The sequence below is a fragment of the Cupressus sempervirens genome, chromosome 3 (assembly GCF_028749045.1).
Source record: "Cupressus sempervirens isolate cs-2001-9-10 chromosome 3, ASM2874904v1, whole genome shotgun sequence".
NCBI lineage: Eukaryota > Viridiplantae > Streptophyta > Pinopsida > Cupressales > Cupressaceae > Cupressus > Cupressus sempervirens.
This window is the reverse complement of record NC_143120.1, coordinates 27,834,549-27,906,637: the sequence shown is the minus strand read 5'-3', so window position 1 is coordinate 27,906,637 and position 72,089 is coordinate 27,834,549. Positions and strand designations below refer to the sequence as shown.

Here is a 72,089-nt window from a genome sequence, read left to right as displayed (position 1 = left end):
ATGGAAACCCAATTTGGGAAAAACCACCAATTGGAACTAGTTACTAATTTTCACTCTTCTAAAGTGATCCATGTTAGGAGCCAACCCTGTTAAAGGTTACAAAACACACTGTTAGGTGTGACCCTGTTAGAGGATTTAATCACCCTATTAGGAGTGGCCTTGTTCGAGGTCTTTAGACAATTCAATAGAAATCCCACCTTGTTAGAGGATTTACAATTAGTTGTTAAACCAACTCTGTTAAGAGATTTAGATCACTGCTACAATGGTTAGAGAGTAACAATGAGATGGCCTTGCAACTAAATTTTTTATTACAAATCTCAATGCTAGCTTGTATACTTGATCCTTCTTGATAAAATATATCTTTTTAGCTCCACAAGGATATTCTACTTATCGTTCTAATTTGCTTCCTCTTAGCATCATCAAATCTTCAATCATCTTCAATGTATTCACACTTTCTAAGCCTCAACTTGACCTTATATTTATATCTTTCATATTGTCAAGTAGGCTACTATAAAACTTAGAATAATTAATATTCATCTCCTCAATCGGCTAGAGCCAACAAACAAATCAATTGAATTTAAATATGCCAAAACAAGAAAATCCTTTATTAGCCGACCCTGCTCTGTAGACACTAACTTAGAAATGATTTTCCTGTGTTAACCAAATGAATTCAATCAACACTACATATTCACAAAGTTCCTTTGGTAGCCTATTCAATCAACACTACATACACTGACTAGCAATGATATGACATTTTGTGTAACATCCAAGACAATACACAATTAATTAATTATTTCAACAATCTCCCTCTTTGGCATTGATGGCAACACAACATGTCACAATACAATGAATGTTTTTTTAGCAGAAGGATAAAGTAAGGAATTATCCTTAGTTTCATTTTGATTCTCATCCATGAGAACTCCCTCTATTAGTGTGAACTCATTCTGCCTTCAGGTTCTCCCTCTGTCAGGAAAATTATGTTTGCTACAGCTTCTTCTGATAACAAACTCTTCTTTTGATATTAGATCAAGTTTGTTCTCCCTTTTTAACATCTTCTATTCTTTATTTTTATAAAATTTCTATGAGATATGACAGAAAACTTCTCCCTCTTTGACATCTCATGCCAAAGACAATGTTCAGTGAATATCAATGTACCTCAAGTATAGATTCATTTGCAATGTTGCCATGTCAATATTGCACCAACTGAATGGTCTTCAACATGCTCTGGTTGATGCATCACTAAACTTTATTTAGTGACCTTCAGATAGGGGAATGACCCCTATCTTACCTCTTAGATACATGAATGCATCCTTACGTAATGGCTTGGTCAATATGTTTGCTATTGGTTCTTTTGTATTCACATATTCCAATCTTACTTCTTTATCTTGTACCCATTCTCTTGAGAAATGATATTTTATAGCAATGTGTTTTTTTTTAGTATGCATAACTAGATTCTTTGATATATTGATTGAAATAGTGTTATCATAGTATATGACTACTAGATCCTTGATCTCTATCTTCATACTTGCCAATAGTTGTTTGAACCAAACAATATTAGAACAATTGACTGTTGCTACCACATATTTTGCCTCTGTTGTAGACTGAGAGATACAATTATGTTTCTTGCTTGTCCAAAACATGAGTCTTTTACCAAGAAAGAATGCTCCACCACTAGGACTTTTTCTATCATCAATGCTTCCTCCCCAATCAGCATCTATGAATACTTTTAAATCTAGATTATCTCCTATTTTGCACTATAAACCATATTATTTAGTATCTTTTAGATATCTCATATTTTTTGATTTCCATCATGTGATTTTCTTTTGGATTTGCTGAGAATCTTTCCACCATACCGACTACTAATGCAATATCAGCCCTTATATGCACTACATACTATAATTTTTCAATCATTGATTTATATGTGGTCTAATCTACCTCTTTGAAATCATCATTTTTGGAAAGCTTATGTCCAGTAGAAATAGGAGCTCCAACTAGTCCTAAGTCTTCTATTTCAAATTTTTTTAGAATTTCCTTGATATATTTAGATTGAGTAATGTAGATACCATCTTTCTTCTGCTAGATCTGCAATCCAACAAAGAATTTTATCTCTCCAAACATAGACATTTCAAATTCTTTACTCATTTCTTTTGAAAATTATTTGCATAAGTCATCATTTCCTGTGAATAAAGAGTTATCAATGAATATTTCTGCCAACACAATCTTCTTGTCTAGTTCTTCTTTGATATATAGACTACTATTATCATTTTTTCTTTGAAAACCAATCTGTACCAAGTAGTTATGAAATTTTTCATACCAAGCTTTGGGATCTTGCATGAGACCATATAATGCCTTGTGTAATTTGTAGATTGTATCTCTTTTACTAGGATCTATAAAACCTTTAGGTTTTTCAATGTAGTCTTCCTCATTAAGAATTTCATTCAAGAATGCAGATTTTACATCCATTTGATAAATAAATCCTCTGTGAGCTGTATATGTTAGTAAAGTTCTTACACTTTCTAATCTTGCAATAAGAGCAAAAGTTTCACCATAATCAATACCTTCTTCTTGAGAATAGCCTTTACATATCATCCTTGCTCTTGTTTTGGAAACTTTTTCATCTTCATCTAACTTATTTCTAAATACCCACTTTGTGCCAATTACATTTTTATCCTTGGGTCTAGGAATAAGAGTCTGGGTTTTGTTCTTCTTTATCTATTATATTTCCGCATTCATTGCTTACATCCAACTGTCATTATCCAAAGCATATTTGATATTTCTAGGTTCAAGTTTAGCAAGTAAACATGTAGCTTTCAATTTGTTTCTTATCATTGTTCCATCTGATTTGTCTCCAATTATCTGGTCAAGTACATAGTGCCTTTTGACATATCTTGCTAGCACAGGTATTTTAGATTTGGATTTTGTTTCATTGATTTTATCATGAACTTTAGTATCAAGCTTGGGTCACACTGTCTGTGACCCAGGTCCATCAAACTCAGTTTGCTCTAATAATAGCTCGGTAGCCTCTGACTGCGACTCGAGTCCTTTAGACTATGACTCAGGTTATACTTTCTGCAACTCGATAGTTGTTGGAGATTTTGGGGACTCAGGAGGTGAAGCCTCCTATCTACCAAATAGATTTGGTAGGTTATCAGGTTCATACTAAAAAAATCTTTTGTAATCCTCAGGTTCTTTATTGCTTTCTTCTTCAAGTTTTTTTGCAAACTCATTAATTCTCACATGTGTACTTTCTATGATTTTATGAGTAGAAAAATTCAAACATTTGTATGCTTTACTTTTGCAGGAGTATCTTAGAAATATGTCTTCATTACCTTTAACATCAAATTTACCTTTCCTAGATTCTTTCAAGATAAACATTTGCTACCAAATACTATCAAGTAACTTACATTAGGTTTGTAGCCATACCACAATTCATAAGGAGTTTAATTTGAGTCTTTCTTCAGCTGTACTCTGTTCAAAGTATCTACTACAGTGCTAATTGCATCGTTTTAGTATTTGATTGCAACATTCTTTTCTATCATCATTGTTTTTGCACAATCCATGATGGATATGTTTCTCTTTCAACTATACCATTCTGTTGAGGTGTACCAAGGGCTGATACTTGTATTTTAATTCCTTTTTTAATATATAATTAAATGAATTCATTGGAAATGAATTCACCACCTCTATTTGATCTCAAACATTTAAACTTCTTTCAAATTTCTTTTTATACTCTTGCCAGATACCACTTGAATTTTTGAAAAGCTTCTGATTTTTCTTTTAGATACATTACAATCATCATTCTAAAATAATCATTAACAAAAAGAATGAAAAACTTAACTCCACTATAACTCTCTATTCTAATAGGTCAACATAAGTCTATATGCACAAGATCTAAGACTTCTTCAAAATGATATTTCTTACTTTTGAAGCTAGTCTTTACCATCTTACCAATTTGACAGTTTTTACATATACAAATATTAGGTTTCCTCAAGCTAGGAATACCTCTTACTCTTATGTTTTTTCTTATTTTAACCAGATTATCAAAGTTTACATGGCATAATCTTTTGTTCCATAACCAACTTTCTTCTACTTGAGCAATTAAACAAAAACTTTGACTGAGATCTAGATAGAATAGGTTACCTTTTGTTTCTTTTCCAGATTCAACCAGAGTTCCTTTTCCATCCAATAGTTTGGCCTTCCCATTCATAAATTCTACCTTGAATCCAATGTTATTCAACTGTGCCACACTCAGTAGATTATGTTTTATTCCTTCAACCCAATAAGCATTATCACATATAAGTTCATTGGTCAAAGAGATACATCATTTTCCTTTTATGTAACAAGGTTCATTGTTTCCAAATCTCACAGTACCACCATCATAATATTGCATGTGCTCAAACTTTGTTTTGTTTCCAATCATATGATGTGAGTAGCCACTGTCAATAATCCATGTATCATTTTTGCTAACATAAGAGGTAAGTGCCATCTTATCTCCTTCATCATCAGATTCATCTTTTACAACAATATATACCATTTCATCCTCACTATTGTCAGAATCTTTAGCCATAAGACAAGATTTCTTACTTTTGTTGTTGTAGTTTTTGAACTCCTTCTTGCCTTTGTACTTATTTCTTTTCTTTTCATCCATTTTTTCTCTGTTTGGGCATGTTGCAGTAATGTGACCAACTAATTCACAAGAAAAGCAAATCAGAGAAATCTTACCTTTGTACTTTCCTCTACCTTTGGAATATTTCTTTGCAAGTAGGGCTTCAACAACTTGAAGATTAGTGTTAGAACTTTCTTCTTATCTTCACTTCCTGATTGATTGGCCTTTGATTTCTTACTCTTTTTCTTGAGTGAGAGTTTGCCTTCAAATGCAGACTCAATACCTTTGGAACTAACAACATAGTTATCATAGTTATCCAACTCAAATGTTGTCAATCTTGCAACTAGAGCATCCAAAGATATTTTGCTATTTGGATCACATCTCATTTTTTGAATAGCAGACACTCTAATTGCATAGATATGAAGAAGGGTTTTGAGTACCTTGCTCACAATTGCTTTGTCCTCAATGCCTCCTCTAGATGCTTTGATTGCGATCACACTTGTTTTGATCCTTACCACATATTTTGTAATGTTTTCATCTTCTCTCATTTTCATTTGATCAAACTATCCTCTAAGACTTTTTGCTTTAGCTCTTCTCACATTATCATCTCCTCCATTGATGTCTTTCAATTTAATCCACATATCATAAGCTATAGTATAGTCTTTGAATTCATCAAATTTAGCATAATTAAGAGAAGATGCAATGTCAATCATCATGATGTTATGATTTTTCTTTTCAGCAATATCTTCAACTAATAATGTTCCAGTAGGAGTCTCGTATTTAGTATCAAGATACTTACAACTTGAATCACTGATAGTTTCCAGATGTAACCTCATAAGTCCCTGCCATGCTACAAAGTTGTCTCAGTTCAACTTGAGAATCTCTCTTCTCTAAGAGATCCTGATCTTTATCTTAGTTCCTTGAAACCTTCTCTGCAAGCACCAAAACCTCTAATACCAATTGTTGGAAATATAAGAGTAACTGAGAGGGAAGGGGTGAATCAGCTACCACAAAAATAAATCCCATATCCCTTAGATGTCAGTACAAAATAAACTCTAAAAATTGAACTCTGTTGATGCTCGATAAACACACATAAAATGTAACTCTATAAACACTGAAAATGCTTGGCAAATATTTAACATGAAAATCTTAAGATATTTTATGTTATTATTAATACTCTAACTTGGGTACAAAGACATAAGAGAAATAGCATGAACACATTTGACACCAAGATTTAACGTGGAAACCCAATTTAGGAAAAACCATCAATTGCAACTAGTTACTGGTCTTCACTCTTCTGAAGTGAGCCCTGTTAGGAGTCAACCCTGTTAAAGGTTACAAAACACAATGTTAGGTGTGACCTTGTTAGACGATTTAATCACCCTATTAGGAGTGGCCTTGTTAGAGGTCTTTGGATAATTCAATAGAAATGCCACCTTGTTAGAGGATTTACAAATAGTTGTTAAGTCAACTCTGTTAAGAGATTTAGATCACTGCTACGATGGTTAGAGAGTAAAAATGAGATGACCCTGCAATTGAATTGTTGATTACAGATCTCAATTCTAGCTTGTATACTTGATCCTTCTTGATCGAATATATCTTTTCAGTTCCACAAGGATATTCTACTTATCCTTCTGATTTGCTTCCACTTAGCATCATCAAATCTTCAATTATCTTCCATGCATTCACACTTTCTAAGTCTCAATTTGACCTTATATTTATATCTTTCATATTGTCAAGTCGGCTAGTATACAACTTAAAATAATTAATATTCATCTCCTCAGTCAGCTAGAACCAACAAACAAATCAATTGAGCTTAATATGCTAAAACAAGACATTCCTTTGTTAGCCGACCCTACTCAATAGACACCAACTTTTAAATGATTTTTTTGTGTTAACCAAGTGAGCTCGGTCAACACTACATATTCACAAAGCTCCTTTAGTAACTGATTGAGCTCAATTAACACTCAACTTTTGCAAACTTTCCTTTGGTACCCGAGTGAACTCGATAGATACTATCTTTTAAACTAGGCAAACTCTAGGATGCTCGATAGACACAAAAAACTATCTTCAATAACAGAGTGAGTTCAGCATACATTGACTGTCAATGATATGACATTTTGTGTAACATCAAAGGCAATACACAATCACTCAATTGTTTCAACATCCCTATCCCTAGGATTGAAGATCTAATGGATTGTCTTATTGAAGCTAAGTACCATAGCAAGATAGACTTAAAGAGAGGCTATCACCAAATAAGAATACATGAGGGAGATGAGTGGAAAATATCCTTAAAAACCAATGAAGGTTTGTATGAATGGCTTTTCATGACATTTGGATTGTCCAATGCCCACTCCACATTCATGAGGCTTATGAATGAAATCCTCAAAGACTACATTAGAAAATTTGTAGTGGTATATATTGACGATATACTGATTTATAGAAAGACAAAGGTTGAGCATCTCCAACATCTTGAGATTAGTTTCAAGAAGATACATGATGAGAAGTTGATGATCAACTTAGAGAAGTGTGAGTTCATCAAGACAAAGCAAGTGTACCTTAGGTTTGTTCTATCTCATGGAAAACTAAAAATGAACAAGAGTAAAGTGGAATCCATTCTCAATTGACCTACTCCAAGGACAACAATGGAGGTAAGAACTTTTCATGGCCTTGCTCAATACTATAGGAAGTTTATAAGGAAATTCAATACTATTGGTGCCCCTATGCTAGACACCATTAAAGGAGGTATGAAGACTAAGTTTTTATGGAATGATAAAGCTAACAAAGGCTTTGATTTTTTAAAGGAGAAGATTGCTACACAACCTCTTTTAGTTTTGCCAAGCTTTGAGAATCTATTCACCATAGGATGGGATGCAAGCAATGTGGCTATTGGAGATGTTCTAAGCCAAGCAAGTAAACTAGTGGCTTTTCATTCAAAGAAGTTGAGTGAAGCTAAGAAGAAGTAATATTCTTATGATCTTGAGATGTATGCATTAGTTCAGACATTAAGGAAATAGAGGCACTATTTTCTTCTCGAGGAGTTCATAGTCTATTCAGACAATCAAGCTCTAAATTTTTTGAACTCTCAAGAGAAGTTAAGTCATAAGAACATGAAGTGGGTTGAATACCTATAAGCTTACACCTTTAATATCAAGCACAAGAAAGGAGCACTCAACAGGGTCGCATATTCCTTGAGTAGGAGAAATCTTACTATCCAAGAGATCCAACTAAAGAGTATGGGAATAGATCGCTTCAAAGGTCTATATGTTGATGATGAAGGCTTTGCAGACATTTACAAGGTATGTGTTGAATTCAAGAATCATTTCCATGGAAAATATGTTGAATATACTTTACAAAGTGGTCCCTTTTTTAAGAGAAATCAATTATGTGTCCCTAGAGGGTCTATTAGAGAGAATTTGATTCAGGAAAAGCATAATGGTGTATTGAGTCTTCACTTTGGGACCACTAAGACAAAAGAACTTGTTCAAAGGTTCTATTATTGGCCAAGGATGAACTTGATGTTAGGAAGTATGTTGAAAGTTGTATTGTGTGTCAAAAGACCAAAGGTACTTCTTCAAATGCAAGCCTATATCAACCACTACCTATTCCCACTAGGCCATGGGAATGCTTAGGCATGGACTTTGTAGTTGGGTTACCCAAGACAAGACAAGGCATGGCTAGTGTTTATGTGATTGTGGACAGATTCAACAAGATGGTTCACTTTGTGCCATGCAAGACAACTAATGATGCTAGCAAAATATCCTCTCTCTTCTTCAAAGGGATAGTAAGAATCCATGGGTTACCTTTGAGCATTGTATTAGATAGAGACACCAAGTTTATAAGTCACTTTTGGAAAACTCTTTGACAAAGGTTGGACACTAAATTATCATTTGGACTTGCATACCATCCTCAAACTGATGGTCAGACCGAAGTGGTAAATAGAAGTGACACTATAAATGGATCTATAGGTAAAAGCCCCTTTGAAATTGTATATGGCATACATCCTAGAGGATTCTATGAGCTAATATACTTAAAGGATGGAGTTAGAGGGAGAGGCTATGCTAAAGATTTTGCTTATGCAATGTAGGAGATTCATGACACAGTCAAGAAAACATTAACTAAGAACACCATGAAGCATAAGACTAAAGTTGATAGAAGTAGAAGAAAAATCCAATTCAACATGGGAGACTTGGTGATGGTGCACCTAAATAAGTCTAGACTACAAATGGGAGTTCCTCAAAACTTGCAAAGAAGAAGGACAGGTCCTTGTGCTATCTTAGCAAAGTATGGTAATAATGCTTATAAAGTGGAGCTGCTAGAGGATAGTGGAGTGTGCCCTATTTTCAACGGTGCAGACCTGGTTCCTTATAAAGGACCCACACCTAATTTGGACTAAATTTTGATTGAAATTATCCAAGATGTGGATGAACTTCAATTACGTCCTACTACTGTGAAGAGAGTTGACAATATACTGGATACACAAGTCTACAAAAAGACTAGGAAGAAGGACTACAAAGAACATTTGATCAAGTGGCATGGTCAATCTGATGCTGGTGCAATATGGGTCAAAGAATTAGAGTTCAAGAAGTCGGGCATTGACCTCAACTTACTCAACCCAAGGGTGGATTGAAAGTTTTTCTTGGAGAGGATGGTGCAGGAGCACCTAGGCTAACCTACAATTCCTTTGTCATTTTGGCTTGTATCTGACATTAGCCAAGTCAAAGAAGTTGTGTGTTTGATTTGGACCTTAGAAGGTCTTGCAAGATGTAGACTAGGTGAGTTAGTGTTAGAACTAAGGTCACCAATTAGTCATTGTTAGTTGTTTTTGATAACTTAGCCTTAGGAGATTAAAGTTTGGATTTGAGTTGTTAATGTGTCCTAAACACATGAGAGATGTTATAAAGATTCTTTAAGGTCATTTAAGAAGTTATTTCTTCAAACTACATGGTTTAGAGGCCCTAGATTCTAGCTAGGCTAATGAATGTAAAAGATACCAATTGTCATGACAACATTGACAATTTATTGCAAATGTTGAATACAACTTGGCAACATTGGATAAACTAAAAGATAGGAGTGGGATATCAACTAAAAAGGCCTAAAAACATAGATAATGACGTCTAAGACTCTCTCAGGCCTGAATCTCAAGGTAGGGGGTATTGTAATTAAGTTGGTGAACAACACAAGAACTCTGCAATTCCGGTTATGTGAATATACTAAGCTTTTCAGTGTGACAGTACTATCTAATGGATTGAATGCCTTGATTTAGTGGTAGATTTGTGTTCATAGGATAGTTTCAAGACTTTTTCATTTAATGTTTTAGTTTTAGAGGGTTTCTTGATCTTGTCCTGACCAGTTTGTCTTTCTATTGCTCCCCCATGATATTTATAGTTAGGATTCATGAAGATTTGGTTTGTTATTTTTAATATCAAGCACTAGGTGAGCTTAGAGTGCCCGATTAGTGGTTTGACAGTTCATTGGATACTTATCAACAAAATAGCATAACAACTTCATTGGTATCCTTAATTTTCAGATTAAACTAGTCGTTGACTTGTAGCTACGTCTTCCTATTATTCATCAAACCTAGGAAGTAATCTGATTTCTCAAATTTAATATGGATCTTCTTAACCGAGCTCTGATACCATGTTTATGTTTGCAAACTTTGATCAAACTATGAAACTAGTATGAACAAATATGAAGAACAGAATCATGGACTCTTGTTATAATTTGTTCATGCAAATCCTTCTATCAACTATTTAAGGAATTATAATATTTAAGATTCCAATCCAAGTGTCTGAGAGGTTGACTACTCTGTTATTGCCAAGTTGTAGGGAGAGAATTTTTTTTTTGATTTTAATGTCTTTCCTCATTCAATCGGTCAATATAAATACATAACTCAAAGCACTTATGTATGGGCAGACATGATACTTCGATGAAGAGTCTCATTAAAGAGACATAATATCTAAAGTTAACTAATTAAAAGACCCAATTATGATAAGGTGTGACTAACCATCAAGTCTTATGTTTAACAGACATGTTAATGTGCAACAAACATTAAGCCCCTTGATTTGATGAGAAAATAACGTCATTTTCTCAATGCATTCAAGATCAAAATAATCAAGAATTTGCAACCTAATTCTAAGAGAAAGATAATTGAATATTCATTCTTGGTTCAATTAGATTTATTTCAAGGAAAATCACAAAGATTTTTATAATAGAGTGGATCGTATCAATGTGTATGTATGTGAATTCATATCAGTTCACATGGTGAGTTGATATGCATGCACACACATACGCATATGTTTTGTGAATTGATATTTCACTAAATTTTGATCGATGCTATTGTTTCTCAACATGCAAAGTTAGAGATTTTGGATGTTGCCATTCATTTTCCTTATAGTTTGTACTTTAATGAAACTTGTGAAAAGTGGTGAAGGAAAATGTAGTAGCATGAGGAAATTAAAATATTTTCCAGAATCTTTTAAGTGCAGTTGCACTGAAAATCATGGACACAAAATAGAGATAAAATTCCCAATATAGATTTGAAATATATTACCATTATATTACAACGATCTACTTCTCTTCCATACAAATTATATGTCTTACTTTATATTCGTAACAGTCACTCTCATACTTGTAAATTACATTGAAGGAGAATTCAAACATACTTACAAGTTGTTCAAGATATTCATACCAACCTGCAAGGTAACATCATTCAATTTTGTCAACCAAAAGTCTCTACTTTTTCCATACATATTGAAAGGAAAAATAGAAGGGTACAAAATTTGATCCTTCTTTAACATCATATCAAAGAAGGTCATTCTAAGACTTGTGAGACTCCATAAATCTATAATGTGTCAAATCTATCTATTATGGATTCATTGGTAGAACATCACCATCACCATCAAAGTCTAAATAGCATTGCATGGGACTACGAGAAAATTGTTTCAATAGTCTCTTCATGAGAAAATGAGAGACATGGTTGTTGACTCAGAAGTGTGATTAGAAAGTTTAGGGAGGTTCCACTTGAGATAGGTTTTGTAAAATACAGTAGTGGTCAAATGGGTCTATAATTAATTATAAATCTTATTGTGGTTAAGTGAGTGTAGTTTTTCTAAAGATGAAGGTTGTGAATACTTCATTAACCAAGATTAATGCTATTGAGTGGGATGAGAACGTGTTTTTTTGGTGCCTATGAATTATACAAATTAGAGTGTTGATCTATAGCACCTTGAACATATTGATAGGATGACTCAAAGAGATGTCAACTATGCCCATGGTGAAGTTAAAATACTAAAGAATGAGAATGTGGAACTCATACTTGATAAGAAGTTGGGTAATAAATTCATATAAGTGACTTAGTCTCACAATAAGAGGTCTAGATAGTAAAATACAATCTCTATAAAATACATCTTGAGGTATGTGTTAACACAACTAGCATTGTTGTCAAAATAGATTAGAAAATTAGATATAGTGCAAAGAGTTTGCAAAAATCTTAATATGAAAGTGCAAATTGGATTGGCAATAGATAAAGTTTGCATATAAACAATGACAAAAAATCAATTTTGCAAATAAATGCATAGAGCCATTACCTTGAAGTATGTATGAATGTAGTTCTAAAGTGTAGATTGAAACAAACTATGTGAACAGGGCACATTTGTAACAACGATGGTAGGAGTGTGAAGGCAAAGGGGGGTCCACTACAATAACAAGTAAATGGGTTGAATTCAAAAACATTTTTTTATTAATATTACAAGTATTTCATTAATACCTCTGTCACTGTGATGCACATCATGGCCTTCATCATGTACAGGTCTTGTGATAGGATTTGAAGGCTGCAGTGAAATGTCATGTGCATTGTTATACCTGTTGTTCAATCCTTTGGGTTGTTTATATGCAACAAAGGTGAATTGAGTGTTAGCATGAATTTTGATGATACTACTTTGGAGGAATATCCTAAGTATTGGAGAGTATTGATATCTTGCATTCATGACTATGTTTGTCATTGATGTCAACATAGCATGGTTTCTATAAAGACAAGTTGAGTAAAAAATAGAGATCTTAATGGTATGGACAATGGATTGATTATCTGGTGATGGGTGGTCATGGACATGTTCTTCACTATGTCTTGATGACGTGGTCAAGTGCGCAGAGTCTAAGTCAAAGATGTATGGAAGTTGTACCTGCTTTATAGAGAGCAATTCAAAGATAGAGTATTGGGAAAGTAGTTCTTGATGTTTGTTTTCTATCTTTCTTCTAAGATGTAAAGAGAAGATATGTAGTCAAGTAGTGATAGAGGACAGTCTGTTGGTGATTTCAACAAGTGTACAAGCCTTAGTATTGCACGTGTGAAGTTTTGTATAGACTATGAGATGACAGTGCTATTGTAATTGTAATTAATTAATTATCTTATTATAATTAATTGAGAAAGCCTCAAGGCCGACTCAAGGAATTATTTTGAACATATGGTATAAAGGAAAGATGTTTTCATATGTCATGATCATCTATTGAAGTGCAAAGTGTGAAAAGGAGCAAAGTGGTTGAGGAATGCGTGTAAGCGATTTCAAGGGATTATTGGAGATGAGTTTTGTAATCTAGTTACAAGATCAGAAGGGGCAGAGGTCTGGTTGATAGGATAGAAAAAGAGGAAGGAAGTACATTTCATTTCTGTTATTCTACAAGGAATAATACATAGATCATATGGACAATGGGTTCATTAATCTTTCTCTTGAAGTTCTTTGGACAGTGGGTCTAGTTGTCTTCCGCTTGACTCCTAATAGAGTTGGAATCTCCTAATAGGGGCTCTTATGTACTGAATGTATTCATAGACTCCTAACAAGGCCCTTCCTCTAACAAGGAATATTCATATTAGTACATCATCTTGTGGATACCATCCCATTGGGGTTTTCCCTCTGATCAAGGGTTTCCCTAGTTAACATATCTAGTATTTTTGTGTATGAGTATCGTGTTGTGGTTTTTGATTATATTTCTCATATGGTTAAAGTTTAATAAGGTTGATAATTGTGATATTAGTTTGATAATTGATTCACCCCCCACCCCCCTCCCCCCCTCTGAGTTGTATTGGTGGACTATATATTCTAACATTGAGATGCTATGGCATGGGTTGAAGTGGATGCATATGTGGATGGGGCGTGGTTGGATGTGGAGCATCTAGGAATTGAACAAGGAAGTTGATGACCCATTTTGAAAATCAGACAACAAAGTACAATGAGGGTATCACCATAGACCAACTCAGGCTCTGCTCAATGGAAACCCTCAACTCCGACTATGTTGATTTCTTGAAACCGAACCAAGACATTTGTGTTTGACTCGAAGAAATCGGTGTAGTAGGAGTTGAGGGTTTCCCTTGAGCTAGTCTATGGTGATACCCTTGTCGTACTCTATCATCCAATTTTCAAATTGGACCATCTACTCTAGTACATCCCACCATGCCCCATCCATATCCTATAGATGAACACCCTGGACTTGTTGATTGAATGAGTTTGCACACCTTACTATTGAACAAAACAAACCCAATCATTGTTGAAACAACAAGCTTTTCTCTTTTGATTCAGACTGATTCATACCTTTTCTCTTTTGGGGTCTTCAATTTTCCCTTCTTCCTTCTCCAATATTACCACAAAAAAGCATTGAATGAAGTCATCAATTGAAGGGTACAAAACATTTCAAGGAATTCAGCAAATTCAAGGCACGAAATTAACACCAACAGGGTTTTGTGGTTGCTTCTTCACTCCAACTTAATGTTTTTGGTTTATGTTTTTGGATTATATTGTATGTGCATGTGTTGGGATTTTGTGTGGGTTATAAAATTTCTTTTTTTTCTTTTTTTAAATTTCTTTTTTTTGTTTTTGTTTATGTTTTCATAGTGTTGAACTTATCACGCACATTAGGTGCTATCATTGAAATTGTGATGATATCGAGCATATTGACAAAAATAATAATAAATTTCAAATAACAAGTCCCTAATGTTGAAAAGTTTGGTAAAAAAAATCATGCCCTAATGTATTAGTGAATTTTGAGTCGGTTGAGGTGCTTTCACCAATGGCCCAGTTGATCTGTTTTCGAATCCTTTTGTAAAACCTCAAATTACCATCAAAATCTCCCTATAATGGGGAATGAGGAAGTCTAGCCTCATGATTCAAGTAGTGAATATTTCAGGTTGTTTATTTCACATTATTACATTTCTAGAGCATGTGTGTATTTCAGTTTTTAAGTTTGATCTTTCAGTATACTATAGGTCTTAGTATATTGTTTTAGTATGTTGATTCAACTAAAATGAATTGCTAAATCAATATTTATCTTTTGTGTTAGAAAAGATGTTTTATTTGATTTATAGATTTATTTCTTGTGAATGGATTTTGTTATGATGGGGAAGATTATGTGTGCGTGTGTGCGTGTGCGCGTGTGCGTGCATGTGTGTGTGTGTGTGTATTTTAAAAAGAACATTTAGATAAGTTGAAGTTACTTTTTAAAATTCTTTTCCATTAATGAATCTTTGTTGTCCTAAGAAAATTGTTTTACTATAATTTATATTAGAAATGGGAAAGCTTGGGTAAATTTAAGTTTTAAATAGTTAAAGCTCTCTCTTTCTTTATTGCAAACATAACATGAGCTTGTTTGTAATGGAGTTCAATAATCTTCTTGGGGAGAGAGTGGGGATGGAGGTGGGGGACACATCTCTAGATGGGGGAGTGTGTGTGTGTGTGTGTGTCTCTGTGTGTGTGTGTGTGTGTGTGTGTGTGTGTGTGTGTGTGTGTGTGTGTGTGTTTTAAAAAGAACATTTAGATAAGTTGAAGTTACTTTTTAAAATTCTTTTCCATTAATGAATCTTTGTTGTCCTAAGAAAATTGTTTTACTATAATTTATATTAGAAATGGGAAAGCTTGGGTAAATTTAAGTTTTAAATATTTAAAGCTCTCTCTTTCTTTATTGCAAACATAACATGAGCTTGTTTGTAATGGAGTTCAATAGTCTTCTTGGGGAGAGAGTGGGGATGGAGGTGGGGGACACATCTCTAGATGGGGGAATAAATATTAAGATGTAGAGGAGGAAGATAAAGATAAATACTTATATAGAGTGAGAGGATGAGAGTAATATAGAGAGAGGGCAAAACAGATATAGATTGAAAGAAAAGATAGAAAGAGATCTAGGGAGATATATAAAGATATATAAATGGGAAGATATGTTGATAGAGAGATGAGGAGATATAAAGAGGATGAGAGGGAGTGATGAACAAACGGACAGGTGCTTAAATGACCTTCTAAAACTCTATGATATACTTATGGCACACTAAGGCACAATTTCTAGTTATTATTTATTTAAATAATAAAGTATGCTTTAAATAATGCTTGCATTAATTAATAAAGTGGAGGAAAAGATCAAATAAAAGAATATGTTAATCAAAAAGGGCTTTATACTCTTCACTTTCCACCCTTGGAAAATTACGGCCTTTGGTGGAAAGTCAAGTTAGATAATGTATTCTAAGATTTTGGAGGCCTTTGACCAAGATTCAAGTGCCACAAGGAATTATGTGTGATAATCTCCTTGACATCTATATGTGATTGGTAAGATCAATAAAGCAATTGGAGTTGCAAACGAGTTGGAGAGTGGGTTAGATCGAGTACAATGGTGGATTTGATGTATTGGGGTGTATGTAGACATTTCTCAGTGATTGGGTTGTATAGATAAAACCTCTAAAGGGTAGTTGCTTTGTAAAGGGAGACCTAATTAACACATCAGGCCAAGGCAAATAGCCATAAACTAAGTTCTTGTTTGGAGGGGTCAAAACCCCATCTTGGCATATGACTCAAGTGCCCAAAAGGGTATTCAAAATTGTAGTTTGATCATTGAGTTGTTCAGAAGAATCCAAAGTTGTGATGCAGAAACCGAGAAAAGAGACCTAATTGGTACTTATGCCTAATTAGGACAGAAGTACCCTAGACACTGATCAGACCAACTAGGTGGTATAGTTAATTCAAATCTTTGTTCATTTGGCAATATAAGTAGGAGTGATCTAGTCCAATCTCTTGGAGGATAGGAGTCAAATCCCATTATAACTAGAACAAGGCTTAATAAGCATAGTGGGTTGCTTAAGGGAAAACAATGTGACAGTTGTATCAACATGAAATGATTGTTTGTTGATATCGGAGTTGTTCAAGGAGGGCGTAAGGAGGTTGCAAAGGGTTCCTAGATAAACAAGGATGTTGTGCTAGGATTGTGAGGTTGATGTTGTACGGAGGAATTGTTGATGAGAAGGAAAACCATTGTTTTCTCTAGGTAATTTGCACACGAGGAGAACAAAAAGATTTAATTTATTTAAGGAGAGACCTCTAAAACTAGAAACTAGAAGGAAGAAACACCATGAACCAACCCATAATTCCCTTTATTTGAAGTCCTAATCATTCCAGAAAATTACCTAAAAACTATGAGACAAAAGGAAATCATAAAGATCATATCTCATAGATTGCCCAACTATGGAAGCCAAAAATTACAAAGGTTATACTGAGCAAAATAGAAAAACATGGAGGAAATACATTGGAACTGAAGATTATATGAAAATGAAATCAATAGAAAAGAAATTGTGAATATGGACTCCCAACTTCCCAAAATCTCTAAACTTGTTGTCTTTTTTGAACTTATGTTATCAATGGTATACTTGTTGGAAGCATGAATGCTGATGATATTCCTATGGGGGAGTATTGTAGAAACATGATTAGATCATTATCATGATCATATGTTACATTCATGATTGTGTTGTCATTGATGTCAACATTGTAGTTTTCTGTGGTATCTGACAAAAGAATAGCAGTAAAGATCAAGTTGATATGGATAGAGCGTTGAGTACTTTTAGTAGCAAGGTTAAAGGGAGATTATACTATGTCTCTAGCATATGCAGCTAACCTTGGAAGCATAAGATATTAAGTCTAGAAGAAGTTATGCAAGTTTTGGTGAAGATTGTTCTGAGATAGAGTTTACAGAGGCATGTTCAGGTAAACTTGTTATATCTCTTAGTAGAGTTGTTATCCTGAGAATCCGAAGTTAAAAATGTGAAGAAGACATGTTGGTGATGACGTGGCTAAGCTCGCTCATCATAATGTTACGTGTACGAAAAGTTATTTAAGTTACAAGGAAAAAGATTAATGTTATCGCTAAGTGTAACATGTTCTTAATGTGGTCCTATAATAATTAATTGAGAAGGTGTAACAACCGACTTAGGGAATTATTTATGGATTCGGTATAAAGGAAGCACATTTTCCCTTATCATAAAAATGGACGTATGGAGGAATGTGAATGATTGTAAGCAACATAAAGACCGAAATGCGAAGATAAGCAGAGTAGAGCGAAGGTGAAGGAAACTTCGTTGCTGAGGTTTTATTGTGTGATTCGAAGTTGGATACTTGGATCCAAGGTTCTTAACCTGGTCTATAAGGTCTGAGAATGATGGGTCCAATTGACAAGATAGAGGAAAGAAGTTAAAGTAGAATACATACAATAATTCTACAAGGAATAGTTGAGAGATCAATTGGGTAGTGAGTTCAATGGTCTTGCCCGAGAAGTTGTTTGTACAGTGGGTCCTTCTGTTTTCCACAACTCCTAATAGGGTTGGCACAACTCCTAACAGGGTTGGAATCTTCTAACAAGGATTCAAAGTCTCCCAACAGGGACTCATTTGTACTAAATGTTGTAATAGACTCCTAATAGGGTTCATTCTCTAACAGGGAATATTTATATTAGTACATCATCTTGTGGGCATCATTCCCACCAAGGTTTTCCCTCAAATGAAGGGTTTCCCTAGTTAACATATATGGTGTAATTATCTATGTGCATCTTATTATGATTGTTTACTTTGGTTGAATGGATAGGATTGTTTAAGGTTGATAAATATTTTAATTATTGGATAGTTAATCCCTCTTAGATATCTTGGTGGACTATTGTTTCTAACTAATGGTATCAGAGCATCAGGTCCTTGAAGATAAAGTTTAACAACTTTGGGAAATCATGGCAAGAGATGATAGTCCTAAGTTAGATAGAGGAAATTTTCACACAGATGTTATCAAATTTCTGTGGCATTGAGTTTCTGGATAGAAGCACAAGTAAAGATAGATCCAGATTTGAAGAAGACATGAAGATCAATGAAGGAAACAAAACAAGAAGGTACGAAAATTTTTGCTTGTTGGATATGTAATAAGTTTGGTCATTTTTCATCTACATGCCCTAAGAGAGTAAGGAAAACTAGAAAGAGTTCACTTTTTGATGAAGATGAAGAATTTAAAGCAAGTATGGAAAGATTCTCAAATTATTGTGATAATAAGCTTGAATTGGTTAAGGAAAAGGAAGTAGCTGAAGAGATAGCTTTGGTAACTATTGTTGATCCAAAGACTAACCATGAAAATGTGAAAGTTATCATTAACAATGGTTTATAGAATGGGACTCTGATTGAAGAGAAAAGATTCAATCCTAGAGCAGAAGAAAGAATTGAGTTGAAGACTCTTGAATGGAATGGCATTGAAGAAAGAAGAAAAAGGTCAATAACAAAAGCAACAAGAGCTATGTTAGCTGAGAATGATGTATCTAAGATGTTTTGGAGAGAAGTTGTGAATACAATAGTCTACACTATGAACAGAGAGTGCAAGTCAGGAAAGACACAAACAAGACCCCTTATGAACTGTGATTTGGTCACTCACCTATAGTTAAGTATTTCAAAAAATTTAGCAGTAAGTGTTATATCAAAAGATATGATGATAATGGTAAGTTTGATGCTAAAAGTGATGTAAGGTATGTTTCTTGGTTATTCATTGAAAAGCAAGACTTATAGATGTTATAATCTGAGAACTATGAATATTATGGAAAGTGCAAATGTAAGAGTTGATGAGAAATTCAGGATACAAGAAAGAGTAGTTGATCACAATTCAGAGATGATGATGTTGTTACCAAACAAAAGAATGATGAAGTATTCTTTGAGACTAACAATGATTTATAGAATGAAGGAGAGCTAAGACAGGAACAAAGCTCAAAACCTTCAATAGAGCCAAGAGTTGAGATAACAACTCCTACTTCAGGTAAGAACATGACAAAGAATCATCCACCTGAGCAGAACATCGGAAGCAGAGATAAAGGTGTGATGACAAGAACTAGAATCAATGAAGAACTATGTTTGATATCTCAAGTTGAACCTAAGAATGCAAATGAAGCATGTAAAGATGACTATTGGAAACAAGCTATGAAAGAGGAATTGAATCAGATAGTAAAGAATGAGACATAGGAATCGGTTCCTAGACCAGCAGACAAGAATGTGATCAGAACTAAATGGGTATTCAGAAACAAGATGAATGAACAAGGTGAAGTAGTAAGGAACAAGGCAAGATTGATATGTAAAGGTTACTCACAACAAGAAGGAATAGACTATGATGAAACCTATGCTCATGTGGCAAGAATAGAAGTAGTAAGGTTATTCTTAGCATATGCAGCATATAAGAAATTCAAAGTATATCAGATGGATGTCAAGTTAGTATTTTTTAATGGAGAACTTGAAGAAGAGGTATACATAGAACAGCCTAAAGGTTGTCCTTTAACAAATGACAATGAGATAGTATTTAGATTGAAGAAAGCTTTGTATGGCTTGAAGCAAGCACCTAAAACTTGGTATGCAAGGTTGGACAAGCATTTGACAAAGCTTGGATATAGCAAAGGTATGGCAGATAGTAATCTCTATTGGAAAGAAATTGATGATGCATTAAATGATTTTGGTAATATTTGTTGATGATATCATATTTGGAGGAAATGATGATGAAAGTGGCAAGTTTGCAAAAGAAATTTGAAATGAGCGTAATAGGAGAAATGAAATATTTTTTAGGATTACAAATAATACAGGACAAAGAAGGAATTTTTATTTCTCAAACTAAGTATTTGAAAGATTTACTAAAAAGGTTTGGTTTGGAAACATGCAAACCTATTGGAAAACCTATAGTAACTGGACACAAGTTATCTACAAAGGATGAGACACCTACTATTGAGCAGAAGAAGTACAGATCTATGATTAGAGGATTGCAATATCTGACTCACACAAGGTCGGATATAGAAAATGCAATTGGAATTGTTGCAAGATTCCAAGTTGATCCCAGAGAAACACATTATGCAGTAGTCAAAAGGATATTTAGATACTTGAAAGGAACACTAGAGTTTGGATTGTGGTATGATAGATCTAATGATTTGACTCTATATGCTTATATCGATGTTGATTGGACAGGCAATATGGATGACAGAAAGAGCACCTGTGGTGGAGCCTTCTTTCTTGGAGGAAGATTGGTTTCTTAGCTAAGAAAGAAGCAGGATTGTACCTCACAAAGTACAACAAAAGCAGAATATGTTGTAGCAACAAACGATTATAATCAAGTTATTTGGATGAAACAGATGCTGAAGGATATAATGATAGAATTCAGTAAACCTATTGTCATACATTGTGACAACACAAGCACAGTAAATATGTCTGAGAATCCAGTGTTGCATTCTAAGACCAAGCACATTTCTATCAAGTATCACATGTTGAGAGAGAAACAACAAAAGGACTCAAGACATACTTGTGATAGAATATTTACTCCCTTGGAAGATTCCTATGATGATACTTTGCAAACATTTCTTGGCACCAAGCTCATCACATTGCCTAAGTCTAGCTCATATGGAAACCCATTCTTGGATATCTATTTTGCTTAACATCAACATAATGAGCATAGTACTTTAGATTGTATTGAGTTGAAACACAAAATCCAAGATCTTATTGATGATGGTATTGTTAATATGTCTAATGACTCATGTGGTGAGGATACTTCTCTTAAGAAAGATCATATTAATGAACCTATGTCTAGTGGTGGTTTCCTTTATACCTATGCTTCTTCCAACACTCATGCATCTCCCAACACTTCAAAGCTTTCCAACATGCCTCCATCAAACAAAGAACCTAGTGCTTTCCATATGCAATATGTGTACCCTCAAGGGCTGCCTCTAAAAGAAACTCAAGCTAACCTTCACTTGGTCACAAACCTTTTCCATGCTACTAAGCCTAAAGATCCTCAACCTTCATGCACTACTATGCCTACTCCAAACACTACTCCATTCACTCTTCGTTCTCCCTTGTCCTTAGAAGTGGCTCCATGTCAAGAGGACTCTCAAAAAGAAAAAGCTATAAATGTCAAGAAAGATCAAGATCACAAGCACCCTTTCATCTCTTTCAAGATTTTTCCCCTCGATATCCTATATCTTATCCACCTCCTAAATATGATGAAGACACCACTTCCACTATTTCCCTTAAGCTTACTGAAAATTATGAGAAAACTTCTCTTCATATGCTATCCAAAGATACTTGTCAAGATCAAATCGTCCCCTCATGTTCTACTTCTCCATATCCACTTCAAAATAATGCTCAAGCTTCAAATGATCCTATCGAACACATTGCTCCTATCAAAGCTACCCATGAGTCTATTAATGGCTTTGACCATGTTTCTCACTCTAAAGATGTTGATATCTCTTTCCACTATCCATTTGCATCTCCTAAGTCTATCCTTGGTCCTTATCCATCTAAGCTAACGCCTTCAGAACTTCCTTCCATATTAGGACATTAGGTTCGTTCATCTCCATTTTCTACTTCTAGCTCATCACCCATTTCTCCTATCTTACCATTTTCCACATCTCCTCTTACACCTCAAGGTCAATGAAAAGACACATACTTGAACTCTTCACATTCACCTTTCCATCTAAACCAGTCATATTGGCCTTATTCATCCACAAGTCCTGAGTCTTTTGGAAGCAATTTGGATGATCAACTCAAACACAAATGCATGAATCCATCTTCAAAAGTTCACTATGTCTCCTCTAATCAACATGTGAACGCTAAGAAAGAAAATGCACAAAAGAGACCACAAAGGTCCACTATTCAAAGAGCTAAACCAAAGAAAATATGGGTTTCTAAGACCATCATTAAAGAAATGTGCTCTAAAGTATCCAAAGGAAAATCTAAAGCTATCTGGATTCGCAAGTCTCTCTTGAAAGATTTGAATATTGAACATAAATCTACATTGACATTCAAGCTTCCAAAAGCTTCAACTCCATCTTCTTCTAAACAACCTCCTCAAAATCTTCCAAAGCCTTCCACTCCATCTTCTCCCAAAATTTATTTGCTACATCATACATCTAAACCTCATGCTATTTCATCCATGATTCCTCCATCATTCCAACACCCTTCAAGGTGTGTGTCAATGTTGATCTTGCCCAATATTTGAGCTACCCTCATGAAATCCTCTAAAGCTTACACTTGCTATACATGAACTCTTATCATCCATATACTCTTCCTACTATTATCTCCCTTCCATCACCCTATCAACATATTTGAATATACTTATGTATGGCCTTTCCTTATCATGAATTATCTTTCCTATAGGAGCACTATCCAAATTGAAAAAAAGATTTCCCTATTTCTAAAAAACCAAAAGTTTTTTTTTTTTTTAAGGCAAAAATATGCCTTGGTGAAAATCACTTATTGTGGCACCTTGGTAGAAAAGGTAAAGAGAAATAAAATTCATCCTATGATGAAAACTACTTCTTGTGGCACCTTGGATAAGTACCATGATGAAAACCTTGCAAACATGCATCATGCATAATTTTTCCACCATCCATCTATCCCCTTTTTTCCCTCTTTGATCTTGACAATGTTGAGCTATCCTTGCATATTGGCTATCTTGTTCATCGGCTTACCTATTGTGCTTTCTCATTCACTCATAACCTTCATATCCAACTTCATTCTTATTTTTCTATCACATTGCTATCCTATCTAGTTGACCCCTTAGTCTTGATCACAATAAAGAAAAACATGGTTCTTAGGCCTCTTGACATGACTACTCTTTTAGACTACTTGCTTTCATAGTCTTTCTTATTGGCTTCCACTACTTATCCTACATGTTATCTCCTTTCATGGATTTCTTGGCTTATCCAAAACCTGCTTCATATGGCTATCTTTCCCTAGCTTAGGTACTCTTGAGGAGTTAGTCCTTGAGGATCACTTTCACTTGCTTCATACTCCTTTGGTATCCATCTTTGATTATCCACCAACTTGTTGCTCTACCATATTCTACACCTTGCTATATATTGGGACAAATGGATGTGATCTTGCTTGAGAACTAGTGATCTCTAAATCATTCTAAAAAATCCAAAAAATCATATATGATGTTGAAAAAATTCAAAAAATCAGAAAATGTCTTGAAAAAATGATCATCATAGTGAAAACCTAACAATATGCACCTTGATGGATCACAAAAAAAAATCAAAAAATGCAAAAATACAAAAAAGTCCTAAAACCTAGAAACAGGTGCTACTTGAGACCCTTGCACCTATGTCTATCAGTCTCAATCACTTACTCTGCAACACATTTCCTAGCTTGGGATTGTTTCTTGTCCTCGTGTCATGGGCATAGCTGCTTAGCCTATTGAGGTGTCCTTGTGCATTAGGATTTCTTTGGCAACTTACAAAACAATGTTTCTCAACACTACCTACCCCCCAACTTGACATCAAGTGTTTCTCAACACTTTTCAGATAGTTTACCTACAGTCTCTGATGTCGTGATATTTCTCACTATTAGAATCAAGTCTTGAAGAAATGGCCAAGTGACTTACACACGCGCACTTAAACATTTGAATGATTGAGCTATGTTGATCTCTTCTTCTTCTTTTGTGTTATCTATGATGATTTCTTTGCTATATATTCCCTCCCTAATAGTCTTTCGAGGATGTCATTGACTAGAAGATTGGGGGCACGGGGCATATTTTTTTGATTTCCACTTGTGGGTATACTTTGTTTGTCTATGGTGTTTTCGAGCATTATGGTGTTTTCGAGCATTATGGTGTTTTCGAGCATTCATGCTCGTCCTACTTGACACTTTGACTAACAATGTATTATCCTTCACTGTTTTTGCAAGACTGCACTCGAGGGTTATCCTGACACTTATGCCTTGATACAAGTGTAATCTTGCTACACTAAACGTAGGGAATATAATCGCGTAGTTATCTTGACTTGCATGTCTCTGATGCTTAAATTGGATTTCCACATACCTATTTGATTTTGATCATATTCATATCTTCATATTTATACTAGTGATTATTGTATAATCTCATGATGTCCCTAAATGCTCAATGATGAAATTAGAGTCTAAATATTATGCATTTCTTGCTGGTAAACCACTTTGCATATTAGTTTGCATTTTAGGTTCACTTTTTAGGTTAGTCTTGCATTCCTGCATGTGGGGAGAGCTCTCTCTTCATCTTTTATCGAGCATGTTGGTTAACTACTTTCATATCTTCTTCACTTTCTTCTTTATCATGTCTTTCATCTTTATCTTTCGCTTCGTCTCTTTGCTATCCTATCATCACATATATATAACCTTTTGACCTCTTACATAATTTTGACACCCTGGATCCATTTTTAGAATCGAAATCAAAATCCAAGTTCATCTTGATAGTCAAAATCATATTTTAAAATTCTACCTTCTTCCGAGCAGTTAGCTAACCTTTTCAAGTCTAATCTTTGACTCTTTGCCAGGGCATCTTCATTTTTTCATGTCTTCATCATTTCTACGCTTCATATCTTCCTCTATTTACCTTTTTATGTCTAAAACCACTTTTCTACTCGATTTGACCTAATTTTCATGCTTTATCCTTTGTGGTCAACTCTAGTCAAACTAGGGCATTATGTTGTTCCTTAATAGTCACTCTTTGGTTCTAATAATCTATTTGTCATCTTGGACATTGCTATATCTCGATTTTCTCATATCTCGCTCGAATATGCATTTCCCTTACCTTATTTCGATTTCGGGTCCTAAGGGGTTAGAAATACTCTATCATCACTTGCTACAGCTATCTATTTCTCAAGAGCATATGATTGATCTTTTCATTTGCTCTCGATCTATCTACTTTGCTAAGTGTTAGCATTCTTCTTGAATTCTGACATTGTCTTTTTCCTAGTGTTCAATATTATCGCTATTAAGTTGTACATTCAAGATTTACTATTTCTTTCTACATTTCATTTTCAAAATCAGATATCTCTATCTATTGCTGCCTACTTGGCTTTTGTTTTCTTTGACGTAATGTGTTCCTAGATCGATCACGCATTAGTCAAAGAGGGGCAAATGTAATCACTTAATAATGGTCATCTAGACTATTAGTCTCATTCTCAACATTTTGACTAATTTAATTAATTATTTACCTAGACCAAAATGCTAATAATCAATTAATTTGATTATAACCTACAGTTTGACTATGCTATCCTAAGTTCATTATTTGATTAAAAGAACATGCCCCCTTTTAATTAAATAAAAGATCCCATTCTTCTAATCCAATTAAAAATGCACACATAAAGTCTTTTTTCTATTTTTCAAATCAAAAGAAAAGGCTTTGTGAGCTTTGTCTTATATTGGAAGTCAACTTCTATTTTATTGGTTGATTTACTTGTGCACATGAATCACTCCTATTTCCGAACTCCGTCATTGATCTTTCATCATCTTGACCTTGATCTCTACCGTCCATACGACTCTGAGAGAGAGAGAGAGAGAGAGAGAGAGAGAGAGAGAGTTTTCCTCCTCAAAGGATCCATCCACCTTTTGAATACTATTATGCTACAAGTTTTCTAACAGGTTTCTTTGGAGCTTTGTGAAGAACTTCCATTTTCTTGTCTTTATTCTATATTCCATCACATTCTAGCTTAATATCATGTTGCATGTTAGTTTAGTTTCTCTTTTGCAATGATTTATCTCACATAGATTAATTAGGTTGGTGGTAACACTCTCATCCTTGCTTAACATAGCTGCATTTTGCATATTCATACTAGTTTAGTCTACATTTGCATTGCATTATTGAGGCATCCTTTGTAGAACAAGTATAGTATGTTCGAAAAATCAGTTGGAAAGAAGTACAGTAGGAAAAGTAAGCATGGAAAAATAGTTTGATGTAAAGCACATTAAGGTATATCAATGGGGAGAATGATTTGAAAATGATAGATGAAGAGGATTTGAAAAGAATGGTTAACAGTCTTTTGCAACTGGTATTCTTGGAACTATATGTTTTTCATCTATGTTGCCATCAATGCCAAAGGGAAAGATTGTTGGAAGCATGAATGACAATGATATTCCTATGGGGGAGTATTGTAGAAACATGATTAGATCAGTATCATGATGATATGTTACATTCATGATTGTGTTTGTCATTGATGTGAAAATAGCATTTTTTTGTGGTATCTGATAGAAGAACAGTGGTAAAGATCAAGTTGATACAGATAGATCGTTAAGTACTTTCATTAGCGAGGTTAAAGGGAGATTATACTATGTGTCTAGTATACGCAGCTAACCTCAGAAGCATAAGATATTAAGTCTAGAAGAAGTTATGCAAGTTTCGGTGAAGATTGTTATGAGAGAGTTTCCAGAGGAATGTTCTGATAAATTTGTTATATCTCTTAGCAGAGTTGTTATTCTGAGAAGTCGAAGTTAAAGATGTAAAGACATGTTGGTGATGACATGGCTAAGCTTGCTCGTCATAATGTTATGTGTATGGAAAGTTATTTAAGTTGCAAGGCGAAAGATTATGTTATCGCTAAGTGTAACGTGTTTTTATTGTGGTCCTATAATAATTAATTGAGGTGTAACAACCGACTCAGGGAATTGTTTTATGGATTCGGTATAAAGGAAACACATTTTATTTTATCATAACAATGGATGTATGGAGGAATGTGAATGATTGTGAGCAATACAAAGAGCAAGATGCAAAGATAAGCAAAGCGAAGCGAAGGTGAATGAAACTTCATTGCTGAGGTTTTATTGTGTGATCTGAAGTTGGATCCTTGGATGTGAGGTTCGTAACTTGGTCTACAAGGTCTAACAGTGATTGGTTTGGTTGATAGGACAGAGAAAAAAAGTTAAAGTACAGAACATACAATTATTCTGCAAGGAATAGTTGAGAGATCAGTTGGACAATGAGTTCAATGGTCTTGCCCCAGAAGTTGTTTGGACAATGGGTCCTTCTGTCTTCCACAACTCCTAACAGGGTTGGAATCTTCTAACAAGGATTCAAAGTCTCTTAATAGGGACTCATATGTAATAAACGTTGTAATAGACTTCTAATAGGGTCCATCCTCTAACAAGGAATATTTATATTAGTACATCATCTTGTGGGCATCATTCCCATTAGAATTTTCCCTCTGATCAAAGGTTTCCCTAGTTAACATATTTGGTGTAATTGTCTATGTGCATCTTTTTATGGTTGTTTACTTTGGTTGAATGAATAAGATTGTTTAAGGTTAATAGATGTTTTAATTATTAGATAACTGATTCACCCCTCGCCCCCCAATTATCTTGGTGGACTATTGTTTCTAACAATACTGTGGTCATCAATGTCAAAGGAGAATTGAACATGATCACTGCCATCATGTTCTAATATCAAAGAAGAATCAATGCAGACAATATCTTTGACATGATTAATGTGAATTTGGACTAATCTTCATGGTGAATTAATGCTCTATTTTTTTACCCATATTGCTAATCACCTAATGAATTTTCACACCCACATCATATGAAAGTCTTAAATTAATTTTATTTTTGAGGACCCTTTTGGCCAGTCGACCAATCATGGTAGGTCTCCCCTTTTCGGGTGAACAAAAAACTAGCAATCGCACTTGGTGTACAATGGGTACGTTGAATACATATCAAATGGTAATAAAATGAAATCTTAGTCTTTTTTAATTACTTTTATGCACTCCATGAATTTGTAGTTATGGATAAAGAAATGATAATTTCAAATTGCTAGAAATCTAGACATAGTTGAAACAAACGTTTCAATCAAGAAGATTGTTAAGTTGTTATCAATAGGGTTGTGTTATGTTTTGAAAAGCGAGAGAGAAGGAATAGGAGCACAAATGTCGTTGTTTTCTATATATATATAAGAGTTAGAAATTACTCTATAACCAAATGATAATACATAACAATAAAAAAAATACAAATATTAAAAACAAAAAAATTGGACCATCAAGGTACCATTAAATCCCTACTACTTTATATTTCTTCCCCATCTCTTCTTATATTATTATTTTTCAAATTCTAAAATCAATTCCACATATATTAGTCAGACAATTATATATCTTTCATTTATGTAACTATATAACATAAACATATAATTTCATATTTTGTTATAATTTTAAATATTTACATTTTACTTAAATACAAGTCCCTTTAAAGGGACCAAGTCCCTCAGCTACTTGGGTATTAAGAAAGACATAAGACAACACGATGGTGGAACCAAGCAAAACCCCAAAACCCATCTTCCACACCAAGAGCAAAGGCAAACAAGATCCATCATCATCGCTCTTTCCCGCTCGTCATTAATAATTTTACAAATCACAGTTTAAATATTATCAAACAAATTAATTATCAAATTTTCATTATAAATACAGATTAATAACTTATAATGTATTTTTCCTTTAAGTAAAAAATAAAATATAACTTGATGAACTGTAATTTGATATAAATAGAGAAAAATAAAAACTATAAAATATTTTTCTTCTTTGTAAAATGTAATATTTATATAATTGATGTTATTTGCGAGAGAGGAAAATTATACAATCTAAATTTAATGGGATGGCAGCAATCAGAGTGGAAAACGATTTAAGGGCCGGTTATTTCAAAATATGTGACATTCTTCCAGATGAGAAAGATGAGAAAATGATATAACGAGTTTTTTTTTTAACTGGGAAACCTTTGGAAAAAAATATTCAAAATTCAATAGCTTTACTTCTTTTTTTGAAGGTATTCTATCAAATAGGTCACATCCTTGTCTGTGCTTACACATTTTGCGTACATGTCTGCCAAGGAAATTGCAACCACACCATCTGCAAAGTTTCAATCGTTTGTTGTGAGATGGATGTGTGTATCCTGTTCCAAAGCAGTCCTTTCCTGTTAGCTTTGTCTGCAGTGAATGAAAAAGAGTAGAAATGAAGTAGGAGAATGCCGCAAAATGAGCTGTAAGAGAGAAGTACAGAACTACAATATAAAACTAACACTAAAACAGAAGAGAAAAGTTGCTGAAACAATAGCCTACACAAATCATTTCCCTTTTCCATCCCAGCACTAACCTTATATACAAATCAAACACGTCAAGATTTTTAATAGTTCTGTTCAAACCATTACAATTCAATGGATGCCTGAAGCTCCCATTTTTGCCACCAGTTTGGAGTGCAGGTGCAAATACAAGTCATCAACAGAGCATGTCTCAATGTGGGTCCGAAGGTCTGTGTTTATTTTGCAGAGCATATCTGCTGCTTTTGTAAACACAACATCAAGTGAAAAAAAATCAGTTCCTCAGTGCTCTGATAGACTCCATACTATAATTTTGAAGCTCCCAAAGTGATGCAGGAAAAGAGGACTTTTGGCAAGGTTGTGGACTGAGAATTACACAAGCAGACAAATTTGCGTGTGAGCTTCTAAGCCTTTTCAACAATAAAATTTTGTGCTTCTCCTGTGATAATGACATTCAATGAGACATCATTGCTTTGGAATCCTGTTTCAAACAGGTCATGTACATTTTTGCAAAATAGATGAGAACGTTGGTTTTAAAGACTCTCTACATATCCATTTTTCACATATCCTAATCATTTCATTTCATTCTATGATATGACATATGTCTGAGAAATTTTGTCAAACAGCTCACGCGCCTTCTCCATGCTTCCGGATTTTGCCCGCATGCCTATCCATGCAGTTGCAACAAAAACATCCAACAAAACTTACCTATTCTTTATGCTTTCATGGACTTCTATATCCGGTTCAAAAGCTCCCATTTTGGCATGGGCATGCAGGATGCTGGTGAAGGTTTTGGATTCTGGCTCTACACCTGCTAATCGCAATAAGTGCTTCCAGTGTGTGGGTCCACTACACCAGCCCTCTGAGTAGAGAGATAAATTGCAAAATTTAGCTGAAGCATTGGAGTCTCGGGCATAATATATTGCAGACTGTGTTGTAGCTGAAGTGTTGGAGAGAGAAATTGTAGACTGTTGCTGAAGTGTAGGACTTTTCATCTCATAATCCAATAATGTCCCATTGGAAGCATTCTCATTACTGCTTGCTGTGCTAAAATAGAAAAAGTGAATTCTCATTGTATTGGGTTGTATTATCAGATCTGTTTTTTATTAGTAATCTCATTTCACTCTCTTGCGCTTTGAGAGCCTTCATGATTTTTATCTTTCATATGCATAGAAAGTGGAGAGTATGTTTCGGGCATTTTATCAAACAAGTCATGGGCACGGGTGGTTTCAGTGAAGGCTATAAAAGAACCCTAGAAAGGGGCACACCAGTTGTAGTGAAGGCAACCAAATTGGGCAGCAGTAAAAGTGCTGGACAAGTATTGAACAAGGTGAGAATAATGTCACTGGTGATTAATTGAATGATTGTAGGAAACAATGTTATGACTCTACCCCATGTGTTCAAATAGATTTGTTGTATGGCCTTTCATGCAAATGATGGGATATCTCTACCAATACTACAGATTACAGCCCTTACCATCGATCTACTCTATAAATGACTCTGCTTCTCAATGGTAATCTAAGCCCAAACTTGGATTTGCGATTGGAGTACTAATATTGGATTGAAATTTGAACCACATTATGTGGGTTACATCATTCTTGATAGGAAGAAATGAAGTTCTGCAAGTGCTACAGTGGAGGCTCCTGACTCAAGCCCAAATCTATCCGAGGCATATATTTTTAGTAGAAAAGGGGAAGAATCTGGTATACTGGCCAATTGGGTGACTTAAATTTGAACCATGTGAGCAAACCATTTAATCTTCAGGAAGGAGGTGGGATTCGAACCACAGAATATTGGGAAATAATCTTGTACTGTCAGTGATAATGTTTCACTACCATTGCCAAACATGAATCAGATTGTGCCCAAGCTGGTTTGTGAGGCCTCACCCTAGCCCATCATAACATTGCATGGCAGTTTATCTGCATTTCAGATACTTTATTTTTTGAGACCTTGTTATAGGTTGGACTTATTTTGGACTGTTATTCAGACTATTTGATACTATAGGATGCTTTATTTTTATGATAATTATTTATGATGTTAGAACTTATTGATGATGCTCGATGATTATTTATATTCATGTACTTGGTTGGTTATTTTATTGAGTATGGAATTATGTTTGAATGCAAAAAATAGATGGATTATATATTTGAAAATTATGAAAATGTTGTAAATGGACATATCATGTTCAGTTTGATTACGCTAGTATTATATATGCACAATGGTTTAGAAATGGAAAAATATTATTTTAAATTCGATTGAGAAATGGTTTATGTTTTGATTAAGTTATGAATATAGAATTGATTTGGGATGTATATATGCATATAATTTATTTATCTTGGACTACTGATATGCAGTTTGAGCGTGTAGGAAATATTCATGGTAAAACAAAGAACCAAGACTATACCTTTGTATCATCTGAGAATGTCACTGCTAGATCTAATGAAGAGATCTTAGCCTCGTTATTTAGTAATTCACTTTGTGAACGTAATGTGAATGTGTGTTTTAGACTAGATTTATTTTTGTGAAAGTTGACTTGTCACTCTAATGTAAAGTATATTTTATAGTGTCACTTGACACTTGTGATGTTATGTGTATAAGTGGCAAGTCAAATTGAGATATTGGCAAAAGACACCCAATCTTAATTTTAACCAATTAGAAATGTTTAAGTTATATCCTGTTGCATAGTATTGTCATGATAAGACCTCAATTAGGTGAAATTAGAATTTTAAGTTGAAGGTGACTTTAGAAGACCTCATTAGAGTCCTAAGGTGTTCTTTTAGTGAAATTAAGTTACCTATATGTTAGTACTATAAGTTAGGGCTCTTATTTTGACCTTATTAATGTAAAAATCACTTTTGTAACCTTTTTAAAATTCCATTTACCAAGTGTTGCGAAAATTGGAGTTATCTCAACCAACTTCCCACCTCTTTCACACTTGGTTGGAGTCTCATTCAAAGGAGTCACAAGTGGAGTAAATGTAGGAGTTTAGATGCCTATTAGAGTGGAATTTGAAATCAGTGGTTGTTCACCCACTCTCTAGTTTTAGAGATCTTGTGGAATTGGGAGATTGTCAAGGAAAATGGATAGCTCTTCTCAAGTTGTTCATTTGCATAATTTTGGATCGAGGTTAGTGGATTTTTCCATAGAAGGAATCTCATGTGTATGGTTATTTTCATTTTGTGATTGTAGCAAGAAATCTATGTGAATGCATGTGTATTGTAAATCTGATCATGTTCTAGGGTATTGGGTATGCTTGATTTGCTTTGCTTCTTTTCTAATTTGATTTTTGCAAGCATGATGTTTCATGGGTGTGGAGGGACATCACTCACCCTAGGCAGGGAAGAAGTTGCCTTCGGGTGAAGGGGTTAGTTGGGTCTTTCCTTTAGTGCAAAGTCTCTTCCCTGGAAGGAAGAGGGAGAAGCATGAAAGTATGAGCTTTATGTGCCAATACAATATTTTGCAGTTTGGGGGAGATAATGGGGAGAATTTATGCGAGATATGGTATTTGTTTTGTATGCCTTGTAAAGGCAAATTTGATTTTTGTATTTGGCTTCTCCTCATGGTTTCGGCACACCTTCACCCATCTTATTGGTTGCTATGGTAAAAAACGAGAGCTCAATGTTGTATCCTATAATTAGTGTATTGTGTGTTTGTGCTTGATTGTTACCCGGTTGGTCTTGGTTCTCTAAGCTTGGTGGGTGGTCTCATAGAGACCTAGGTTGGGAGGTGAGCTCTCCATGTGTTCTTGTTGTTTGTACATGTTTCAGGATGGATTTGTGCCGAAGAAAAAGCTTGGAAGATTGCATACTGTTGATGCTTTCCAGATGAAATATAATGAGTCCTTGTAAAGCTATTGTATTGTAAAGGATCATGCATTGATCCTCATTGTTGTAGTTGTGATTTAAAGAGATGTTTTCAAAAGAAATTGTAATATTAGAAGTAAAATTCAATCTTGTATATGCATATTCTCTCTGAATGATTTCTTGAAAAATGACTTTAAAAAGTTATTAAAAGTTTATTTCCTTGTATTCAAATGATAATTAAAAATGTTTTAATTATGTACTTGTGATCTAGCAATAATCTAAAAAATAATTTGGTATGAATTCTTTAAATGTTTAAGCAAATTGATAGTATGTATTGTGCGTGTCTTGTTCAAATTCTGGGCATGACATGGTTATTGGTGAAGATCATATGATATTTGAGGTGATGCAGAAATTTGACTTCTCGTTACTGTTATTGGCATTTCTTTGCAGCGTTGGGATTGGAATGGCTATGATTAACTATATGGGGCAGATTGGGATTGCCATTTCCATGTTCATGTCTCTCATCAGCATTGGGTTAACTTAACGGCTCTGGAGCAAAAGCAGTGTGGAGCAATGCTTACATGCCATCTAACGGTGTAAATGACTCTGATGGTCATCCACAGCTATCAAACGATTGGAACTGTTGATTTCAGAAATCAGTTCAGTACATTTCAGATAAGGGAACGCCTTTCGTGTAATAAATGTTCTTGCACTTAAATGGACTGACCTCCTTAGAATAATCATCGCTCGTGGGGAAATGAGACAAATTTATTTATCTTCATATGTGGCCGACCCCTTTTAATGAGTCACCTCTCTTGAGTGAAGAGGTGCATTTGTGTATTACAAAGGAAGATGTGTGGGGGCAGAATAAAGTAACCAATTTAAAGAGACATCTTCCTAATGTAAAGCACATTTGAAACAGAATTATGAGCAAAGTTGATAGAGGTTTACGTGCAGATGAAAGGAGATTCAGAAACAGATATAAAGGAGATCTATACGCAATTTCAATGACTATCATGGTTTAAGAAAGCAATATTCAAGAAGACGAAAGGTTTGCTCATTCGGAAGTTCATGCCTCCTAATATTACAGATTGGCATCTCTTGCTAAGTTGGTGCTTAGTAGTGGGGTTGGTGTCTCCAGTGGGTTAGTGCTAAGTTGGTGCTTATAGTGGGGTTGGTGTCTCCAGCAGGTGAGTGCCTATGAAAATTTGTAAAGAGAAATTTATTGTTGACTGAAATTAGACAGTACATCCAAGCAGTCTTTGTCTGTGGTTTTCTCCTAAAAGGGTTTCCACATTAATCTTACATCTCTTGGTAGATCTTGTGCAATTTCTATTTTCATGTTTGTTGAATTTTTAATAACCATTTTCTGCTTCCTAAGCTCAGCCAAAACTTGCTAATTGTAATCCTGCATTCCACAGTATAGTGAACCTTGCTATTAACTTTTCTAGCATCCTATTTCTCCTGTCCCACTTTGCAAGTAGTCTTAATATATTCCTCAAATCTGAAACTCGTCCCTTTTGATACATTCTTAATTGCTTAGGGTGCCTAGAAGTTTTGTTTGAGCTTGGGGGCTGTCATATTTCCTGCTGTTCACATTTCCACTCTGTGGCAATTTTCTAAGCTCCAGTATGATTGTTACACTTGCTGTCAACGCCTACAAATTACTTGTTTACATTTTCAAATGTATAGAACAGAACTCCAAACATAGGTAAATGTTGAACATAACATAACTCAGATTTTTTTATCTAGAATACATCACACCAGTCATCTGCCATTTTTGTTTAAATTTTGTGAAGTGCCAATGCTTTAGGTGATCATCAAATTTCAAATTGGGAAAAGGAACATAGGTTGTTTATAGAACATTTGGAGCATGCAAGCCAGCATTTAGAAAGAAATTGTTCTTGTAGCACCATTACATCGCTAACATGATAGTAGCAAGGCAAATTTCACTTTTCCTTACAAAGCATTCTTATTGTCTCTTCGCTTGAAAACATGCTTTATTGTCTTACTAAAAGTATGAAAATGGGATAGTTACATGAATGAATAGTCATTTAAGGGACAAACCATATAGGAAGATTTATATCTTAGATTGCATACATCCTGGGACAGTGATCATGCTATTTTCTGAGCAGTCTTCCCACTGTAAATAACTGTGCCAACTAATAACTGATTAACTGAGCTTTACAGGGATTCTCTGCTGATTTATTTGGTAGTCCCTGTGTCAAATACATTCCTGTTACACTGTGTCCCAGAGCAAATAATATTTACAGAAGCTAAAAAACTTTTACTCAGTTTTGAAAGAACACGATCCAGTTTTACAAAAGCTCAAATAATCATGACCCCATTCATGAGCTCCTAGAAACAGAACCCAAAGAGAAGAATGATTACTGAGACTAAGAAAATATAACCTAATTTATACAAGCTCAAAACTAAACATCTAATTTAGTAAAAAGCTCACAAAAAGTATAAACATATTAGCTATATTGCTGAAACATGGAACTTTTCTGGGCAATTCCAGGTACAAAACGTATTGGAATTCAATTGTGATCCAAATCTCCTGTGGGTTTACATCTGGGATTTGTGTTTCCAAATGACGAAATGTTTAGTGATTCTAGTTTGATCTTTTAGATATTTTTAAGAACTAGACTGCAGGTTAGTGAACTCTGAACTTATTTATCATGAGATTCTGACTTGATCTTTCTGATACAGAACCCTGAATTTAAATTAGAATGGTAAGTTTCAAAATTCAAAGTCAAAATTTGTAATGGATTTGTTTAACATATGTACTGGTATGTTGAATTTTCATGGATCTGCTGCAAATGTATTAAGCATTGCCTTATTAGGTATGTGTGTTCCAAATACAACATCTATTACATTCCAATTTTAAATACTCCTTTATAATGTTTGTTTCAATTTTAATTTCATCGAGGATGATGAAACACAAGAGGAATGGTATGTTACATCCCAATTATTGACCTAATTTGAAATATAGCCGTTAAGGTTCACATAAAGTCAGTTCACAATTAAATTGGTTATAATCCTGTGAAATGATAAGATGGTTAGTCGTTATAATTCATGTGAAGATAACATGTCAATTGATTATTTATCACAAATTCATGGAATTGAAAAGGCAGCTAGCCGTTATGATTATTTATAACTTGTTATGATAATATGATTTAATTGCAGAGAATTTCCTTGCAAGAAACACGTCGAAGAAGTGGAAGCATTGTTAAAAAAGAATTAGGCACAGTAGCATCACCATCACTGGGCAAATGGGTTGAGGACCTAGCGACTTGAAAACATGATACATCTATGGGACCTGCATGAGCTATTTAAATAAATAATTTGATAAACATAAAATAATTGAGTTAAAATATAAAATGTACTTCAAAGGATTTAATATGATCTTTCACCTTATTATTATAATAGATATATCTATATACGTACATATAGATATAAAAATGAAATGGCACCATTATAGTATAACAATTTGATAAAATGATGTCACCCCATTAATATATATATATATATATATATATATAAAAGATTATAATAATATTCAAAATATAATAACATTCAAATTATAATAATATTCGAATTATAATCTTCCAACTCTGTTCTTTCCATTTTAATATTCTTTGCTTTTAACTGATTAAACACTTAGCGTTTTTAATTGCCAAGATAATTCTTATGTTACGGTAGCCAAAGAGCCACCTTATTATATTATAAGAAATCAAGAATAGGAGTCGAGAGTATTCATTTTTAAGAACCCGACTTCCTCTTATTAGTCACGGTAATAATCTTTACGGTTGTGGAAGCCCAGAAGTCCTGATCACTCTCCTTATATGAGCCGTGTGTGTAGTAGGCGAATAACACCCGAACTCCTGTATGCAGTGACTTACATCTTACCAGCATCTTCTTCCACCTTTATCATTCCCGATTTCATATTTCTTTTGTGACAGATTCCCTGAAATATCATATTAAAAGCCTTGTTCAAGCAATACGTTTTCTGCACCTTGCCGTACAAGTATTCTGGTTGAGAATTAGAGATCATATGCATTGAAATGACGTTTCAAGCAATTGGAGGAAAGTTGATTCAAATCGATTTACCAACTTCAAAAAAATCCAAGGTTTATATCAGGTCATGTGTAATCATTCTAGATTGTGATATTCCAATGTTTTAAAATCGATTTTCCCTAACAGCCGGCTAGGCTTAGAGACTTCTTTCCTTTCCGAGAATAAGTTATAAGCTTGCTAAATATGCCATGACATTCTTGTTGATTTTTTTCTTCTTACCTATCATAACATCCAAAATCATCATAGAAAAAGTCGAATAGTATCTCTTAAGAGGGAGCTTTCTAAGTGCAATAAAACCTAGGCGAATTATTCTATTCGGAAATCAAAATTCAATAATATTTTCAATTGGTCTCAAGAACATATTTCTTTTTAGTCACAATTCATGATAAGATATACAAATCAATGAATCTTTTTAGAACTTATGCAAAGAGCAGATTGCTCAAAATTTCCAAACACCTGGGATTCACTAGTTGTATAGCCATGTAAGGTGAAAAGGTGGAATGAATCTACAAGAACGCAGAATATAAATTAGATATGATTAAATTAATTAATTAAACAATAACTTCTACAATCTTTAAGAATATCTTTTTCAAATCACAAATTGTGATAAGCTAGAACATATATGTTATTTATGAATTTGTTGGGAATCAACAGACAGAGCCGACTACTCTAAGATCTGAGCACCTAGGATTCATTGGTTGTATAGCCATGGAAAAAGGTGAAGAGGTGAGATGGAGTTTGCAATGACTTAAAAAATAAAAGTCAGATATGATACAGTAAATCTGGAATAATATCATTTAATAGCTCATGCATGGTGTTGTTATTGTAATCTCCTGTTGTCAAGTCAAGTGGTGTGGCTAGATACCAGGATGCTCAGTGGATGTTAAGACGATCCCTATTTATTCCGAGTAGGGAGGGCCTTTCTCATTAGAGATTGTGTAGGGATAAGTTATGGTCCGAAGTTGGGTGGTTAAACCCCTGACAATGTTTCACCTCTTCCCAAGTTGTCGGACGTACAACAAACAAAGATAAGCTATACATTCAATTGGTTATCGGAAACAAGTATTTTTACTTAATATATGCAAGAAAAAAATAAGATTAATTGAGTTTTATCATCATTACAGTTATTTTACATTTAGTTGCAAGAGAAAATTTATCTAATGGATTGTTATATCAATCTTTCATTTATATGAATAATAAATATGAGCATATCTTATAATCTTATATTATTGCCACAGTTAAGCAATTGGAAGGAAATGAATGATACAGTGGTATCTAAAGCCCTAATTGATTCAGTGGTCTCTAAAGCCCTAAATGATACAGTGGTATCTGAAGCCCTAATTGATTTAGTGGTATCTAAAGCCCGAATTGATATAGTGGTATTTGATGCCCTAAATGATCTAGTGGTAACTAAAGCCCTAAATAATACAATGATATGTGATGCCCAAATTTTATATACTGGTATTTAATGGTAATCGTCATTTGATTTCGATATAGCAGTATTGGATGGTAGTTGTTATTTGACATTGTTATAGTGGTATTTGTGGACTAACCTGGGTGGTTGCAGAAGCATCCTTAAAATGATTTCTTGGTTCAAATTCCATGGTATGTTGATTTTAATTTCTACAATAAATTCCTTGGTAATGTTTTAGGTTCTTAATTACAAAATTTTGTTTAACTATTTTTAACCATCAATCTCTTTCACATGAACATGACTGATATAATTGTCTTCCTATGAAAATGAAGTAATAACCGTAATTCTTTAAATATATTAGTTGTTAATTAAGATTCACAAAAAGTGGTTGTTACAACATCCACTTAGATTTGTATAGAGAATAGGCAATGAATAGACATGTCCCTTCATGGGACATGTCTATTCATTAATATAATAACAAATTAAATCTCTCTCTCTCTCTCTCTCTCTCTCTCTCTCTCTCTCTCTCTCTCTCACTCTCTCTCTCTCACACACACACACACACATCTCATATATAATTAATAATTATATATAGGGACTATCAAACATCAACACTCCCTCTTAGCTTAAAAGGATAAACATATAAGAATAAATATTACTTCAATGTAATATTACAAATAACAATTTTAAAGATATCTCATTTGATCTTTCAGAAAATTTCCACCATTTGATATCGCATTCGATATCATGAGTATTGGTCTTCCAGAATATCAACACATTCAATATTCACCAAATACTCAACAGGTTTTGATATCACATCTAATATGAAGAGTATTGATCTCCCAGAATATCAATGATATTCACCAAATACTCAAAAGGTCTCGATATCGCATCTGATATCATAAGTATTAGCCTCCCATAATATCAATGATATTCACCAAATATTTTTGAGTAATGGCCTTCCAAAATGTTAAGATGCAATATACTCACCAAACACTGTAAGAATGGCCGTCCAAAACATCGAGTGATATTCACCAAGTACTCTGTGAGTAATGGCCTTCCAAAACATCAAGACGCGTGATATTTATCAAATACTGTGTAATGGTCTTCTAGAACATCAAGACTCGTGATGTTCACCAAGTAATTTGTGTACTGGCCTTCCAAAATATCAATATGCATAAAATTCATCATGTACTCAAATTATGTTTATAAGGTATGTGCATACGCATTCTCATAATGCTTACCATATAAACATCCACTATGCAAAGTATGATCTATCATGATCTGCATCGACATTGTAAGATATCCATCATAATAGAAAATTAAGTTGTTGTAAGATCATCACCTTTCAATAACTTCTGCAAATACAAGTGATGACCATTTGGAAGTTGTCGTTTCCTCATAATGTACACAGGGGTAGGCCCACTAAAATCACACAGTCACGAGGTATATTCATGAATCACAGTCCTCTTGACTGCTACAATTTGAATTTATTGATCACTAGAGAATCCATCTCAATTTGGTTTACTCCCTTTGAATCAATATGACCAAGATCACTGGAAGTTGACTGAATCAAATCCTCTATTTGTCCCCTCTCTTTCAAGGTTGCCTCAAATGAAATGTTAGGCTCCCTCTAAATCTCAATTTCTCTCTTCTGACAGTGACATTCTCAGAGGAAAAGATTAAGACACATAACTCTTATATTATGTATTGAAAAATACAATCAAATAAGAGAGAGATTACTATAATACTCAAGGATAACAATAATATTAATTTTTCTAATAATGATAATGATATTAACAAATAATAATATCATCTCTATTCTCAAAATAATGTTTTGGCTAGAAAGATCATGATAGATTTTGTGAAAGATAATTTGGTTCCAATCATCTCCAAATTAGATTCAGCTAAGAAGATGTTTGATACCTTTAAGGAGTTATATGAAATCAATAATATGGGCAGGGCTCTTGCCTTGAAATGTTAGCTGCTACATGTGAAGATGTCTAAAAGAGAATCTGTGGTTTCTTACTTCATGAAAATTACCATGGTTACCAGGAGACCCATCTCCTACCCCTGGAGACGCGTCTCGGAGACCCCCAGTACCGAAGACACGTCTCTAGGTACCGGAGACGTCCCCAAAAATGTTTGGATGCATGAGGTTTTGGTTGCCATCTCCAAAGTCCCCCAACCAACAATTGATGTCTCCCACCAAAAATATTGAGCATAAGGCATCATAAAATCTCCTAAATCTTATCCTCTATCATCACCCCTTAAAAATTCGTTATTACTTATATGTTAGTAATTATAATGATAGCCACTATAGTTTTCCAATCAATTTGCTTAATTGCCTCTAGAAAGACTAGTCAATGATGTATAATTATTTCCTTTTCTTGTGGTGTTATGATCTACTAACAACTCTTCATTTAAAGAGATCACATAAATGGTAATAAGAGATATTAACATCAACTCAATTGTTGGAAATAATTGAAGCCACTGGGTATCTCCAACCTTCTCAAGTATCTTACAGGGACAAATCCATACGAACCTTCTCCAATTTCAGAAGAACAATACAAAAAATTTCATAGTCACACATCTCATATCCTTTGGCATCTAATATAAAATATACATTGAGTTTTGAACTCTTTCACCCTTCAACACAATGACTTTTGACTTTTGTGTATCTAAACTTAATGTTATAATATCACTATTCTTGTTTTCAAAGTTCTATGTTATGATATTTTCTAGAAATTATTAAATTATATTAAACAACAATTAACGTCTCCGAGTACCCTCGTCTCCTATTTTTGAAAATTAGCTGTACCAGTACTAGTACCAGTCTCCAAGGTCTCCAAGTACCCCAGTCTCCTAGTAACCTTGAAAATTACAGATCTAAAAGATCAACTTGCTGCCATAGGTGAATCTTTTGGTGACAAAGATCTGGTAATGATTGCTATGAATGGACTTCCTCGCTCAAGGGAATCATTCATTCAAGGCATCAGTGGTAGAGGTGAACTTCCTAAGTTTGATCATTTAAGAGGAGATTGTGTTCAAGAAGAATGCAAGTAGGAAGCAAGAGGTATTAATCAGAAATCCTTCTTTGAAGATGACCCTGTACTTTCTATTCATACATCTAAAGGGAAAAGGAAGGAAATTTTATGAGGTTTAGAGAGAAAGATCTTGATTCCTCTTCCGACATCAAGAAAAAGAAAGAAATCCCTCTCACATTCAATGCTTCATATGTGATAAGTTTGGCCATTATAACAGAGATTGTCATGTGAAACCAGAACCTTCTCTTGGAGCTGTTGTTGCAGATGTGAAGAACTCTTCTCCGAAGAAATATTTTTGCAAAATTCAGAAGGTTTCTTTTTGTTTCTGCTCTTTCCAGCAATATCCCTCTAACAGTAATACTTGGCTGATTGATAGTGGAGCCTCTCGTCACATTACTGGTTTTAAAGAACACTTATCAGACTTGACGGTAGAAGACTTTCCATTAAATGCCATTATTGGTGATGATGCTAGTTATTCTATTAAAGGTGTTGGCTCTGCTTCTTTTCAATTGGATTTTGGTATTCCTCTTCATCTAAGTGATGTTCTTCACATTCCAGATATTAAGAGAGATCTGATTTCCATTTCTGCATTAGAAGATAAGGGATTCAGTATAGCATTTTCTAATGGAAACATTTTGACTTGGAAAAAGAATTCTGATTTTAATTAAGCTTGTGTGATTGGTGTTTGTCATGATAGTCTTTATCATTTCTCATCTCATCCTCTTCAAGCTCTTTCTTTGTATTCATCTGATTCCTGTGAATTATGGCACAAGAGATTTGGTCACTTGAATTTCAGGACTCTATCTTCCATGAAGAATGTTGTTATTGGTCTTCCTCATCTTAATCAGGATATGAAGAAGTTTGCAAAGGTTGTGCCTTAGGTAAGAACATTAAGAGTCCTTTTCATAGTAGTGAGTCTAGATCTAAAGAAATTTTTTAAATCATTCATTCAGATTTATGTGGTCCTATGTTTGTTGCTTCTCTTAGTTGATTCTGGTATTACATTTCTTTTATTGATGATTTTTCTCGTAAGTGCTAGATCTATTTTCTTAAATCTAAAGAATCAGATGAAGTGTTGTCTTGGTTCAAAGATTTTAAGGCTTTTGTTAAAAACCCATCTAACAAAAGTATTAAGACCTTGAGATTAGACAATGGTGGAGAGTATGCCTCGGGAATCTTTTAGAATTTTTTTTTAAAAGCTAGGATTAAGAGGGAGTTTTGTGTTCCCTATAATACTCAATAGAATGGTGTGGATGAAAGAAAGAATAGGACTATTATTGAAGCATCCAAGGCAAAGATTCATGATCAAGGCTTTCCTATTTTCTTATGGGTCGAAGCCTGTAGAACAGAAATTCATATTCAGAATCATTGTTCCCATCAAATTCTTGGCAACCTTACTCTAAAAGAAGCTTTTCTTGGTATCTCTAAATCTTGTTGTCTATTAGTGTCAAACACTTAGTCCTCTACAAGGTAGAGTTAGTAGGTCATCACTGCGATCGAGCTACTTTATATAGGCCGAGTCATGTGAAAGACTTGTAAATAAACATGTATATGCTGAGCTCTATGGGAGCCAAGCAAGTCTTTGGTCACCGAGTATTTTTTCAATATACGCCAAACCTAGTGATTGCCGAGCAGTCAAAGCATATTGATGTCGATTTACACAAAAGGTGCTGAATACAGTTAAGGCTAAGCAACTGTAACAAGAACAAATCAGAGACTATATGTGTCGAGCAACACAAAATTGGCATTAAAGTCAAAAATGATACAAACTTTGAGGTAAACTGTTTTAGGCCGACACAAACACGATATTTAATATTTGTAGGTCGTTACAGAGGTTATTACACATTTATAACGTGGATCACAGATCTCTATGAGCAGTGATCAACCAATCAAATGAAGAGGCGAAAAATGGAAGCGTCTAGAAAACTCTTTAAGAGATCTTTAAATAGAGCAAAACTAAAACCTAATTATGGATGAGAGAAGTGTGTAACTGAGCAAGCTATTCGTGCAATCGCGGAGCAGATCAAGTGTGAAAGTGTGAACATTGCAAAGAAGGCAAAAGAGTGAAGTTTTGTTATTACAGAACAGAGGTAGCAACCTTATCAAGAAGTGAAGAACAAAACAGAGATATATCAGATTGAAGATCATATTAGAATTGAAGAGAGGAGATCTGTAATCAGCAGAAGAGTGCAGATCGAAGGATCAGGTACTGAATCATAACTAAGTCGGGGATAACCTCTTAACAGAGTGGTTTTAATAGACCTTTTGTAAATCTCTTAACCGAGTCCTTACTTCATTTTAAGTGTAAAATCCTCTCACAAGGTAAGTTCTAACAGTCTTAGCAGCCTTTAACAGGGCAAACCCCTCACAAGGTAGATCATCAAAAGTGATCAAAATTGTAACCCTAACAGGTAACTTTATTACTGCAATAGTAAAGATTTGTGAGTGTCACCCCACCTCATTTTTACCTTCACCTTGGAGGGTTTCTAAGTAACCAAGTCTTTGTGTTATGTGTTTACATTTTATGCAAGTAATTGATAGTTAGATCTACATGTTACAGCATTTGATTTTACAAGTTATGTTCTGCATGAATTAGTTATGAGATGGAAAATGTGGTGAATGCACTAAAGTTGTTTGAAGGGATAAAAGTTTTACAGATCCTGATTCAACCACCCCCCCCTCTCTCAGCATCTTGTTTCTCAATTAAGACTTCCAACAGCTTTCTCATGTATTAAATGAGATATAATTTATTTCATAATTTTTGGTCGTCAGATTTTTGTTCATATTCCTAAGGAGAAAAGATCTAAGCTCGAACCTTTAGGTAAGAGAGGCATCTTTGTTGGATATAGTGACTCGTCTAAGGCTTATAGGATCTATGTCCCAAGTCAAAAACAGATTGAGATCAGCAGAGATGTTACCTTGAAGAATTTAAAGCTTGTAAACTTTCAAAAGATTCGAATTTAGAAATTATTGAAGAAGATTTAGATGATCCTCAAGTTCCTTTCATATCTGATCCAGTTCCCCCAGTAGAGATTGAGAGGGAGTCTCCTAATGCAGATTTAAATTATGGTTCTCCTAAACTTGTAGAAAATTCAGCAGGTCCTAGTTCTTCTTCATCTAGCAAGAAACATCCTCTATGGACTAAGAATCTCATAGAAGAAAGTGAGCCTTTTGCTACACCTCGTGGCACATTTAGAGAAAGCAAGAGGCCTCATAAGTTTGTTGGTTATGTTGCTCTTATGAACGACATTATCACTTTAGAACCATCTAGTGTTGAAGAAGTTTCTAAATGGAAAGTTGGAAAGATGCAATGATGGAATAATATCAATCTATTCTTAAAAATGACATTGGGGATATATTGTTCCAACACCCAAAGGTAAGTTTGAAGTTCTTCAAAATGGTTGTTTAAAATTAAGCATTTTGCTCATGGTAGCATAGAGAAGTATAAGGCTACGTTTGTCACTAGGGATTTGTTGTGAGGTTTTCACATTATCGCCCCAAAAAAATTTGAGGACCCCCTTTCTCTCGGTTGCCTTGACAAATTTTTTCGGAGTTGTCCAAAGGGTTCAATTTGAAAATTTTACACCTTGGATGCCTTCGGGCCAGGAGGGATTTGATTTGGTTTATTTTTCACCCCGTGCAAAACTTGATTTTTCAAAGCATGTAATTTTATCCTTAGGCCAAACATAATTCAAAAAGCAACATTTTTTCGATGGTGAAAACGAATACTTGGCAGGATAAAATTGCAAATTTTGGACTTAGATGGATTTTTAAAAATTTGAAATAATTGTATAAACTTGAGCATTTTCAAAAAATGAATTTGTTAGATTTAGTCATTTCGGAAAATCTTGAATTTTTCAGTTAAAACGAAATTTTGATAGTGAAATTGAAATTGGAGTTTGAATTTTGACTGCTAAGGAAATGATTAATTTTGTTAAAAATAAAAAAAAATTGAAATTGCATTGCAAAATTGAAGTTGGATTAAATTGCAAAATCTCATTAAATTGGTTGAAATTTAGCCTAGAGGATTTTAGAAATATTAAAGGAAATTGGTAATTTAGAATTGAAAATTGATTTGAGCTTGCTAAATTCGATTTTAATGATATTTTAATTGCCAAAACATTATTAAATGAAAATTTTGACATCTCTTAGGCTTACCTTGTTTCTATTTTGCAATTTTTGATCAAAACTAGCAATTAAATGGGCCAATTTCACTACAGGCTAAGTAATTTTAATGTTGCATTTAAAATTTGGGTCATTAATTAAGGGGCTAATTTAATTTTGTTCTCCCTCCAGGCAGGTCAGCCCACTTGGAGAGGGAAAAAGTGTGGTATAAGAGGGGCTTCCCCTCCTCTTATTTTCACATTCCTTTTTTCCTCCTCCTTGGGTGTGCGATTTTCTTCTAAGGAAGGCGAATTTTAGCTTGGACAATTTTTAGAGCAGATCTGATTTTTTCCAGCTTGGGCGATTTTTGTTGGACTGATTTCTCCATCTTTGGCTGCAATTTCTCTTTTCAAAATTGGGCGATTTTATTTGAAGAAGAGACTATATGATTCAAGGTCTGATTTTGGCAAACGTGGGCAATTTCAAGGAAGTCGAAATTCTGATTTTCGCTAGGACATCATTATTTGCAAGCGGGATTGAATTTTTTAAAATCTAGTCTAAATTTGAAGAGAATCGGTTATTGGTAAAGACAGATTTAAAGTAAAATTCTATTTATTTTTAGAGGTGAAGATTGATTTAAAGGCGGATTCTATTCCTTGTTCTTGCTTGGTTCATTTCTCTTATATTCTTCTTGCATTCATCATCCACCACTTCATCATTCTATTGATAGATTGAAGTTGGGAGATATAAGTGTAGATTTCATGATAGGACACTTGGAGAGGCAAAAATACGCTAGACCATCCTAGGTTTGAAGTTGGGAGATATAAATGTAGTCCATTCTAAGAGAACGAAGAGGCAGAAATAAGTGGTAGTCCCACCCCTAAGATTGAAGTTTGAAGATTGATAAGTGTAGAGATACGACTTGGAGAGGTAGAAATAAGCTGTATTTCATCGATAGAAAAAAGGTTGGAGATTGAAAAGTGTAGTCCATATCATTTAGAACGAAAGGGCAGAAATAAGTGCTTAGGATGGTAGATGTTAGTGCAAGCAAGAACCTAAAGGGAACGAATACCAAAAAAGACAAGGAAGACATGACGCCTAAGACCACCTTCTCGAAAGTGAGGCGAATAAGTGATACCAATATCGGTACAATAAACATGATACAATTGAAGGACAGATTGAAGGAAGGACAATCCCCCATGGCGAAGAAGATCTACAAGAGCGGAATTGTATACGCGGCGGCCTTCCCTCCTACCTTGCCTTGTCCAGAATTGGTAATGGAGTGTGCATCCCGATTTGATATTGTTACCAAATCCATCCTTTTTTATGAAAGGAAGAGAGTGTTAGCCAACATCGGCAGAGAAGTGGTCAAAGAAGTATTTAATAGTCCCCAGTATAAAGGCATGGCAGTGGTAATGATGGATCAAGCATCCAAATTATTTTAAGATAATCACGAGGCTTATTTCATTCATCTAAAGCAGAATTGGTTGCACGAAGCCAAGAAGCGAGTTACCAAATCATCAAAGCTCACTAAGTCAGATTTCAAATCAAAATATGGCGATCTTATTGTGCTTGTCAGCCGAATCATGGGCGTGGCTCAAGGTATGCAAATTCGAGAACTGGATGTACTACTTTATTGATGAAATTGAAAATGGAAAGAGAAAATTTGATTGGGCTAGAATTATATGTGAAAATCTAGAGTTGCAACTTAGGACAATGCAAAATCAAAAGCAATTTTATATGGGATCCTATCTTTTCTATTTGATTGCGAGACTATGTGAAAATCCTAGACATAAGGCCTTAGGAGTAACTGGAAATGGGCCGGGGCAATGTTTGGTGCATGAGTGCTATCCACAGCTTCATTTGCACAACACCAAAGATTATAAGATGTTTTATGACGCATTTGCCATGAAGACAGTATGGATATTGCAGGGGACACCTGCTAGGAGACTCATCGGAAGCGGAAGCGGAAGCGGAAGCAAAAGTTAGGAAGTATGGGAGTTGGTTCATCCAATTTTCCAATTCACATATATTAGAGTGGCAGGAAGTACAATTTGTCCCATGAGACTTCCAAGGTACCCACCCGACAAGATAGTTTTGATGGAGTTGGCTAGGCAACTTGAGCATTATGACAAAATGGTGAAACTTAAAGGTGAGACAGGGATTACCTTCTATTTGGAATAAGCAATGATACTTGCCCCAATCCCGTCACCTTTGCAGCTGCGGAGAAAGAATTAAAATGGTATCATCTAGGATGGTATAGAGCAAGACAAGGATTCGATCCTAATGGTCTTATCAACGCATCTCATGAAAACACATTCAAACATATTCCTACTATGGAAGATTTTTGGGCCAATGAATGGGATGACTTTCATGTGAGAAAGTTAGCTTTCTCAAGATTGTCAGTGAGCATGATGAGGGAAATCAGATGGAGAGGTCTTGATATTTCCGATCAACTGAAAGATGATAAAAATGTGCTAAGAAGAGATTATGATACAGTGGATGGAACAAAATTGGGTCCAGTGGATTGGAACGATCATCGGGATCCTTCCTTAGAGGCAATTACAAGGACAGTTGATCTACACACCGAGTCGTGGTACAATGAGAAGTTAAGGCAATTACCGAGTTGGAAGGTACGCCTTACTTATGAGAAGATGAAACCGGAGGAAGAAGATCCAGTGGAGTCAATCGGACAGAAAGGTGAGGGTCGTAGCCAGCAAAAAAGAGTAGTTAAGAGCAAGAAAAGAGGTTTGGAGGTTGAGAAAAGTAAAGAACATCAGGAACCTCTAGCAAAGAAACGAAATGTAGCAACATCAAGGGAGAGCATAATTGAGGCTAGAGGCCAAGAGGATAATACAAGTCGACAAGGGGCCGTGGTAGAGGTGAGCTCAAATTCAGAATCAAGTAGTTACAATAACAGTACTGAGTTTTATCCTCTCTCAGAGAACCGACATGGAGATGATATGACAGTCACTAATGAAGAAGAGGATAGGCCAATTGATATTGAAGAAATAAGCCAGGCGCCCGAGGCCGTTGGTGATGCTTTGCTAGTCGAACCGAATCCAAATTTGGGGAGATGTACTGCACCACTGTGGTTAAAGCAAATTCTTATGCCAAGAGGCAAGGAGGTGACTTCCTGAACAGTTGAAGATATCCAAGGTTAGTGTAAAAGGGTGATAGCAAGAAACAGAAACAAATTGCAAAAACAGTGGCAAAGGTAATCAGGAGCGCACCAAATCCAAATTTGGGGAGATGTACTACACCACTGTGGTTAAAGCAAATGCTTATGCCAAGAGGCGAGGTGGTGACTTCCTGAACAATTGAAGATATCCAAGGGTTAGTGGAAAAGGGTCATAGCGAGAAACAGAAACAAATTGCAAGAACGGTGGCAAAAGTAATAAGGAGCAATGACGAGGATCACCAAAAGGTTTAGATTGTTATACCGAAGGTTGGCAAGGCAATGGATGAGATTGTAGCTCAGGAGTATGAGATAGTAGAGCATAACTTGGGAAAAATCACGGATGACATGGAATGTGAGGAGATCTAGGAAGGCATGGTTTCAATTAGAGAAAGGTTGAGGAAGGCAAATGAGAGGATTGCACAGTTGGAGGCCGAAAATAAGTATTGGAGAGATTGCCAGCTTATCCAACAGTTGCACCAGGCAACCCTTCCACAAGACAGTGGGAGCAACATAGAAGATATATCGGCTCAGCTGCACGAAGTCAAGGATTGGATCCATGATATAATTCAAGATGGGCGAAATTTCTTAGCTTCCTTTGTCTTGACATTCAGGTCATTGGTGGCTATTAGAGATAGATTCAGAACATTTGAAGGTGAGTGGAAGGATTTCCTTCCAATCAAGACTTGGCCATTCCCAGGCTACAGGCATTTATTGAGCTACTAGAGAGATATTTGGAGAGAACCAAGTTGGTAGATGGAGGAATGAGTACAGTGGAGTCTTGGTTTGTTGCCCTGACCATCAAATTGAGGATACTTGAAGAGATACGGTGTGAGATTGCACAATACAACCCAAGTGTTGACAATTCCATTTCAACCATGATGAGCGATGTTGGGGTTGCACTTGATTTTGAAGATATCAAAGAGGAGAATATAAATGAGACAAAGTTTGGATTGAGATTGGATGAATTGGGGAAGGTTGCCATCAAGAAGAAGCATTTGGGCACCCTTGCCTCCCCCAATGCCTTTATCGGATATGCGAAAGAGTATGAGAAGGATCATGAGAAGACACTGCAAGCAACAAGCAATATGATGAATTTAGTTGAGCTCAAGATGAAGCACACGCTTTGCCCTCCCATGAAGGAAGTCAACGACAGGCTAGCCAAGTTCGTTGCCTTGGCTAAAGAGATGAAAGAAAAGGGTAGAATTATATTAGAAGATCATTTGATGTAAGCCCACATGGCAATTTCTTCTTCTTCTTGGGTAGAATAGGTGTTTGATTTTGATTGGCTACCATTTTGGTGTCTTCTCATTGGTTGCCACTTTTCCTTTTTTTTCATCGGTCTATTGATGAGGTGGCACCTTCTCATTGGCTGATGGGGTGGCAACCCTAATTAGGGTTTCTAGGATTCGATCTAGATCATTGATTTTGCCTCTTAATCTCTACTGTCGATTGTAATTTTGGCCTCTATATAAGGCCATTTGCTCTCATTTGTAAAGGGTTGAAGAAAATTGCTGCTAAAATAATACCAAAATTGCTTTTCTTTATCATTGTTGTGACTTGCATGGTGATTAAGAACATTTGGTGTTATTGCATGGTTTCTACTTCCAATAGTTAAAGTTAGATCCTTTTGAAGTTGTTAAAGTAGATTTTATTTCAATAAAGTTGTTAAGAGTAAGAGTAATGGATAGTTGCATGGTGATATTAGTGGATGTTTGATAGGGATCTATAAACTAGGCCACTAGCATCCTAGCAGCTTGTTTTGAAGCCTTGCGTGGTAATCTAGTCTTTTTCTCTTGAATCATTGGATCTATGGAGGTAGAGCTGCTGGTAAGCTTTCATCAGATTCGATCCCCATCCATTTGGTAATCTTTCCATTCATAGGAGTAGGAGTAAAGCAGCAAGTAGTTTAGTAATTGGAGTTCATTCTTAGAAAGTTAGAAAAGGAGAAACACCATTGGTAGACAAACCCCCATCATCATCACCATCAACATCATTTGGCACTCATATACTTTACCAAACTCAGACATCATCACCATGACAACGAGAGTCCGACAATCCTTGAATGAACAACATAAGGCCACCTACGTGATTAACATTGGAGTTACTCTCATGTCTTCATGAGTATTTACTTTTCAAGAAAGGGATTGAGTGTTTGATATTCCATGTTAAATATTCAATCATTATATGTTATGTAGTGGTACAAAGCTGACATCAACCGGGTTTCTCTCAAAAGGAGGCAAGGATTATGAGGAAATTTTTGCTCCTGTAGCTTGCTATTCCTCAAAATGACCTATCATTAGTATTGCAGCAGTGAAGGGCTGGAAACTTCGTCAAATGGATGTTAAAACACCGTTTCTAAATGGTGTTATTGAAGAGCAAGTCTTTATTGAACAGCCTGAAGGGTTCATCATTCATGACAGGAATTCACATGTATGCAAAGTTCAAACTAAAAAAGGCCTTATATGGCCTTAAGCAAGCTTGTCGTGCTTGGTACGAAAGGATTGATAATTATGTTCTTAGCTTGGGATTTGAAAAGAATGATGCTGATTCAAATTTATATTTTCGAAAGAGTGATAGCAATTTTCTGATTCTTGTGGTTTATGTGGATGATTTATTTCTTACTGGTGATGATGGTCTGATTGTGAAATGTAAAGAGTATCTTACATCATAATTTGAAACGAAAGACCTTGGTTACTTGCATTATTTCCTTATTCTTGAGGTATTGCAATCATCTATAGGTATTCTACTAAGCCGAGGTAAATATGCTATAGATATTCTAAAAAGGTTTGGTATACTGGATTGTAAATCAATGGCCACTCCAATGGAAGCAAATCTAAAGAAATTGTATGAGGATGCTGCAGGTTCAGATTTGATTAATCCTATCATATAAACAGCTCATCAGTTCCCTCATGTACTAGGTTAGCACAAGGCCTGATATTTGTCATGTTGCTGATACTGTGAGTCAATTCTTGTGTGAGCCAAGGCATATACATTTAGTGGCAGTCAAACATATTCTGAGATATGTTCGTGGTAAATTGGGATTTGGTTTATTTTTAGATTCAAAAGCTGATTTATCATTGACAGGCTTTTCTGATTCAGATTAGGCAGGATGTGCTTCTGACAGAAAGAGTACTTCAGGATATTGTTTCAGCCTGGGTTCAGCCATTATTCCTTGGTGTAGCAGGAAGCAATCTTGTGTGGCTTTGTAGAATACTCTTTGGTCTTTTTGGTCAAATGGCTAAACCTACCATGATTATGTGTGATACTGATAATCAAAGCTGTGTAAAGCTTTCAATTAATCCTGTTTTTCATGACAAATCTAAACATGTAGAAATCGAATATCATTATCTCAGAGATATGGTTCAAACGGAAGTTATTGAACTCAAGTATGTCTCTACCAAAGAACAAGTTGCTGATATTCTGACCAAGCCTCTTTCTAGAACAAGAGTTTAACTACTTTCGAAAGAAGCTTGGTTTTGAGGAGAATGATATACTTGCTGAGAAAGAGTCTCAGCTTCAGTAACTATTTCATGGTGAGTACTTCTCTTGAGAGGAAGTCATATAATGATGCTTCTTGGTTCACCCATTGCAAGTAGACATGATGAAGGCACTTCACCCACTGCAAGTAGGCATGGTATAAATACAATCTTCTCAAGTAGGCATGGTGTATCCCATCCTCTGTGAGTAGGCATGATGAAAATGTGATGCATTAATACTTGTTTTCATCTTATAGGAGTAGCTATGATCAAATATGTTTTGATGAGATGACATTAGTTGTTGTGATAAAAATTCTTGTATTTTGAGATTGTTATGATGAGATAACAATAGTACTTTGTGTTTGCAATTGTTATGTTGAGATAACATTAGTTTGACATCTCTTGCTCTCTTCATCCTGATGATGGATCACTTGGTGTGATTCGAAACGTTGATGGTAAAAAATCTTTACACAATCGAATCCAGAAATATATCAGTTTATTTGCTATGGATTGTGGAAATTTAATCTCTTTAACATTAGTCTATCGTTATAATGTGATGACAGTAGTATGAATTTTGTGATGAACATGGAATTAACCACTTGACTGGTTGCAGCTTATTGCTCCTGTCTCATAAGGAGAAATCGAAGATCTCTGTCTTGCTAAGAGCGAGTATTGAAAATCTAGTGTAGCTTCAAGAGAGATCTTCTCTTTGTCCATTCCTTCTGTATCAACTTGTGAAGACACTGGTAGTTATTATCTTCAGGCATTTTTTGATATGCTCTGCTGAAGGCAACCATTGGTTATCAGTTTTGTATCAGCAGCTATGATACTCGTAGTTTAAATGTTTATATTTATTTATTATTACTGTGCCATCCACTTTTTGGCTTTCAATGTGGATGAGTCTACTGGGAGAAATCATATTTGTATTGCACGTTCCTTCCATGACATCTGTCATGTCTATGCAAGCGGCTCCTTCATATCTATTCCTCTTCTTGTGTTTGCATGTCAAAGATTCAGTTATGACTTTTACTCTTCCTGAGACTGTCCGCATCATGCCAGGTATTATATATCTCTGGTGGTGGCATCTATCATTATTATCGTGCGTGTGTTCTTGTATTCGGCAGTTGAGTGTTTGGAGTTTTGTGCTTTCAGAAGAGTTTTATTCTATCAGCGCTTGGAGAGTGGATGTGTTCAGATTATTCTTCATTGATAGTTTCTGGAATTAATTTCATTATGTGCGATTAAGGAGTTTTATCTCTCAGCCCAATATCGGGTGTTCTTCCTGGGTATTGCTGTCTCTGTCAAAGAATCATATTTGTTATTCTCTCATTTCTCTGAGATAAACTGTAAGGAGTGTTTACTGCTTCTATATCAAGCAGATTACTATTTTCAGTTTGTGAAGTTTTGATAGAGAATTTCAGACTTTTTAGTCTTTGTTGTCTTATCTTGATAAAGACTTTATATTGGATATTTCAGTATTTGACATAAATGCTTTGGAGATTCTTCTTTATTAATAATAAAGATATCATTTTGTGGGACTGGGTTGTTTCCCTCAGAAAGGAGGGTTTTTCCCAAGGTAAAAAGGTTCTCTGTGTGTTTTGTTTTGTTATCTGGTTCAAATTTGGCAGATAGCACCCCACCTCCATGGCCTTCTCAGAATGAAGAATTAAATGTAACAACAATTACAGTGGCAGAGCTCTTTATCTTCTCATTGTTGAACATCCTTGCATTGAAATATATTTAGTAATAGTTCATATAACTGTAAAATCAAATCTCAACTTTATGAATCCAAATATGTCATGATAATAATAACTGTATAAAACAAAAATTAATTTCTGAACTGACTGTTTACATAATTAGAGAATGGAAGACGGAATAAATCATAGTTATAAAAACACTGGAAAACAAAAAAACTTTCAAAATTAGCATTGTCGCAATATTTTTAAATTCTAATTCTGCATTGGCACATCAATCACAACTAATTGCACCTAACCATTGCTACAGTGACCTGCCATCAGCGGGAACTATAAAATGTCACTCAATTGGCACAAAAAAACTTCTAGGAGGTAAATAAGTATCATTTTCAAACAAAAAAATGATAATCATGAAAGTAGGGCTTAGCCTAATCTCTTCCAAGGTAAAACCCCTGAATGCAAAATACATTTAGTAAGCTGTATAATTTGCCCTATTTTCAACTATTGTACTTATTATTAAGGGTTTTACTTAAGCACTCCGAGGCCAATTCTCCAGTAAATGACAAACATTATTAAAAAAATATCAAAAGAAATTCCAAAGGAAAAATCCTCCAACTACCTGAAAAATAGCATTTGACACATTTATCAATAATAATAAAATATCCATATTTCAGACAGTTTAATTGCTGAACTCCCTAAAAACTAGTATTTAACGTTCCTTTACCATCTAATATTGATATTTTTCTCACCAATTGAACTCTCCACATTCTGAAAATAACAAAAATTGTCTTAGTTAGAGTTGACATAGTGAAGAGTAAGTAGTGTGTACCAGGAAGCAATGAAGAGGATGATGGTGCAGGCACAATATCTGCCAGATGGGATAGGGCAGTGTCACCATAAGCACATGATGACTGCTATCAACTTTCTATGCAGCTCCAATTGCCTCTACATCCACCATCACTCCTTTAGGCACAAGTCCCACTGCTATCGAAGTGACTACATGTTAAGAGAAGCATGCAGTCCACACCAGTAAAGCAGATAATTAATTAGATGGATCAAAAGGCAATATAATTTGCATAAAACTAGAATTTACAGCACAATTAACATGTAACTGCCAGTCACAATCAAAAGGTAATACAATTGGTATAAAACTAGAATTTACAGCACAATTAACATGGAACTGCCAGTCACAAGCAATGCTTGTGCTGTAATGATTAGTTATAATATTTTCAGATAAAAAATAAAAAATATGGCGTTTGTATGAATTTTAGTGCACGATTAATGTTGAAAAACAACCAATATCATTAGACGAAACAAAAAAATAGTTACAAAGAAAGTTAAGTCCGTTAGCCAATTTAGTAAAAGAAAGATGAACTGACATTGAATTGAGTCAGCATTAAATACCTTCCATAACAAGATGTTATAAGAGCTAAAGTGCATTTCAATTGTTATTGCCTTTAAGAGCTTGATCTGACTATAACCCGAGGAGGAGATACAGCATTTCAGCTTCAGGGATATTATACAAATCTTTCGAACATTTTAAATTGATTTTGCCATTGCTCATAGAACAGAAAACGTCCATACAAAAAGGTAATAGTCCACCTGGCAAATCAATGTTATGCAGGATTCAGAATATTTTATGTCGTGTTCCTTAATATCTTTCCAAGTTTTGTACTCTACATAAGGCTCGAGTAACAATTATTTTCTTTATTGTTCACCCCTAAGCCTGTTTGAATGTAAAATTAACTCACTTGTAATCAACACATTATCTTGCTTTGGAATCTTCTGAAGAAAAAAATCTTTTCATTACGTGCTCCTAATGTTTGCATTGATTTCCATTGCATTGACAAGTAAAATGGTTTTGGGTTCAGGCAATAAACCTTTTGCTCTCATCTCATTATAATATTTGTATGCCTCATTAAATTTTCCATTTTCATGGAGGCAATGGACCATCACAGTGTAAGATCGCTGATCTGGGCCCATACCCCTTTTCTCCATATCATCCCACAGTACAAGCACCTTGTCCATTTCATTCCAACCAAGTAACATTTTCAACATCAAATTATAAGTGTCACTGGTGGGCATACAGCCAGTTTTCACCATTCTCTGAAAAACCTTCAGAGCCTTCTCAGGTGTCACAGCAGCTTGAAAGAAATAATGATAGGTTCTAGCATTTGGAGTGCAACCGCTTCTTTGCATTTCATCCAAAAGCTCATAGGCCTTCTCCACACACCCAGCATCACAGATATGTTTTATCAAAGTATTATATGTCACTGTATCTGGAAGACAACCGTGTTCATTCATTTCACCAAAGACTTCCAGAGCCGCAGGAATTCCCTTCTTCAAGCAAAGAGCATCTAATATGGCATTGCAAAGTGGGACATCTGGAATGCATCCCTTGTCCCACATCTGCCCAAATAATTTCAGAGCTGTATTCAGTTTGCTCTTTTTTGCCAAAGCATTTATGTAAGTAGCGTATGTTATCAGATTGGGCTTACATCCATTTTTGTTCATCTCATTCCAGAACCTATTTGCCTCTCTCAAATTTGGGAAACCACACCATCCATTGAGAATTATGTTCCTGCTCTTCATATCAGGTTTAAATTCCTTTTGCTTCAGATTGAATAAAGCCTCTGCTTCTTGGACATGTCTAGCTTTGCAAAGAGCATCCAGAAGAACTTGAAACGCTGGTATATTTAGTTTCAAGCCAAACTCTGTCCGCCTGTAGAATGTTTCAATTGCTCTTTCTACCATGTGGGCACTTGCATATCGTCTTATCACTATACTGAAAGTTTCCTCTGTGACCAAAGAGGGGTTATGTTTGTGCATCTCAAACACTAGCTTCCACATTGTCACAAAACTCTTATGCTTGCCTAGAATGTTCAGCATTGCATTGTAAGCTTCGGTACCATGTCTATACCCTGGCTGTTTGTTGGCCCAAGAAAAGAAAAACATAGCAGAGTTCCAATCGTTTTTCATAAAAGAAATTACCTGCAGCACCATGTCCTCTGAAATAACTAGCCCTTGCTCATTAAGGAGCTGTTCCAGGTTACTGTTAGGATTATCTAAGATATTCTTGAAAAGTCTCAAAATCCTGGAAGAATCATTAACTGCTGAACTAGGATTGATGTTAGGTTTATGATTACAACGAGAGTTAGTCTTGATGCCTCTCTTAAGCACAGAGAAACTACTTGTTGGTGGATCAGCGGTTAAACTGTTGACAAGTTTATTGTTGTCTAGTCCTGAACACATCAGTTGATCTTCATCCATCTTTCCAAACCCTGGATTTACTGCTGTATTGAGACCGGACTTAGGATTAGGCATTAAAGTTCTCTTGAGCTCAACGTAGGCATTATTTGCAGCTGAGGTCCAATCAGGACTTAGGTTGCCACCAAATTTACTGTTCGGCGACTCAGCTACGCCTGAACTTACCAATTTATCATCATCTATCTCCCCAAGCCCTAATTTTGCAGTAATTGCAATAGAACCAGAGTTAGGGTTTGGTTTACAGTTATGATTCTGAGGATAGGGATGAGGCTTTTGAGGATTAATAATAAAAGTTCTATTAAGCATGGAGGTCTCGGTTTCTGCTAAGCGATCAGAACGTGAATACTCATCAATCTTTTTGCCGTCTAAACCTGAGTCGACCGTTTGATAGCTATTCACCTTGGTGTCTTTCGTTTTCCCCTCCCCAAACACAAACTCTGTGCTTTCAAGACTGCTCGCGGAAGTCAAATGCTTTGCAAGTGCCATGTTTGTGCAGCGTAGAATATTTGAAACGATCAATGCAAAGGCCACTCTGGCCTCATAACAACCAGAACCAGTCTGATATCTTCGCTCTCTGTAGGCAGAATTTTTCAGCAGAAATGACGAAACTTGTCCTGAAGCTGAAGAAATGTTCATTTTTCATAATTGAAATGAGAGGTAGCAACGAAATGCGCAGATTTTGAAAACCGATAACGAAAAATCAAATACTCATTTTAGTTCACGTAAATAGACAAACAAAGTAGTAGGTCTTACATTTTTTGACTGCAGGTGAATTGAGTAAAGAAGAAGAATGAAAGCCTAGTTGTATAGTGCTTACAAAAATAGAAACCCTGGCTATTTCTCTTCTGCAGCTCATTTTCCCTCTGCAAAACTTTCACTCTGCGCCAGGTTATTTTTCTTTTCCCAAACAAATTTAGTTATTGTTGCTTGAAACGCAATTAACCTACTGCAATTTGATTTCGAATTGTACCGCATGCTGTCACACAGAGCCCGCCAGATTAAGCTGCTCGAAGATACTGTTGGTTATATTAACTACAAAGACCGAGGACCCGTTAAGCTGCTACAACAATAAAACTAAGGCTGCGGTCTCATGGGAGCGAAGGCCAGAATTTTAAGAGAAAATTGGAGTGTTTCAAGCTTAAGGAATTTATGGTTTTTTATTTTTATTTTTTTTAAATTTCCTCTTCTTTTTCTTTTCAGCCGCAAATTACCCATTTGTTTCATAAATTATCTTATTTTATTTTTCATAAATTAAAATTAATCGTAGATGAAATAAATAGAGGAAATTTTGGTATATATTTATGTCTTATTATATTTGTAGGGTAATTAGTAAATGATGAGGTTGTGTAACAATTTCAATGGAGAAGTAATGATCTAAAAATTAAAAATGCACCCACTTACAAAGACCTAAACATGATTGAAATAATAAAATATTTGGTATGCTCCATTGCTATCAAGGTTGTTATGTTTGCAATCTAGTTAAAATGCATAAATTGGTTCAAGCCTTCCTATGAGAACAACCAACACAAGTCTAAATAGATTTAGTAGTATAACCTCTCCATCATCAATATATACAAAAGAAGTGAACCCGTAAACTATTCAAGGTAGCCAAAAATAATGGTCCAAAACAATGACCCAATATGGCTTCCGAACCAAAATTTCAATTTTCAACTTGTGTTTTCTGTAGTGATTAAACATGATTGTTGAATAGAATATCCTCTTGTGTTATTATAATGTCATAAACATCTCAACAACTTAGGCACATTCAATTTTATCTAACTTTTCTCTCATCAAATATGTGTTATGGTGTATATTCTTGAATATTATAAATTGGCAAACACACAATATTTAATACAACCTCCCTCTTACATGCTCTTGCATGTCATAATATAGATCTTCATAAAAAATTCTCACACATATTTGTCGCATTAGATGCTCTCAAAAGTTCCTACATATTATAACTAGTAACACATGACACATTATGCCAAAGCAAAAAAAAATGACATATTCTAAGAAGGATTACAAATAATAAGTAACCTTGACACTACCTGTCAAGATACTTAGGAACTTTCAAAAATTCTAATAAAGCACTTATTCTTGGGTAGTCTATCATAGCACACTCTTTGCTCAAAATATTAAAAACACACAAGCCTGAACAAGTTTTCCTAATTGCTCTATTGCTATTACTTTTCCTGAAATAGCTTCAATAGAACTTTTACTTTCAACAGTTTTTGTTTGTCTTTTCAAATGCACATTATATTCTAAGGCATTTAACAAGCTAGCATTGTTCCTTTGTTTTTCATCTCATTACTAAGATTTATTTTTCATAAACTTTAAAAATACTCTTATCTATGGTGTCATGTTTTAGTTGTACCCTATTTTCTATTTTATGATTCTAACTATAAATATTATAGGCACGTTCTATTAGAGGAGGCCTTTATTTCCACTCTTTATTGGTTGTTGAATGGATATTTTGACATATCCCACTCTTGACCAATTTCTTATTATGATTTTATTTTTCTCTTTGGTACATCATCATCATCTACAATATTTTTTTTTCACCCAAGTCGATTATCTCATTTGCACTACCTTGAGTATCAAATAGAAAACCTTCTTCGAGTTCATCATCCTTTGAGATATCAAGCTCTCTACCTTCTTGAATATTCAATGTAGGTTTGAATATTGTAGCTATGATTATGCACCTTCATCATTTTGACCACAAACATTGCCAAAGTACAAAGTCAAGGTTAAGGTTTTGCATTTCATTGGCCTCTCTTGGTCTTCACCACATTTAAGAGTCTTACCCTACTTCCCTATTTGGCATCTCCAATAAAATAAAGGCCACAAAAAAATAGCTACTTAATTAAGAAGGGATAATATAACAAATGATTAATTGGCCATAAGACCTACTATTTAGATGTTTAAGGTTTCCCTTCTCAATGATAATGAACTAAAAATTGCAAACAAATAGAGATGAATTTAGTATTATAACACTTTAAAAATGACCACTCACCTTTAGATTATTATTGAGTAGCACTACAGATTAGAAATACAATAGTTATTGTTCCCACTTTGAAATTTAGCTATTGTCAAATCGAGAGCTAACAGTTGACTAAATTGTGTAAAAATAAAAATAATATTCAATTGCATTTATATACCAGCCTATATTTGGTGAATTCAAGAAGAATTTTGATTGGCTTATCTATTTGGTGAATCTCACTTAATTATATGATGTCTTAAATATAAACATAGGGCAAATCAAACCTCCACAAAAATATATAAGTTAAATAATTTTCTAGGCAATTTATGGAGCATCCATTGAGATAAACTTATAATGTAATTGAAAAATATTGCAATGTATTAAGACATGCTTCCAAAAAATCCTAGACAAATTGTGTCCTCGTGCAATATAGAGCATTTTATGGCTTTTGGAAAATTGTGGCCAAATTTGTAGGTGAAATTATTAAATAGACCACTTTGAAAACATAGATTTTATTGGTCAAATATTTATATTGGTACAATTAATTAATTGACAAATTGGACAAATCAAAGTGAAATTGACCAAAATATTATAAAGCTTGGGTAAATTAGCCACCCTATTTAGTCCACATTTTATTTTCCATCTTAAAAATGTTTATAAAATATTCACCACTAATGTGTTATTTTATCATGTCATATTTGCAATAGAGAGAGAGGGAGGGATATGGACAAATATATAGAGAAAGAAACTCGAATAAATAGAGGGAGTAAAGTGGATAGAGTTATAAAGGAAGATAGATATAGATATGAAGAAGGAGGAGAGATTTATAAAGAGAGAAGAAGAGATATTATAAAGGTAGAGATAGATTTACAGATAATGAGATACAAATAAAAGGAGATATGGATAAAGAAATATGGAAAGAAAAAGATAGATAAAGGAAAAGATACACACACATGCATATGCATATACATATATACATGTACATGTACATATATACATACATACATACATGTGTGTGTGTGTGTGTGTGTGTGTGTGTATGTATGTATAGTGTGTGTGTATATATATATATATATACATATATATATATACATATACATATATACGTATATGTATATATGTATACATATATACATATACGTATATATGTATATATATGTATATATGTATATATGTATGTATATATGTATATGTATATATGTATATATATATATACATATACATATATACATACATATATACATATATACATATATATACATATATACGTATATGTATATATGTATATGTATATATACATATATACATACATATGTATACATATATACATACATATATACATCTATGTATATATGTATATGTATATATACTTATCTACATATACATATATATGTATGTATATATGTATACATATATATATGTATATATGTACATACATAAGTATATATACATATACATATACATATATACATAGATGTATATATGTATATATATGTATGTATGTATGTATGTATATATACACACACACACACACACATATGTATATGTATATATATATTTATATATTGTGGTATAGGAAGAGGGAGACATATCAATAGATAGAAGGGAGGAGATGAAGACATAGTTAGAGAGAGGGGGAAAATAGATAGATAGATAGATAAACATAAAGATCTAGTAAGGGACATAAAGATAACTCAGTATTTAGATAGAGATAGCCTAGTAGAGGAAGACAAAAAGGTATAGGGAAACAAAGATAAGAAGATAGATAAATAGATTTGGAAAGGGAAATAAGGAAATATTGTGAGAGGAAGGGAAAGAAAGAGGGAGGTATTCAAATATATTCAAGAAGATAAAGAAAGATGGAGATATAGGAGAGTACAAATGAAGGAAGAGGTAAATACAAAGAGATAGATAGGAGCGGAGTAAGAAGGTGGGGATGTATAGATAAAGGGTGATGCACATGTACCACTAGGTAAAAAGTTAGCAACATTAAAGAAACAACAATAGTATTCATAGATCCATGCATTTGTGAAGAAATCCTTGATCCCATTTCAAAGACACCAAATTTAATTCAAGAAACATTCAATAATATTCATGTATATGTTCAATATCAATATCCTCATATAAACATATTGGTAAGGTAGATCTGATATTTTCCTTTATTTAAACATATTTTATATTTAAGGTTGATTCCTGAAAAGGGGGTTTCCCAAGGAAAACCTCTTTATACAACTCTTTCCTTATTTTCTATGTCCATGTATCTATGTGGTGCATCTACCAAAGGAGATTAAAATGGAACCTACATTGTTGGTTAAAATTTTTGATAGATTTCCAAGGAATAAAATGATTGAGGCTTATTGTTTCCTAGTTCCTCCTAGAACAACTTTACATTTATATCTCAAGTTAGTATTGCTTTTAGTTTCTTTATGGTAATTACAAGTTCCTATCTATTTTATCAGCTTTTATTTCAAGAAACTATCTTATTTTAATCACATACATTACATTATTGCATTATTTATCCGAATCTATTTCATTCCCAATCATAAAAATGAAGGATCAATGCAATACATTTTTTTTTATTGGTAATGCGTTGAAGCCTAGATTATTTATTTATTTACTATTTTTTTGGTATTAATTATTATTGTGCATTAAACTTAGTATATTAGAACCCAAGACATCCTAGATTAGAGGCTCACAATTTATCATTGTGTTGTAGGCTCTTGCTTAGGATTAGTGCACTATATTATCACTTAAATCCTACTTGAGTTTATTTAGTCATCTTCCTTTTGATTACAAGTACATCAAGAAAAGGGGGATATCTTATTCTTATTGACATCACTCATCCCACTTTATTTTTATTGTTGTATGATATTTAAAGAAACAAAGAAATAAGTAAATAGATAAAATGATTAAGATACATACATACATACATACATACGTATATATATATATATATATACATACACACACACACACACACACACACATATACATATGCACATATATATGTGTGTGTGTATATATATGTGTATGTGTATACATATATGTGTATGTGTATACATATATTGTACATATATATGTACATATATATGTGTGTGTGTATACATATATATGTACATATATATGTGTGTGTGTATATATATGTGTATGTGTATATATATATATATATATATATATATATATATATATATATATATATATATATATATATATATATATATATATGTATGTATGTATGTATGTATGTATGTATGTATGTATGTATGTATGTACACACACATATACATATATATGTACAATATATGTACATATATATATATATATATATATGTATGTATGTGTGTGTGTATATATGTACACACACATATACATATATATGTACATATATATGTACAATATATGTACATATATATATATATATATATATATATATATATATATATATATATATATATATATATATATATATATATATATATATATATATATATATATATATATATATATATATATATATATATATATATATATATATATGTATATATGTATGTATGTGTGTGTGTGTGTGTGTGTGTGTGTGTGTGTGTGGAGAGAGAGAGAGAGAGAGAGAGAGAGAGAGATGTTCATAAAAAGAGATAGACAAACAAGTGAGAGATGTGGATACAATATTTAATTCTTACAAGTGCCTACATAGACATGTGACTAGTTATTAATTGATCATAAATCTTTGGACCAATGGTTATAGTTTAAACATAATATTGGATTATTTGTAATTGACGTGTATACTCATTTTATATTTTTATCACACATGCACAATCCATTAGTGCCCTTATCCCCTTCTCCTCAAGATAAAAGACATTTGAAGGATTGTTCATAAATCATGTGTAGTTCAACAATATTTGACATGTCATTCATGATTGCACTAATTACTAAGTTGGATTTTATAGAGGAGAGAGAGAGGAGAGAGAGGAAACTATATGGAAATTGCATAAGATGTGTTATTTTCCATCAAACATATGTGGGAAGCTACAATTTATATGTGTTGGTTTGAATTCAATTTGATTGATCTATTGTGCCTTTCTTCTCACATCTCTTTTTGTACTTGTTTCTCACCTTTGAATCTTAAATTTCTCTACATTAGTGTTTTCTTTATACCCATACTTTTTTTTCTTTAATTCGATATACAACCTTATGGTGATGAAGATAATATTTTGTAACTAGCCATGTAAAGTGCCCCTACCCATCTTCTTGGTAGGAATAACCAATTCCCTCTATCATATATTGAATTGTTGTGATAGAAATCTCAATTGACCAAGTACCAACTATAGTTGAAGTAAGAGAACGTTTATCCAAATCTTGAAGAGCCTCTACTTATTCATTTAATTTCATTTGGCCTTTACTTGAATCATACACTATTGTCTTTCTTACAACAGAAACTTCTTTAATCTTCTCCTAGATGTTGATCAAGGTAACTTGAAGTCTATTTATAAATTTCTCATGGTCTGTCTCCATATCACTGGTAGCTTTAGAGAGGGTTAATGTACTAACTATGATACTATCCAAATTTTGAATAGTAGGGGAGGCTTCATATTTTAAACCATTGGTTTACTTCAGATTTCATGAAAAAACAACATTCTTGTTATCTATCTAGTTCATAATATACTTGACAATATTTGGGTTATCTAAAACAAAGACCCCCTACTCAATTGGGGTGTTTCCCCTTCCTAATGGGAATATTGGCATGGATTCCCAAGTCCACATCATTCTTTATGCCATGCAAAAGAATGAATAATGGATATGAGGGCATATTCTAAAGTTTTCTAGGGCTTCTTCATCTGAGAGGGTTTTTTCTTATCCTTCTGTTAGTTGTGTGTAGAGTCGCCTAATTCTTTTCCCAAGGATCTCCTTCAAACCTCCCTCTACCTATATTTGTTTTAAGTCTTCTCCTCATCACTTTTGCCTTCTCCGCTCCTTGAAGTTGTTGTCACAAGCTTCCGTGGTTGTATTCCCCTTTCTTTGAACCGCTTTGAACCACTTTGAACCTTAACTCAAAGTAGTTCGAAGTAGTTCAACCTAATATTTTCATACTAATGCTTCTTCCTTTGGCAGGAAGTTCTCTTTATGTGGTGGCCTTCATTGAAGCACTTCGAACCACTTTGAGTCTCAATTCAAAGCAGTTCAAAGTAGTTCTTGATCAGAACAGATGGCGATAATTTGTTTCTAAAATACGGCGCGCCGCCTTTCCACAATCAATTAAGGCTTGTGTTAGATATCAAAAATCAAAAGATTTTGTTCTTTTTCCAAGGAGGAAGTTGTCATCATTAGGAGTGGGAGAAAAGATCTTCGACTTGAAGGATGATCGGATATTGTACGAAATCAATCATTGTTGATTTATGTGAAAAGGGAAATCATTAAATGAAAAGCTCATGCTACAATGTTTCGAACGTGCCAAGGTTGATATGAGGTGATATGTCATCATGTCCATTAATGATCCAGTACTTTCACATGCAAATCTTTCCTTTAATAAAATCATTCAGTAGCTCAGTAAACTACTTTGTAATAGAGAAGGAGCTGTTAAGGAAGGTAGAGGAAGTCGTTTGGTTTTCAGCGTAAAGCAGGTGAGAATTTAGACATCTTTGTTTTGTTCTACAAATTTGTTGTTTTCAAAAGGATTGTCTAGCAGAGGTTTTGCTTGTTTTGTTGAAAATGAAGTCAGTCTTGCACTTTTTCGGCAATGCTTCTAGCCTAGAATGTAAGAGACCAGTGATCTGTGATACAAATTTAGAAGGGGTAAATGTGGGAAAGCTGCAAACAAATTTTCTTGAGAATACCAAAGAGGTTAAGGGGTGCATGGAAGTGTTAACAAGTGGGTTGATTGAAGCCGTTGCCTTTCCTCCTGCTTTCGTAAGCCCTGAACTTCTGCAACTTTGCATTGACCATTACGATGTTAGGAGTAGAAGCATAATAGATGTGAATGGCAACACAATACTTTCTATCTCAAGGGAAACTATTTCATCTATTTTACGATTAACAGCAAATACCTTTGCCGCATTTTCACCCACTTAAGCTTTGGCTGAATACTAGGAAACCCCTAACGTTTTCCGAAACACCCTTGCCAGAAAATGGACCGAAGTTAACTATGGAGGTGGATCTAGGCTACCCAAAGTCATTACGAAAGATCACATGAAACCCCATATACATGACCTAGTTGTATTATTGCACAGGGTGAAGGGTTCAGCTTATGTGTACTTGTTTGAAGAATGGATGTATAGATATATTGAAATTATCTTGAAAGGGTAGTGGATGGATTGGGCGGAGATCATTGCCAATTCCTTGAGGAACCAACTCAAAAGGGCCAAAGAATCTCACGAGGATTTCTATATGGCTTCATATTTGACTTATTGTATTGTCTATACATGTGATCTCACTATCCTTCCACATCGGGTATGGAACAAAGAAATAACCATTTTTCAGTATTGTCCTTTGTTGCAGAAAGACCGAGTTTTAGAAGATTTTCGTAAGGTGCATGATGTAGTGTATGGAAGCGTTTATTTGACTCTAAAGTGTGTTCAGGTGCCACAAATTTCTTCTGAGGCACATAAGCTAGTTCAACAATATGGGAGTCATTTCATTCAATTTCCTAGGTTCACATATTTAAGAGTTGGAGGCTTTGAGGATGAACCTCTGAAATTACCCCGATATGCTCTCGATTGTTTCATTTTGGCCGAATTATGCAAACAGCTTTTCTCAGTCATTAAAGATAATCTTCCTCAGGAGAATTGGGAAATAGCTTTTCCTATCGCACTGGACTCCTTAGTTTGTGCTAACATGAATAATGCTTCCATCATTGGAAACAATTTGCTGGGATTCAATCTTGGTTTCTACCACAGTAGGAGAAACTTTGATAGTAGGGGATATGCAGCTCTAACCCTTGGCCTTGAAGTAAATCTTTCGGACACACCTCATTTAGAAGATATATGGAGAGACTGTGGAAATGAAGAAGAGGTCTTGAAGAAAGACCATTCTAGATTAACCATACAACAAATCAATTCGTTCAGATTGAAGTTCAAAACACAAGGAATTATTGAAGACAATTCATACTTAATTGAACCTGGTTGGGAAGAATCAAATGAGGCAAAGTTTCTAGCAGTAGACTAGAGCAAAGAGGAGGAAGATGATATTAATTTGAGAGCTAGATCCATATTGACCTATATAGATGACTGGCTACAGAGGAAGAAAGGAGGAAATATCAATGAGTCTTCTCCTAGGGTTATTTCTTCCCCAGGACCACTTCAATCTAACATTCCATTTTCTCAAATTGCAGGGGACGCACCGATTCCAGAAAAGAAACTGAGGTCCTCTCCCCATTCGCAAGCTACAACTCCTAGGACGAGATCCCAATCCAAATTCAAAGCCTCAAAGCAGCCTAGTGTTCAGAAACAAAAGATGACATCTCAGGGGCAAAGTTCAGATGATAAATTTGTTTCCCTTGATGAAGTAGATGGTGAAGTCCAATTCATTGAAGCCCCAAGAATAGATCAGCCTAAATTCTTAACTCCAACTCGGGACACTCAGGTAACGTCAACCACTTCCTCTGTCCCTTCGTGGTTGTCAAATTCAATCAACAAGAAACGAAGTCTGCAACTGGTATCCACACCAGTAAAGGACATAGTCACTAGATATGCGGCCAGAGGTTCTAAGACAAAGAAAGTAAAAATGGATGCTTGTCTCACCAAAAACCCGGTGACAAGAAAAATCATAGCAGAGGTGGCCACTTATAAACAAAAGAAAGAATCTGGGGAGATCGAGGATGAAGGGTTCTAAGTTACTTCCTTTGAATTAGGTTCTATAAATAGGAGTATTGGCAACAATTTCTTTAAGTTCTCTGCTGACCACATGCTCACACAATCAGAGAGAGATTCCAAGGAAAAGAAAGAGCTAAAGGCAATGGTGGTGATGATGGCCGCATATATTGATTCTCTGATCAACCTAGGCGATTCTTCTATAATTCAGGTTCCACAACCTTTTGACCCCAACTCTGTTGAGAGCCAGCAATTGATGAAACAGATGTAGAAGGGAAAATTGTTAACTGATGCTATGACTAACTGGGCAAATAACATAATAAATCAAGGAAATAAATTCATTTTTGAAGTTGTCATCATCTACTTCGAAGGTGAAATGCTTCTAGGGGAGATTCAAACCTTGATCCCAATATGGGAAACAGAATTAGCACGCTGTCAAGCTATGGTTCTACAGGTCTCAGAGGTTGAAAATTTTGGGGTCCCCAAATTCCTGAGTGAAAATACTATGAAGGCCGTGGACCCCTGCATACTTTTCATTTTGAAGAACAATATGTGTTGGAAAGAGTCCATTTACAAAGAGACCATCAAAGAAATACAAAGCATCGAAAGCAAAATCACCAGAATGCACGAGGAGCTAGTAAAGGACATAAATATTGTCAATCCTACGGGCATCTTACAATTTGAGGAAGGGAATATGGACACTAAAACGTTAATCAAGAGTTTCACCAAGGCAGTAGAACAGATCAGGGACGAAGAATCGCCGAAGGCCGATGATTTCACCTCCTTGGCAATCATTGAATCTATGTTGCGCCTTAATGAGAGCTTGATGCCACATCAGAACCGAAAGGTAAAAGAGTATAAGTGGCAGAAAGACGCATGCAGAGCCCGAGTGATGAGCTTGAAGAACCCATACTCCCATGCTATGCAGGAATTTGTATCCACATTTTGGAGTTGGAAGCTGGTGCATTAAACCGTTGGAGGAGAGGAGAAAACTGACGCGGATACTGGGAGTTGAACGGTCGCCGGTTGGGGCTTTTCTTTTTGATAACGTTTTTCTAGTTTAATAACTGTTTCTTGTACCAATCTGATAGGGCTGGGTTTTAATGGAGGCCCTTCGGGTTTGAAAAACTATAAATGTTGGGGCATTGAACTGTGTTTTTTTTTTGGGGAAGCAAATAGGGGATAGAAAATAGAGATTAGATAGCAATATTTTAACATAGATTTGATTTTGATAACAGTATTTTGGGAACCAGTATATGAATGTTTTGGCTTTCAAGGACTTGGTGCATTAAAGTTCGAATATACATATATGGAGAATTTCAAATTATGCTTTGAAACTTTGTGTTCAGAGTGTTGAATTATTATTACTTTGTGAATGTGATTCGACGTTTTGAAAATCCCAAACTGATGTTGTTTGATTGTAAGTTCTTTAAAAGTTTTTCTTTCATTCATTGTTAATCATACATGTTAAAATTTAAGCGAAAGTTCACTCTTTGAAGTGAATTTCCTTCTATACATTAGTTCAGTCTGTTCATCTTCGAGCAGTTCCTTTTTTATATAATTACCTCACTACCCAGTAGTAGCTGAGAGATCTTTATGCACTTTGGGAAAAGTGTGAAAATGATTTCAAATTTATTTCAAATCTAATAAGGGAGTTGTACCTTTAGAAATTCAGAGAGGAAGTGTAAAGTAAGATAAGAGTGCTTCCTCAACTGCAGTGAATGATTTTCTTCTTTGTGATATTTGGGTATAGAGTTAATTTGGTAAACCAATTAAAAGGACAAATCTGTTCACTAACAGATTTTTGGCGACTCTGCTGGGGAGAGTCCCTTTTTGAAAGAGCCTTAACCCTTAGATGCAATGTGTAACAATGGTTCTTCCACATAATGAGGTCTTCCCTGTATTACAACCTAACCTCCGATTTGAAGATACTCAAGAAGACATAATCTCAGACTTGGCTGCAACCGCTTGGCGAGTACGTAGGAGTGGTCAACAATACCAACAAGTATTAGCGGTTCTTGAAAGAGAAGAGGAAAAAGCAGAATTGTTGAGAGGAGTGCCAAAAGTTCAAGCGGCGACCGTTGTGGATAGATTGGCCTAGGCACCTGCAAGGCCTTGAACTATAAGATAGAACTGGCTACTCGTAGATACACGAGAGGAGAAAGGGAAAAAGGAATTCTTGATGAAAACTTTGAGCCATTGAAAAACCTAAAAATTTTGCCAGATTTTAACGACCCCAAAAAGAAATAGATCAGATCTCAAAGCAGACCTAATTCGCCACCCAGACCATCTCCTTTCTCACCGTTGGTACAATCTTTACTTCCGTTGAGTACTCTTGTTCCAACCTACCTATCAATCCAACCCTTGTAAGTTATCCCACCTAACATGGCCGCTAATTAGCCTTGGGGGCAGAATATATGTCCACTGAATTTAGGTGTGAATCCCGCAGCACTTCCTAAAGGCGCTATTGAGATTCTACCCAAATTTAGTGGAGATGGCAAGGTTTCGACAGATGATCATTTGAGTGCTTTTCATTCTACTTGTGCTGTCATAAGTGTTCCTACACAAGAAGTTGCTGTGAGACTATTTGTGCGGACTTTGATCGATGCCACTGCTAACTGGTTTAATCATTTGCCCCATCATTCCATTACTAGTTGGGATGATATGAAGAATGCTTTTGAAAATAGATTTAAAACCCCTGAAAATGAATGTTCTCTATTTTCTCAGCTCAGTCAAATGAAGAAAGACATGCATGAACCCATGAGGGAGTTTGTGGCTAAATTTAATAGGCTGGTCCAAAGAATTCTTACAACATCTAGGCCCAGTGCGAAAAATTAGAAGTCGTTCTTTATTAATGCTGTTCCGACAGATATAAGTTTTCACCTCATTAAAGATGCTTGTGTTGATTTAGATGCTGCTCATAGATTGGTTATTCAATTGGAAGATGAATTCATTAATGTTGGTAAGTGGAAGAGAGATGTACATACTCCCGGAACTGCTTCATCTTCTACTCCCACAGACCCAGTTTTGCAGAAGTTGATGAATGACATATCAATGATGAAGAGACAGTAGAACAAGATCCATAACCCATACCAGGCCCCTTACCAGGACATTCACAGACGGCAACAGCCTCAAAATTTTGGTAAAACACCCCTGTTAACTGCTCCTCAAACAAGATTACAAATTAAAGAAGCTCCAAAAGAAACGATGTGTTCATTTCATACAACTGCAGATCGTGATGAACAAGAATGCCCCGATTGGCTAAATTGTATCCAACTAGCAAAAAATGCTATTGCAACAGAACGAATGATCAAAAACAAGAGTATCAAGAAGGGAGACTTAGGTTCTTATTTCCTGGAGTATGAATCTGACTCTGAAAGAGGAGGCGATGTTTATACAACACTCCAAGACCCTGCTTGCACCATAATGACTAGAGGCCAATAGAATCAAAAATTATATTCAGGAATTTCCCCCAATGTATCAAGTTCTAAAGGTAAGGAACATATGCATGCTGATGAAAT

The 72,089-nt window shown here is 34.7% G+C and overlaps 1 protein-coding gene across 4 annotated transcripts; it reads right to left on the bottom strand.

The window, feature by feature from the left end:
• Window positions 1-29,185: 29,185 nt before the first annotated feature.
• LOC149564595 (putative pentatricopeptide repeat-containing protein At3g15200) lies at window positions 29,186-58,890 on the bottom strand. 4 transcript variants are annotated; one of them, XM_089818144.1, is made up of 5 exons: window positions 58,540-58,869; window positions 56,271-58,406; window positions 55,924-56,121; window positions 55,349-55,515; window positions 29,186-29,610 (listed from the first exon to the last, which is right to left on the bottom strand). In XM_089818144.1, the coding sequence occupies exons 1-2, from the start codon at window positions 58,640-58,642 to the stop codon at window positions 56,326-56,328; spliced, it is 2,184 nt and encodes a 727-aa protein (XP_089674270.1). In that variant the 5' UTR covers window positions 58,643-58,869; the 3' UTR covers window positions 29,186-29,610; window positions 55,349-55,515; window positions 55,924-56,121; window positions 56,271-56,325. The 4 variants fall into 4 exon arrangements, 3 of the variants coding, with proteins under 3 accessions (XP_089674270.1, XP_089674272.1, XP_089674271.1); XM_089818146.1 differs by having other exon boundaries at window positions 29,186-29,576; XM_089818145.1 differs by lacking the exon at window positions 29,186-29,610 and adding an exon at window positions 35,301-35,742 and having other exon boundaries at window positions 58,540-58,890.
• Between the last annotated feature and the right edge of the window lie 13,199 nt (window positions 58,891-72,089).

Excerpts from the sequence above, each read along its gene's own strand:
- LOC149564595 (XM_089818145.1), bottom strand. The coding sequence starts at position 58,642 with ATGAGCTGCAGAAGAGAAATAGCCAGGGTTTCTATTTTTGTAAGCACT. Across the intron at positions 58,407-58,539 it reads TTCACCTGCAGTCAAAAAAT|CTTCAGGACAAGTTTCGTCA; the intron begins GTAAGACCTACT and ends ACATTTCTTCAG.